Here is a 72089-nt window from a genome sequence, read left to right as displayed (position 1 = left end):
GTATGGAAATGATTGCTCATCGCGTGTGTAGCGATTTTCTAAGCTTTGCATTGCAATTTTCGAGAATTTTCTCTTTGTTGGTAAACATTGCAACCAGTGGCGCGGGAAGTGGGTAGGACAGGTAGGACATGTACTACGCACAAAAACGCCTTGGTAGGACATTCAAAGGATTGTCCTACCCACGATTCTACAAAAAAAAAGAACAAGATCACCAGAAAGCTTTAAAAATAAATTAAACTATTTATCATCTGTTTCATATACTAGATCAAAATAATAAGAAAAATTTTATAGAAGATATAAAACACGATAATGCTGTTCTGACGCCTAGTCATGCGTGACATGGTTTGTGCATCACCCCTAAAAGTTCTGGATCGTGAGAAGAACGATTGAGAATATCTAACTGAAAATTCTTTGATCGTTAGGTAATGGAACAATCCTCTATAGCATTTCTAAATGAATCTAGGGATGGTTTCTGAAAAAATACGACTAACCCTGTCAGTGCCGTAGCGTGCGGTTGGCCAGGTTGGCACCCGCCAAGGGCGCCAGCCTTAAGGGGGCGCCAAAATGCTTAACTGACTTGAAAAAACGGAAGGGACTTTTAAATAAGATTGCATTCTTAAGCTAAAGCACAGACAAACAGACATAACACTCTAATTATTTTCATCGCACAGCAGAATAGCGCCCAATTCTAATATTTGGTAGTTGGCCAACTGGCCACTCGTGGCGCGCGCATCGCTTTTGTTCGAGTTTGACGTTTGCTCACTACCGCCACCTAGTTCACGGTTGGCCAAACAAAGTATTTTTAGCATTGGGCCTAAATGTTCACATGACTATGTTTTAAATTGATAATTGTTCAAGCTGTTACGTCTGTTTGTCTGTGGCTAAAGTATGCTGTTTCGCTCAAGGAAAGTAAATAGATTCCTTGACTGAATGGGTCAAGAAATTTCCTACAGAGAGCTCCATTTGAAATGACATTTCTTCTCATCTGCGTACTGAATAGAAATATGAGTAGAAGAACGCTAGTGGCGCTGTTATCAAAAAATAGAGTTATTTTATTATTACTAACTGTTGAAGTTTTTGATTGATTGTTTAGTGCCATGTTGTAGAGAATGTTTTATTTTGGTCGAAAAAATTGATTTGACACTTATAGACCGGGTACTCAAGCTGTCAGAGCGTGGCAAACTAGATGTTGGTCACACGAACAGTCGCGACATTAGTGTTCTACAGCTAATGGTTCTACTGCGTACTGCGATCGAAGAAACGTGATTTTTTTTTGATCATTTCTGAGAAGAAATTTCCCACGCATCGAGATAGGCGATTACTTTTCTTGTCAGCAGCAAATCGGCCTTTAGTCACAATTTTAACTTTAATAAAATCCTAGAAGAAATTATCAAATAAAATTGATCAAAAATTTTGAACAATTAAGAAAGAATTCTACAGAATACTTAACAAAATTTGAATGGGCAATTGGATTCTCGAAAACTTTAGCCAGATTTTCACATAACTTTGGGAAGGATTCTTGCGAATTTTTTGCCATGGTATTCACATAATCCTCTACAAGATTGTCATAGAATACGAAACATAACTTTTACAGAAAAACCTGAGTAGGCCCATCAAAGGTAATTAGGGGTTCCAAATCCAAATTAGGGGTTTGGGCAGAATATTTTTAAGTTTTTGCTCATAATTTTCATAAGGTATAATTTTCAATCAATCCAATCTAGAGATTGTCTTACAATCCTAAGCAGATTTTTTTAGAGAATTTAGTTGCAATATTGAGAAACGTGAGTAAAGCTGTAAATTTAGGTATTGTTCTTAACATGAGAAATGTGATCAGCATGTTTCGCAATTGTCAGTTTTTGTTTTTACGAAAATGTTAAATAGTTGAGATGATTATACGCTAACAAGTTTTAGGTTACAATATTATTTCTGTGATAACAAGGTTCGAGAATATTTTAAGTGAGTCCTAAACAAGTTTAACAGCCTGTCAACATTCTTTGTCGATAATTTTACACACACTAAAATTGTTTTTGATGGATCTTCTCTCCTATCATGACAATGATCAATTGATTTGAGTCATTCTAGAGAAACATCATATGGAAGTGCAATCGTCCGTAAATTATTCACATTACAAAAACATTTTATACTATTAAGAGTGAAAATTGGTTAAACATCAATGAGGAACTCTGCGTAACATTTTAAGAGATTTCTATTCACTAATGACCATATTATCCATTTACTTTTTTGTAACTCTTTTAAAATAAAGCTTTTAACCAATCTTCCGAAAAAAATTATATTTCCTTAAAAAAAATCTTGATTATATTCCTCTCAATTTTCCAGGAAAACAAGACTTCCTTCTTTCTTTACCCAAAGGCATTTGCCTCAATTCCTGTAAATCAATGGATGAGTCTTGATTAGTTGGAGCACCTTGATATCTTTTGAAGATTTTATTCCTCTAGAATTCAAAAAAGTATCTCTTATGAAATATATCTGGTATACTTCACTAAGACTTATTCCTTCTACAAACTTGTAGGTATTTTGCCAAATAAAACAAAATTAGGCTTAGGGGCGCCCATATAAAGGTTCGCCAAGGGCGCCATGAGGGCACGCTACGGCTCTGAACCCTGTATATGTTCTAACACAAATTGCCAAAACAATTAATTCCTGAAAATTGATTTGATCAAATTGCTACTAATTTTTTGTGGCATCATTTAAAAAAATACTTAGAGTAGGTTATGACGATTTTTTAAAAGATATTTTTTGCAGAATTGTCAAGAAATTCCAAAGAAATACTTGATGGTGTTTCTCCTGAAAATTTTTGCGATTCACTTTGGTGCAAAGAAAAAAAATACACAAATTCACAGATTTCTTGCTGTTCATCCATTTGTTATCTAGAAACAGATGAAGATATTAGAACAAACTTAGTGGTTATAAAGGCAAGCAGTTTGGTCTATGTATTTTTGTCAAAAATTATATTCTTTTGGACAAAACTGTAAAGGATATTCATATTTTTTTAATACGAACGATAACAAAAGTTGATCCAATGAATGATCTTAAAGACTGGACAGGTAGAAGGTTTCTTTTAGAGACTTGCTTTCTATTTGAATGAAAGTCTCTTTTTTCTAATTGAAGCTCTAATCTATTTTATCCAAAATGGTATCTTAAGTCTCTGTTATACTTATTCGGCTTGCTTGGCTTCTAATGCAAAATTGTACAGGCTCCAAAGAAGCCTTCATAGACTGTAACGGGATTCCCCGAGGAAAAGCTTCAGGAATTTTCATAATGATTTTAATTCGAATAATTTCGAGGCCTCCTTCAGAGATCTCTCCAAAAATTCTTCTAGAGATTTCTCTTCTAATTCTTCCAGTGATTTTTCAAAGGATGCTTTAAAAAAAATCTCCAGAAATAGCTCCAGAAAACCCTTAAGAGCTCCAGTAATTTCCTTTCGTATCTATTTGATTTCTTCTGCAAAACTATCCTAAAATTTCCTCCAGATACATTTATACTGATCCTTCAATCGATTTTTTCAGTTATTACTCTAGGAGATATTCAAAAGAATTTCTTCAAAATTTCTTCCGAGGAAATCCACAAAGGTTTGTTTCAGAGTATTTGAAAAAAATATCTAAATACTTTCTTCTCAAAGAGTTTTTGGAGGAATTGAGAGTTTTTTTCAATGATCTTTGGAGAAATTCCATTTCTGTAATTCCCTTGGGAAAATCTAGGTTAAAATCTTGAGGTATCCTAAACTAAATTGTTCGAGAAATTCGCTACGAAAATTCGTGGAGAAATTCCTTGGAAAATAATCACTTAATGAACTCCTTCAGAAACTTCCGGAGTATTATCTGAAGTAATGGCATGAAAATGTGGGGGATAGAAGCAAAGGGGTCAGTGACAAAAACCTAGTTTTAAGGAAATCTACTTTGAAGTTTTTTCAGCATTTTTTTTATTTTATACAAATTGTATTGGAGTCGAAAAAAAAACAACAGTCTTCTAAAAATTATATTATTTTTTTTTCTGTTGAGCGAAAAAATCACCTGAAAATATCGTTAGAACGCTTGGAAACAGTAGAATTATTTCAAATATAGTAACTTTCAATTTACAGTCCAGGATCAAAATTTTTCTTAGCTTCACTGCGCAAAAAAAAAAATTAAAACGTTTGTCCTACCCATGATTTCGAACGTGGACGCGCCTCTGATTGCAACATTATCGAGGGGCCTATTTTGTAAATCGAGCAGATTCATGTGACTCGTCTGTAATCACTGTCGATCAAAGTAAGCATGCATATTTCAGATGTCATCCGTCGACTCCCATAGTAATCCAGTCACATTGAGTGACAACTGTCGAGAAACTCGAGTGACAGAGCCGAGTCGAGCGATTTTTTTGGTCGACAGTGACTCCAGTCGAGTCATTTCGATCGACTCGACTTATAAAATAGACCCCCGAATAACAACCAAATCCATCAATAAATAAAAATATTGCTTAAATAGCAAAACAAAACAAAAAGGGGCCATTTTGGACACTTTTAGAAATTAGTACATTTTGATAATAAAATGATTTGTTGTCATACATTTTAAACGGATTCTATAGATTATCGTCCAATATGATGTTTTTGAACGTTTCTTCATTGACAAACACAATTTAGAAAACAAAATACACATTTACAAAACTTCTCTGCAAACTATGCTTTTCAAAACTTTTAGTTTGTAACTTCAAGTTTACCTTCTAAAGCTAAGTATGCTGTTCAGCTCAAGAAAAGTAAAAATTTCTGCTGAAGAAATGGTCAAGAAATTTTCTACAGTGAGCTCCATTTGAATTGACATTTCTTTTCAACTGCGTACTGCAATCAAAGAAAAATGCTTTTCTTGAGCATTTCTTGCAAGAAATTTTCCACGCATCGAGATAGGCGATTACTTTTCTGTCGAAGTGCATACTTCGCTTAACCCTTTAAAGCCCGAGACGAATCATGATTTTTTAAATGGTCACAATTCAGAGACTAGTAGATCATTGAGATAAATTTTGAAGTAAATGTGGTTAGTTGGTCTTACAATACTCGGGTGAGACATCCCCCTGAACCCTCCACCTTCTTTTGGTAACGGAAAAAGCGTGGACAGGAGGGGTACAAAATTGATTTTAAACGGATACCTCAACATCCAAACGAGCTAGACGGTTGGTGTCTTCGGCAAAGTTATTCATCAGATTGAAAGCTATCTGGTGGTAGAGGGCCTGAATTATTGATTAGGCGCAGCGGTTTGGTTTTATAATACGTGTTTATTTGTTAGTAGTTGGAATGGACCTATGCACGGGTTCACTATTTGACGTTTTAGCGGTGCCGTGTTATTTATGTCACCATGGAAACTAGTGAATTCGGCACCGCTCAAACGTCAAACTAGTGAGCTCGTGCATCGGTTCATAGGAATGAAGAAGAAAAAGAAGACGTCACTTCCTCTATGAACCTATGCACGAGTTCACTAATTTGAAGTTTGAGCGGTGCCAAATTCACTGGTTACCATGGCCACTTAAATAACACGGCACCGCTCAAACGTCAAATAGTGAACTCGTGCATTAATTCATGGGTGCTTTGATCATGAACATGGACTTCTGGTTGCTTAGATCAACACAACCGCTCAACCGAAGAGATTCAGCTTCTCCCAAAGATGTGCAAATGGTCCTGCTGGTAAGCCTTTGGTAAATATATCAACAACTTGTTCTTTTGAAGATACATAAACTGGCCGAATAATCTTGTTCTGGATGCATTCTCGAATGAAGTGGAATCGAATATCCACATGCTTCATTCTTTAATGATCCCGAGGCTCCTCAGCAATTCGTATGCACGATTGATTGTCCTCAAATATTCTCGTCGATTCGGAAATCTCAACGCCAAATTCTTGTAGCACATTTCTTAGCCAAATTGCTTCTTGACTTAATGAAACGTACTCTGCTTCTGTCGATGAGAGAGCTACGGTGTTATGTTTTCTTGTAGTCCACGAAACGGTTGCATCATGGATTTTGAATGTAAAGCCAGAAATAGATCGCCTGTCCTCACCATCGTTTCCCCAATCTGCATCTGCGTATCCTATCAGCGGACTGGAATCCGCTCTGCGGCGATACACTAATCCATAATCTCTGGTCCTTTTTAGGTAGGTGGCTCCTTTTAAATTGTTCGACATTGTGAATGTTGACGTATTTTTTAAAACTTCTACCATATCGAGACAAAATTCACAGTAATATGTAATTTTCAAACAAACTATGTATAGTTCGTCACTACAAGTGTCGGCATTATTCCTGTTTCATATAATTTAAAATATATACATGTAATTTTCAGTTTTCATCAGTAATAAAAACATCTTTTGAATTGTTCGACATTATAGATGTTGACGTATTTTTTAAAGCTTCTACCCAAAACTTCTCGAGACAAAAATACAAAACTAGCTTTAAATATAAGTCGTATATTTCCCCCTTGTCCTTGGATCGCATCATCGACCAGAGGTGACTCCCAGATCTTTTCCTCCCTCACTAATAAACAACCTTCCCGTGGTGATTATGGAGATGCAGAGGTATTCTCGGTCTCTATAAGCAACAATCATTACACCCTAACATTCCTTCCCCATCCCAACTGACTGTAAGGACTTGGCCGGCGCCGTTATTGATCAATAATATTAGATCTGCTAAAATTGCACTTCGAGAGTAAGCTGAAACTCCCAATCCTTATTCATTTGGATCGTAGTGCAATTCTTACCAGTTCCGATCAATCACGGAGTAGCAACCATTGACATGTACAGTCAGTCTATGCTATGCTATGCTTTGATTTGCATCTTGTACTTTGGCATCATTTTGATCATCTATCACGGGTTCATTATCGGTTTGCGGTTCTTCTTCTTCCAGTTCATCATTGAAATCTCTTGAACGTGTCGGAGGTTTCCTGCTATTCTCATCAAACACGACATCTCTGCTAACAAATATTTTCTTCTTCCGGGGATAAAAGATTCTGTAGCCGTTCGTTGCATAGCCAGCCATGTAGTTCCTCTCAGACCTTGGATCAAGCTTTCCTCTGCATTGCTTCGGCACATGGGTGTGTGCAACTGCACCAAACACTCTCAAATTGTCGATATCGGGTTTCTTGTTGTACCAAACTTCGTACACGCTAACATAAAAGTACCCATTAATGGGTAAAATAATACCCATTTCCAAGAAAAGTGGCATAACTCATTAAAAGAGTAAAGTCGATTTACTCATTAAAGAGTATTCGCATCGAACTTCAAATAATGGGTATTTTTCATTCTTGACCTCTTATGTGAACATGGGTAATAAAACCCCATTATTTTAGGAGCGATGCTGCAGATCGAGGTTATGGCAAAGGTATTGAATTGAAAAGTTCTGTATAATGATGAAAAGCAGAAGAGACTTAATAAAACACAACGTACATTTATTCCAAAGTTTAACAAACAAATTCTACATCTTTGTGATCATTTCTGTGAACATCTAGCAGACTACCCAGGCACTACGGGAATTGCTGCAGTCGGCAGTGAAATCAGCTGCAGTCGTCCAAAATTCTGGAATAATAAAAAACGATTAATAATTAATCCACTTACCGGAAAGTATCCACTGATATTACTTACGTGTCGGAAGATTGTACGTGCAATATTTTCTTCTATAATTGATATTGAATAAATAAAAACAACATGAGTTTTTCACAACACCGAGCGGTAAACAAACTAAATTGGAAAATGGCGTTATTGGCTATCATGTGCACTATTTACCCATTTATATTGCCAAGAAGGATACTTCATAATGAGGTTAAAATACTCTTTTTTATGTCACTGAAAAGTACCCTTTTTCTGACATTTCCATAAAAATGGGTACAAGAAACCCATTTAATGGGTACTTTCAAGTTAGCGTGTAGGGGGTCTTCAGAATGTCCAGCGCACTGGTTGGACTACGATTTGACAAATATGCAGCCGTTAGGACAGCTTCTTCCCACAAACTTTTCGGTAATCCAGCATCAAATATCATAGAACGAGCTTTATCCAAGAGGGTCCTATTCATTCGCTCCGCCACTCCATTCTGTTGAGGTGTATACGGAGCTGTATATTCCAACGATATTCCTTCTCTACGGCATAGGGATCGAAACGCTTTGCTAGTATATTCTCCTCCATTGTCGCATCGAATTTTTGCAATCTTCACACCAAAATAAGCTGCTACCTTTGCGTTATATTCTTCAAAGCATTCTAAAACTTCATCTTTTGATTTCAGCAGGTACACAACAGTAAAGTGGCTGAAGTCATCAATGAATGTTACAAAGAATCTCTTGCTATCGTACGTTCCAGGCGTGAACGGTCCACTGACGTCACTATGTACCAGCTCCAGTACCCTAGTCGAACGTTGTCCTTCTGCAACTCCAAACGGTTGTCGGGTTTGTTTTCCGCTCAGACATACTTCGCACGGGTTTTGCTTCACACATTCCAGTAACGTAGCTTTCGTACTCACCATTCCGTTTTTCCACAGCTTTTGCAAATTCGCTTCTCCAAGATGACCATATCGTCGATGCCACAGACCAGCTTCATCATCTTTCGTCAATAACGCCTCAGCTTCCTTCTTCAATGAAACGTCTAATTGGTAGAGCCTTCCACATTTCCGTCCCGTTGCAACAGTTTGACCATCTTTGACTATCTCCACTTTTCCGCCCGCAAAAGTGATTGACATGCCTTTATCTTCAAGACGACTGATGGAGAATAGATTTAGGTGTAACCCAGGGACATACAGCACTTCTTCAACAATGGACGGTATTATTCTTCCTTCCACCTCGCTACAGGTCCGGATAGTTCCAGCATATTGGGCGGTCAGCGATTGGTCACTCTTCGCAACAGCAATGGAAATCTCCCTTGGCAAACGATGTAGGTCCTCGAAATAACTTCTATCTCTCACCATGTGGTCCGATGCTCCTGAATCCAGAAACCACTGGAACGAATTGTCGGTCTTCTGTGTGACCGCTGCGGCCAGCTCCGTTTCACAGGTCGCCACAAACGCAATATCCGTAGCACAGTGCACGTTTGCTTTACCTCTACGTGGTCTGTTGTATTTCGCCAAGTTTCGTGAGTTTCCGCTAGCTTCAGAATACTTTCTACCGTTGTCTTCCGTTATCTTAACTCGACAGTCCGAGCGCTTGTGTCCTAACTTTCCACAGTTGTAGCACTTGAACGAGAACCTTTTTCCAGCTAACGCCGATTCAGTATTTCCGTCTTCATCGAGACAATCATTCTTCACGAAACGCTTAGCTTCTTCTTCTTCCAACAAACGGTTCTTGACAAACTCCATGGACAACTTATCAAATGACATCGTTTCAAGCGCCGTACACAGCCCATCGTATTGTTCTGGCAGGGTAAGAAGAAGTGGGTAATCGCGTCATCTTCTTCAACCTTGGTACCGGTCATCTTCAGTCCTCGCAGTAGCTTGTCCAACTCCAGCAAATGGTTCTGCATACTCGCACCGCTATTCAACTTCAGAAACCAAGTCTACGACGGTAGTACAGCCGGTTGGCAAGACCTCGACCTTGGAAAGTTCCTTGGATGCTATCCCAGCACTCTTTCGCAGTTTTCCTTCCCATAACGTATTCCAAGTGGCTATCGGAGACACGGTGGACTATCAGGCTCTTGCACTTCCGATCGAGCTTCCATTTTTCCTCGAGTTGTTGCTTCTTTCTCCTCCAGCAACACACGCATCCGGTACGCCCACTGGTCATAATTCCTTCCGTCAAAAATCCACTTTTTGCGTCCTCCATTATCTTGGCTTTCAAATCTTTCTCACACTCGAATAACGTATCTGGGCCTGCTATAACCTATTGATTAGGCGCAGTGGTTTGGTTTTATGAACCGATGCACGAGTTCACTAATTTGACGTTTGAGCGGTGCCGAATTCACTCGTTGCCATGGTCACGTAAATAACACGGCACCGCTCAAACGTCAGATAGTGAACTCGTGCATCGGTCCATAATACGTGTTTAGTTGTTAGTAGTTAGAATACGAATGAAGAAGAAAAAGAAGACGTCACTTCCTCTATGGGTGCTTTGATCATGAACATGGATTTCTGGTTGCTTAGATCAACATGAATGAGATTTTATCCACTAGGTGGCGTTAGTAACAAATTTTCTTCTATTGCTTATCAGCTTGAAGGTTGGTGACTTCGGCAAGGCTGTTTGGCATATGAAGGGCTATCTGGTGGTGATTTGCTGAATTCAGCGAAAAAAGGGTTTGTGGAGGAAAAAAATTTAATTGATAATTTATTCACTAGGTGATTATGATGATGATGATGTTGGTCGATATAATGGATAATGGACGATATAACTTGAAGATAATTCATTCTGATCATTTCAACCAGATTTGCAAACAATAAACGGTCTGATTATTTTTACAGATATAAATAGCTTTATAAGTTTCCATCGTACAAGTAGGGCTCGATTATCTGGAGTATCGATTTTTTCCCTCCGGATAATCAAATACTTCTGATAATCGAATCACTGAAAGAAAAATTAAAATCTGCGATGAAAGAACTTAAATATTACAGTTGACTCTCAACATTCCCGGTGTTTTCTCCATGTGTCGATATGTCCATTAACTAAGGATACTAGATTAAATTTTCGTGAATCTCTAGGAAACGGAATGACGTGTGATTGTATATCATTTTTCCTATTTTCCTGACAACAGAGCGGTTTTCAATCTAGTATTCATCAAAAGTGTGTTCTATTTCTCGATCTCTCTCTATCTCGAAGGTCCCTTCGATATCGAGATGTGGAGAGTCGACTTATCTTTTTTCGTTGTGTTATTTATACGATGCAGTGGCGTAGCCAGTAATTATTTCTAGGATCATCATGATTTTTGATCAGCATACACAAAATAGGGGATTTCAAACCCTCCTTCTCTTACCTAAGTCCAAAACAGCTAAACCATTCGTATTGTATAATGCAATACTAAATTATCTCAAATTTATGCATAAAAACAGAAAACCCAAAAAAACAGTAACAGAAAAACATACTCCGGTTAATCGAGTAATAAATTCCGGATAATCGGTCTCCAACTCAAACTCTTCACCAGATAGTCTTTGAACTGCTGAATAACTTTGTCGAAGACACCAACCTTCTAGCTAATAAGGATCTTGAGATATAGATGATTGAAGAAAATTTGTCACTAGTGCCATCTAGCGGATGAATTCTCATTCAGATTTTCCATAGTCAGATAGTCCTTGATCTGATTGAATAATTTTGCCGAACACATCAACGTTTTAGCTCATTTGGATGTTGAGATATCCGTTTGAAACCAATTTTGTACCCCTCCTGTCCACACTTTTTCCGTTACCAAGAGAAGGGGTCAGGGGGGAGACCAACTAGCCGCATTTACTTAAAAAAATATTTCAAATTAATTGATTTACTAGTCTCTGAATTGTGGTGATTTAAAAATTCAAGGTTCGTCTCGGTCTTTAAAGGGTTAAGTGGAACTGTCAGTTACGAATGCTTGACCATTCAAGTTGATACACACGAATAATGAAAATACCAAGTACTGCGAAGATTAATGAGTTTTGTACAAAAACATTCGTTCTGATTCCTTATGTTATATGAATGGTATATAGAAGGATCTCACCAATTCCTGTAACTAAAAGTAATTTTTGTTTAAAGTGCAATCCACAAAGTATAAGAAAAATCTCGATTACTTTTTCAAATCGACGTAAGTAACTTTCATACGGTTTTAAGAAAACTAATTGAGAAGAATCACAACCTGTCTTCTAAAACTGTTTTAAAATGAATCACCTTTTTAACATTTTTTCGCCGTGTACATCGCTCAAATTTGGCATACAATCAGATCGCGTTCAAAAACTAGGTAGTTTCTAATATTTTCAACAAAAATAATTATAACAAAATGATATGCCGTTTTATAAGTTACTTTCGACGTTTTTCTACAAAAAAAATGGCTTGTTTCACAAGATCGTAAACATTTAAAATGTTGCTTATCTTACATGCAGATTATTTATAACAGATAAAGTATGCAATTACTTTGTACAGCAGATTCAAGTAAAATACCACCGATTTTTTTTTCTTATGTTTTGAGTTTACTGTTTATACGTATTGAAATATGTGAAAAATTCTAACAAAGTTACATAGCAAATGTTTTGTACCTTGCGAATATATAATCGGATTTGTTTGATACACTTTATTTTTTATCCTGTTATTGTTGATGTTGTTCCAAAACATGTGCATGTTTGGTTGTAGAGCGTATGTTCGTTAATAAAAGTACTAAAGACACAAAATAGCTCAGATTAATATTTGTAATGCAAATAAATCCAGAACGCGAGTGTCCAAAGTAGCCCCCGGAATCGAAAGTAGTCCCGTCTGACGGTATGAACGAATTTGAATTAATAGTGGAGGAGCACTAATTTTCGACCCACAAGAAATCTGTGCCAATTTTCTGATTTTCATACAAACCGTTTGAAAGGAACGAAAATGAGTAAAACATAAAACGTAAAACGGAGTAACTTTGATAATGCGGGTAGCTTTGATAGTGCGAGACCCACAACATACTAGACGAAATAACAAAGTTTCTGTTAATCAGTTAAGCAAAACGAATGCAAAAGTAAAAAGTATTTGTATGACACTCCGTGTCAAAGCTATGTACGTTGAAATGAAGTAAAATTGACGATTTTTATGCAAATATTAAAAACTTGTAAGATTTTAGCATTTTTGAAACGCTTACAAACAATCTGTTCTACGATCACTATTTGATGAAGTCATAACGAGTTCGTCACTTATTCTTGACAGCCTAGTTTTAGTAGAACATGAATTTGATCTCAAATCTCTTAGCGAAAACCATTTTTACAAACTGAGGCCATTTTTGTAATCTAAGTAAGAAATTTCCATATAGCGTTAAACGCCTACACGCAAAAAAATTGTGTGGTAAAAACTACCATTTTAGGGGGTTAACTTAAGCGCTCGCACCGGCAATTTTCAGCAGACCAGAAATGCGCTTGATTTTACCATGTTTGTAGTCGAAATCAGATTGTTGTAAATTATTTCTGTCAAATGTATCAGTAATGTGGTGGGATGTACCGTAAACATAGTAAATTGGTCTGAAATTGCATGGTAGTTTCAAGAATGGGCGTAGTCAGCTAAAATAGTAATTTTTACTACAGAATTTTTTTCCGTGTAGAGGTATGCAACGCCCTATAAATGTTCCGTAATTGATTCAATTTTGTTCGATTTCTAATCCATTATCAAAGTTACTCCAAAACAGAAAACCGACTTTCGACTATATGAAAAATTATTTTTTCATTCAGAATAAATCTTTTGGCAATCTATCAACTGCAATCGATAGTTAGGATGCCAGTACTTGTTTTGAAAATATAAATAATAATTCTTTGAAACAGCATGCATATAGGGTTTCGTTCTACTTCGTCGTAAGAGCTACTATTCGTCGTATCAAACTTAAAATGTTCCACTACGGCGGGTATTCCAACTTACCTGCAACATAGATTCATTTTCCGAATGTAATTTTGTGAAAACTTTTATGATTCGTCCATCTGTACACCAAAAATGCAATGAAACTACTGTATTTCGGTAAATAACTTCAGTTCAATTATCCACTTTTCACTTTTTCACCGAAATCGCATGGACGAACACGATTTGAGAGAAATGCTTAGCGATCGACATCACTTTCGAACACAAGATTCTTCCCGCCCCCGTGGGTGACTTACTTCGCCGGGCACTTATTTTTACTATGGAAAACCTTCGTACTTCTTCACTGAAGGATTTCATTCCAATCACACGCCGTAAAAGTTCAATAAATTACCTAACTTTACGAAATTTCCTCAACCGCCGCGTATAATTGAGAATGTAAACAAAGTTCAATCCGTCGTACTGAGAAAAAAAAGCTTGTGCGCATCAATGTGTAAGCGACCCTCGACGTAAAAATACGGTTCCTTTGATTGTGTTGTTTTGCTGCACTGTGAGGTAATGCCATAATTGTACGGTCAAAAGGAATTGTGTTCATATGTTTGGGCTGAATTTTGATGACAAACAATTAATTTTAAAGGAAATTAGTATATTCCATCATTCTGAAGGAATGGAGGGAGATGCCCGTAGATCTATATATTCTACTAAAACATTTTATTATAGCGTTGATATATTGTGTTTTAACCGCTCAATACATCACAGTGAGCCGTAAGTTGTGGGACAAATCTGGAAACTGATTGCGACGGAGTTGAAAACGATACGACGGATTGAGAATACGATAAGATGCATTTTCTTTGCATTATTTCCAAAAACAGATCAAGATTTATCAAAATGTGATTGTACAATGCTAAAGCCGTTTTGAGGAAGAATTGTTTGGCATCGGTTTGTATCAGCATCATTCACTGCAATACTGGGAAAATTGCAGTTCTCACTGATCAATGCTTAATACGATGGATACTAGCACATCACCCTATGTATTCGCTGAGCGGTGATAGTTTTAGTACCTTTTCATTCACTCAGGCAGGCTTATACGGGTTAAATATTCTCCTCTAATAACAGCTAAAGATTTTTTCAGGAGATTATTGAAAACGCAATACGATTTATATCGTCATAACTATGTGAGTTCTAATATGTACAATGGTTTTCGCAGCATTTATCGCACACATGATTGATGTACATTTTTAGTAACAAAACTCATTATTTCACACTATGCTGAAAACCGCAATTTTTTAACTTTTGATCCTTGTGGAATGCATCCAAGCCAGCCTAGATGAGAAACCGCCCTCGCCAATTATGCTTGGCTTGCTTTGTTCTAGCTCGAATCCCTCCTCTCATTCATTCACCGCATTAAAAATTGGGATCTGATGTGGTCATTGAGGCAGTGAAGTGACAGTGGCGCCACGAGTGCAGTGTTGTATACCTACCCCGTAATTATTGGGCTATCCTTTCAGCTAATGAAGGGCCAAAGTTGATTCTTTTCGTGGTCGTCATCATCGCCGGTGTAATTTGAACCCAAAACACACGCACCTCGTCATCAGTCAGTGGGCGTATAATTTGCTCTCGATGAGCAAAGTAATTTGTCGGAAGGTGATTACAAATAAAGAAACGCAACGGCAGACATCTTTTTAAATAATTTATATTGCTCTATGTAAAGGTAATAATAGCTTACACAATATAGGTAACAGTAAGGTTTTTTGGTAAAAGTTCCTCAACGTCCAATTACAGAGGGATTGTATTGAGAATGGATGGGGATGTTTTGAGCACATGCGGCAAGATTACTTTGTGGTCCATGTGGGATGTTCTAGGCGAGTGTCGTTTCCGTTTCCGGTGCGAGATCGTAAACCGTGTCGTAATCGTCCTCGCATTTGGTTTTCACAGCCAGATTGGTGGGTCGTGGGACGGCTAGCGGAACTGGAAGCGCCTCCGGCATTACCGAGTGGTGCACGATGAGGGCCTGCAGGGAACTGAACTCCTTGTGGAATCCTTTGATCTGGTAGGCGTCGCTGGCCGTCCGCACGATGAGGTAGTGCGCTATCTTTGGCCCCGGCGGAGGGACCCGCAGCGAAAGGGCGTAACAGTCTTGTTTGGTGGTGCTCCGGCGAACGATGAAGCTGCCGGGCGTCTGGTTGATGAGCAGGTCCAGGGACAGGGCGCGCGGTAGGTTTTCGTGGAACCAGGATTCGGCGCACAGCCGTTGGTATTCGGCTTCCTGGGTGAGATCGCTCTGGATGGATGTGGTCTCCGATGGGCGCTCGGGGGCAATCACCAGGCAACGGTTGTCGTCTTCCGCTGATTTCAGTAAATTCAGGGCGATTTTCTTGATCTGGGGAAAGATGTAAAAGGAGAGATTTTTGTAAGTACTCTGTAATTCAAATCGTCACATCATTTTTGACATGTTATTAAAATAATTGTTACTAATCGATAATCTATTTGTCGAATCTCAGCATGCCAACCAACTCAGTAAAAAATAGTGTTTTAATAGATCATAGTAGCCTTATATTACATTTAGACTAGAGCTTGTATTACGTAATCTAGGCTCTCTTGATATAGGAAATTATACATCTAGTTTTCACTGGAAATAACAAGTATGGCATTTGATATCAAGTTAGCCTGTATTACATAATACAGTACTGACCCGATTTTGTCAGCCCCCGATTTTGTCAGCCCCCGATTTTGTCTACCCCCGATTTTGTCAGCTTTTTGATCCGATTTTGTCAGCCTTATTTAAATTTGCCAAAAAAAAAAATGTTATCGTCATGTTTTACCACGTTTACATTAAAATTGATGATGATGTTTGATGCCATGCACGCAAGGGTGTAGCCATAGGGGGCAATGACAATGCCTTTTATTAAGTGTTAAAAATCGATATTACCAATATAAGGGAGGGGGGAGCCCCTGATAAAAAAGTGGCTACGCCCATGTCCATCGCCCTCTTAAAAGTCCATGTAATCATGTAAAACGTCAAAATTTGAAAAACAGGATTAAAATAAAATGACCCGATTTTGTCAGGTTCTCCATTTTGTCAGCCTAAAATTCATCGAGGGGCTGACAAAATCGGGTCCTTACTGTATCAGCTCCAGTCTGAACGTAGTGTAATGCTACGTTTAGACTAGAGCTGATAATACGTCATACTTCTTATTTCCAATGAAAACTAGATGCATGGTTTCTGATATCAAGAGAGCCTGTTCTTCAAGAAATTTCTTTATCAAAAAGATTCACTTCACCATTATTTGAAATCTGTTCCATTTCACTAGAGATAACACTCACCAGCGCGGGTTTGTCCACACATTTGGCCAGGTTCACATCGTAGTCCAGTGAGGGCTTTTCCTTCTCCAGCAAACTTTTAATCTCCCGATAGTCGACCACTTTTGATTTATCTTGCACCTGCTGAAGCTGATTCTGCTGATTCTGCTGTTGCTGCGGGTGAACTTTGTGTTGCTCTTTGGAAAAGTTGTTCCTCTTGAGGATTCGCTTGATGCACTTGTAGATGCGAGCCTTGCAGTTGAGGGCTGTGGCGGCCGTCGTCGAAGGGCGTTTCTTGCCGGGGGTGGAGACTTTGGTCGGGTTCAGCGGTTTGTAATTATGGCTGGGCGATGAAGTGGCCAGCACCAGAATGGACCGGGGACCGGTGGATTGAGGCTGGTCTTCGGAGGAGGGTGCTTTTTTGGCACTCTTTTTGGCTGGCGAGTCCATGGCGAGGGTGTTGATCTGTAGGAAAAAGGGAGAAGAATGATGTTTGAATTAATCATAGGATTGGTTTGTACAGCAAACTACATTGAAATGGCATGTTTAAGTATGGTTTAAAACCTTAATAAGACCTGCCTGAGTACTACATATTTCTACGGACGATGACTAAAATCGAAAGTTTAACCCTCCAGTGACTACACCTATTTTACGCTTTTAATATTAAGAAATTAAGCTCATCAACTTATAAACTTATAAACTTTTCCAAACAATAAATAGGGTCCTAAATCCCTTTCTAAATTTTTAAAGGAAACGCATGAGCTTAAGTCAGAGATGAACGTTTACTCAGTTTTCTAATGTTTCGTATTAGTTAAAGTCCAAAAACAAACTCTTTTGTTTCATGAGTTTATGCCACACCCCCACATTTCAACTCAGATTTTGGCTGAATTAAGTTTTCGTATGTCTTTCAAAATATCAGATACGATCAACCCCAGTGTTAAAAAGCAACAAGTCAGTGTCAAGTTGGTCAGTGAAGTAAACAATAGTTTCTATAAGAAAAGTTTGAATAATTAAGTATATATTTCTATATATATTTATATTTTTTTTACTTAGTTTTTGTTATGATTCTTCTTCGTCCAAATTGAATTCTAAAACGCATTTACTGTCTCAGTTCTCAGTAACTCGCTTCAATCAAAACACCCCTTTTAATATCGACTTCTGTTTACAAAAAAATCCTGTATTTATTTCTTCAACCGGAATGTGCCTAATTGACTTACGCTTGTTTTCTAACCAAAGAATACGTAATCCCCTCTCACTACCGTAAAACTGTTCCCAACCGAACAATTTGAAAGATGTTTGTTTTCCCTCGACGATGCAACCTTTACCTCATTTTTTTTTCTCGCACATGGAGAAGAAAAATGTCTTGCTTGGTTGCCACCAGTCGAGCATTATCGGAGGCATCTCTAGGGAATCCGAATCTCAACCCGCACTACATCCAAGCAAATCCAGCGACGAGAAGTGCCTGTAATCCGCTCAGCCTTGTTCACAAATCGGTTTGCAAACTGTCAAAAATTGTGTGCCAGCCCTCACGGAGAAAATGAAGTACTCAAAAGTGAGTTCATTCCACTCAATTCCGGGGGTTCGTGCGTTAACCTAATTTTGAGTTGATGGGGTAGAAGTTGTTTTCATTTGCAGCCATGCGAAAAAATACCTACTGGCTAAGTTCTTTCCACTCAACCGGCAGATCAAATAACTCAACTTCCAGTACTATGCCACTTACTCAAATTTGAGGTAACGCACAAAGGTTCGGTTTTTGGGTTGTTTGGCTCTTCGCTCTCTGACAACAATAGAAGGAGCGAATGAAATAGGGAGAGAAAAATAACTCAAAAGTAAGTTAAAAAATACTCAAATATGGGTTTTCCGTTTTCTCCGTGCTGGTTGTCGTCATGGTTGTATAAAGCTTTGTTTACAGTTGAGATTACCCACGTGTGCGGAGGAAGACCGCCTTGCACGGCACACTGTGATTCATACCGGATTGCTTCATACGAGAGAAAAATCGAGCAGCATAGCAACCCGTGAATCACAGGAGGCCCCCGTCAATTAGGAGCGGAGTGCAATTTTACGACTTTTCCCGATTGAAGCGTTATTTACGAGCTAATCTCGTGTTTGTTGTTTTTTTTTTCGAACGAAATGAGAGCGAGAGTGAAAAAAGCTAACGGAAAGGTTAAGTGAAAATCTACAGTTCAAATTTATGCCCCACTTGCTTGCTTGCTTGCTCATTGGAGTCAGTCGACAGAGCTAATTCGAGGAGACGGTTGAGAAAAAAAATAGTTGCCTCTGTTTTGTTCTTTTAACGACTTGCTTCGCATAACCATAAATTTCTATTTTCCAAAGTGCATCTCGCGCTGGAAGAACACCTTGATGTTGGAAAATGGAACACATGAGTGTCAGGGTAAACACTGAAGAGGGCTCTTAGGCCAATTTAAAGCGAAAACCGATTCAGAATCAATCTTCAATTTAAATTTAATCCAAAACCAGTGGAAAATTGTTGCCAAATCCAATTACAAGCATATTTGAAATAGATTTTAGGCCAGTTCAAAGCCAATCCAAAGCCAATTTAAAGCCAATCCAAACCGATCGAAGTCCTATCCAAATACAGAGCTAATCAAAATCAATCCGAGAGCTTATCAATAGCATCTGACTTCAAAATCAATCCAAGGTCTAATCAAACCAAATCAAGGCTATTGAAAGCTAGATCCAATGCCAATCTAGAGGCAATTTAAAGCCTATCAAAATCAATAGGTAATCCAAAGCCAATCCAAAAACTTTTAAAAACTTATTGAAAGTCAGTTCAAATCTAATCAAAAACCAATCTCAATGCAGTTTAAAGCTAATCCAAAGTATATTTGGAGTTAATTCAAAGCAAAACTAAAGCCAATACAAAACCAATCAAGTTTCGATTGAAAACCAAAGACATTCAAGAGCCAAATCAAAGCTAATCCAAAGGCAATACAAAGTCAATTCAAAGCTAATCCAAAACTATTCCAAAACTATTCCAAAAATTCCATTCCAAAAGCAATTCAAAGCCAATCTAAAGTAGATTTTAAGCTCATTTGAAGCCAATACGAATACAATCCAACACCAATATAAAGTTGAAATCAATCCGATGCAAAGCCTATCTAAAGCTAATTCATCAAGTACCAATCGAAAATAAAAATTAAACACAACTGAAAGCCAATTCAAAACCAATTTGAAGCAAATTCAAAACTAATTCAAATTCAACTCAAAGCAAATCTAAAGTAAAAGCCAACCCAAATCAAATCCAAAGCCAATCAGAAGCACTCAGCCAAAGTATATCGAAATTGAATTCAAAATCAATTCAAATCCAATTAAAAGTCAATTGGAAATCAAAGCCAGATCAAAAACGTAAAGAAATCGAAATCTAATTAAATCTAAGTCAATCCAAAGCTAGTCTCCAAAACTGTCTCAGATGAAAAACAATCCCAAAGTCCAAGCCAAAGCCAAATCCAAAGCCAAAGCGATAGAGCAAAAGTCAAAGCTAAAGCAAAAGCCAAAGATATAGCCAAAATACCAAAGTCAAAGAGTCAAAGCTAAAGAGCCAAAGCCAATGAGCCACAGCCAATGAACCAAAGCCAAAGAGCCAAAGCTGAAGAGCCAAAGAGCCAAAGCTGAAGAGCCAAAGAGCCAAAGCCAAAGAGCCTAATCCAAAGATCAATCCAATCTAAAGAGCTAAAGCTGAAGAGCCAAAGCCAAAGATCCAAAGGCAAAGATTCAAAGGCAAAGAGCCAAAGCCAAAGCCAAATCCAAAGCCATAGAGCAAAAGTCAAAGCTAAAGCAAAAGCTAAAGAAAATTCCAAAGATAAAGCCAAAATACCAAAGTCAAAAAGCCAAAGCTAAAGAGCCAAAGCTAAAGAGCCAAATTTAAAGAGCCAAAGCCAATGAGCCAAAGCCAAAGAGCCAAAGCTGAAGAGCCAAAGCCAAAGAGCCTAATCCAAAGATTAAAAGCCAAAAATCCAAAGTCAAAGAGCCAAAGCCAAAGAGCCAAAGCCAAAGAGCCAAAGCCAAAGAGCCAAAGCCAAAGAGCCGAAGCCAAAGTCAAAGAGTCAAATCCAAAGATCCAAAGGCAAAGAGGCAAAGCCAAAGAGCCACAGCCAAAACCAAAGCCAATGAGCCAAAGGCAAAGAAAAAGCCAAAGCCAAAACTAAAGCCAAAGAGCCAAGGCCAAAGCCAAAGCCAAAGACAAAGCCAAAACCAAAGCCAAAGCCAAAGCCAAAGCCAAAACCAAAACCAATGCCAAAAAAACCTAAGCCAAAGAGCCAAAGAGCCAAAGCTAAAGAGCCAGCCAAAGAGTCAACGCCAAAGAACCAAAGCCAAAAAGTCAAAACCAAAGCCAAAGAGCCAAAACCAAAGGGCCAAAGGATAAAACCAAAGCCAAAGAGCCAAAGCCAAAGAGCCAAAGCCAAAGAGCCAAAGAACCAAAGCTAAAGAGCCAAAGCCAAAGAGTCAAAGCCAAAGAGCCAAAGCTAAATCCGAAATATGTTATTTGCTTCTAAACTAGTCTCAAACAGTTGATCCGGGTTCTAATTTCATCACAGAGCCTAAGCCAAAGCTAAAGTCATAGAGCAAAAGTCAAAGCTAAACTAAAGTTAATGCAAAAGCAATAGCAAAAGCAAAAGCAAAAGTTAAAGCAAAAGCTAAAGAGCCAAAGCCAAAAAAACAAAGAGCCAAAGAGCCTAATCCAAAGATCAAAAGTCAAAAATCCAAAGTCAAAGAGCCAAAGCTAAAGAGCCAAAGCCAAAGAACCGAAAAGCCAAAGATCCAAAGAAAAAAACCAAAGCCAAAAAGCAACAGCCAAAACCAAAGCCAATGAGCCAAAGCCGAAGAAAAAGCCAATGAGCCAAAGCCAAAGAAAAAGCCAAAACCAAAGCCAAAGAGTCAAAGCCAAAGCCAAAGGGCCAAAGCCAAGGATAAATCCAAAGCCAAAGAGCCATAGCCAAAGAGCCAAAGCCTAAGAGCCAAAGCTGAAGAGCCAAAGCCAACGAGTAAAAGCCAAAGCCAAAGGGCAAAAGAACCAAAGCCAAAGGGCCAAAACCAAGGATAAAGCCAAAGCCAAAGAGCCAAAGCCTAAAAGCCAAAGCTAAAGAGCCAAAGCCAAAGAGTAAAAGCCAAAACCAAAGGGCAAAAGAACCAAAGCCAAAGCCAAAGGGCCAAAGCCAAGGATAAAGCCAAAGCCAAAGAGCCAAAGCTAAAGAGCCAAAGCCAAAGAGCCAAAGCCTAAGAGCCAAAGCCAAAGAGTAAAAGCCAAAGAGCCAAAACCAAAGAGCCAAAGCTAAATCCGAAATAGGTTCTTTGCTTCTAAACTAGTCTCAAACTGTTGATCCGTGTTCTGATTGCATCACAGAGCCTAAGCCAAAGCCATAGTTAAATCCAAAGCCAAAGCTAAGGCCATAGAGCAAAAGTCAAAGCTGAAGGAAAGGCTAAGGCAAAATCCAAAGCTAAAGCCAACAGACCAAAGTAAAACAGCCAAAGCCAAAAAACCAAAGAGCCAAAGTCAAAGCTGAAGAGTCAAAGAGCCAAAGCAAATAAGCCTAAGTAAAAGAGCCAAAGAGCCTAATCCAAAGATCAAAAGCCAAAAATCCAAAGACAAAGAGCGAAAGCCAAAGGGCCAAAGCTGAAGAACCAAAGCCAAAAAGCCAAAGTCAAAGAGCCAAAGACAAAGATCCAAAGGCAGAGAATCAAAGCCAAAGAGCCAAGGCCAAAGAGCCAAAGCCAAAGAGCCAAAGCCAAAGAGCCAAAGCCAAAGAGCCAAAGCCAAAGAGCCAAAACCAAAGAGCCAAAACCAAAAAGCCAAAGAGCCAAAGCCAAAGAGCCAAAGCCAAAGAGTCAAATCCAAAAAGCCAAAGAGACAAAGCCATAGAGCCAAAGCCAATCGCCTGAGCCAAAGAAAACTGCCAATGCCAAATTCAAACCCAAAATAGGTTCTTTGTTTCTAGGCTAGTCTCAAACTGTTGATCCGGGTTCTGGTTGCACCACAGGCTTCCACCCTGTGAGAAACCCCCAAACCAACTTATGGCTGCTAATGGAATTTCTTCACGCCAAGGGAGATGAAACGTGCGCTCTTGAAAGCATCAACTCTGAAACAAAACCAAAAAAAAAAAATCAAACGACCAGACCGGATTGAAATTTATAATATTTACTTTTCCAGCTGGTCTGATGGCGCTGCAGCATTCTGAACACAGATGAAAGGGGGATTCCGAAACGGGCCGTAACGGGGGAAATCGTCTATATGAGTCGGTTCCATTTCATTTCTAATCGAACGGAAACCCACTTGTGGGGTGTTAAAACATCGTTCGCCACAACGTGATTGCCTTGGCGTTCCACCAATTAGGGCCAATCCGCCGAAGCACATGGGTCAGCGCGCCATTAAGGTGAAACATCTCTGAATCCAAAGATGGCCATCAAAAAGGCCGATTTGTGCTAAAGTAAAGTTCCTGATCTTATAATTTTCAGCTATCTGTTAGCCAAAAGTGCCTATAAAGTTTTGGAGCAATATTGTAGTTCGGATTCTAAGCTGTTCCACCTTAAGCAGCGTCTGGGGATCATAGAGTTCTTTTGGAGATGGACTCCTTCGAATCGAAACGATACGCGCCGCTTGCTCCGACTGACGTTCGAATGGGATTGGAGAATTTATGACTGAATTTGTTGAGATAAAATGCACTCTTTCGAAGAATAGGAAACTAAAATTCCTGACTAATTTAACCACCATCCCTAACGCAACGGATGGGCCTATAAATTAATTGCTGCGCGTGGAAGAATATATCTGCCATATCCACATATTATCACCTCGTAAACAAAACAAAAGACAAAGAACTGGTCGCTATAGGTGACCAACTGCAGTGTGCCATGACATTGTTCGAGGTAAAGTGTCAAAAGCCATAAAAATCAAAGATACCGGGGAATTTCGTTATCTGGCATCTCGCGTCCCAAGGCCGACGTAACGCCCACTAGACCGAGACGCGTCTTTATTACCGAATGCTACGGACTTAGACTTAGGTACATTTTTCTTTCGTATGATTCATCCGAACGCATCCTCTGTGGGGAACGTTCCTCAAACTTGACTCGAACAATAAATTTCAAGATTGAGTTTGGTGATAACAAAGGTTGGCTTGAGGTTTTCGAAACATGCATTGTTGCTGGAGGTAAGGGACCTATGTGCTCCCAACAGAGTGCGTGATAAAAACCGATTGGAATCTCCTCACACACTTTTTTTTTCGGGCTGTTGGGATGCAAGCCGGTCCGAAAATAAAGAAGGATAACCCAACGGACGAAGGATGATCGTTATTTTTTATGGTCGCTCTATGTGTAGGTACGTCCTTTTTGGCTATCTTTAAGTGGCTTGTTCGAAGGGACTGTACTCACTACACTAGTAGCACAGACAAATATACATAGCATTTAGAAGAAATTTCTTTAAAATCCATTGCCTAGATCACAGCATCAAATATCGCCAGTGGTACATCTGTTTGTCTGTGCTAGTGGTTTGGTACCCATCCTTGTCCCTGGCGATCCCTTCGCTTTATCATAAGGAAATATATTCACAAGATTATGGGTTAGGTGCCTACACTAATGGTGTCCAATAAATTATGCTTCAATTCGTTACGCTAATCGTCATTCGATGCTTGCTGCGTGTTGCCAGGGTTATGATGTTGTGCTCCACTCCACGAATGGCTTGGCAAGTGCTTCTCGGTCGGAAATTGAAATCGAGTAGGCCTGGATATTTCGTTTCATTTGCTTGGAAGAGAGATTGATTGGTTGCTTAGGTTGTAAATCGAGTTGCTTTTATTGCCAGGACTTCCACTTTATCGAGAGAAATCTCGAAAACTTATTCATACAGACTCAAGTCAAAAAAGTATACAAACTTACTTTATCGATCCTACGTGTTAAGCAGGCGGAATTCTACACGTACCGCTCTGTACCAACTCAACTTTTCACTTTTAGAACGTTTAATTTCCGGATTTACAAAACGACGAAAGTAACATTTTCAACTTTCACAACCTAACCACTACTTTCGTCGCCCCGCTGTATGGAGAGACAAAGTGACTTAACCACGAATCAAAACAAAACACTACTTGAGCCGATTTTACACTGGTAGAAAAACGTCGAAAGTAACTGAATGAAACGGCTTATCATTTTTTTATAATTATTTTTTTGGGAAATAATAGAAACTACCTAGTTTTTGAACGTGAGCTGAGTGTATGCAAAATTTGAGCGAAGTACACGGCAAAAAATGTTAAAAAGATGATTAATTTTAAAACAGTTTTAGAAGATAGACTGTGATTTTTCCTAATAAATTTTCTCAAAACCGTATAAAAGTTACTTACGTCGATTTGAAAAAGTAATCGAGAAATAATTCGCATTTTCAACAAATATGCGTTTCGATAAAAAAAAAACGATCGATTTCAAATTGCTGATGCTGTTAAATGTTTACCAGTTTTGCACGTCAATGAAGCGTAAGATTGTCTCCGATAACGTAAGATTATTAAGCTTTTTGGAAATCATCCGCAACTGCGTTGATTCGGTTTTTTGCAAACATCGTTCTCCTGTAATGCTTTCAAGTTGTCCCCTCTTCAAATGTGTAAGATCCAGCACATCGAATGTGTATTATTCCACCCCATTTCCGTTTCTAAAATTCGTTCATCGAATTGGGATTTTATCTAAATTTAATTTACACGCTCATTCCCGAGATACACGTGGTGTGGGAACCGCAGCTTCAGAAGGTGAAATAATTTCTAAATTCTACTCAAATGGGGGTTGAATCCCCCTCAAGAAAATGCGGATGCTTTCGGGTTGCTTCGAATGGATGGGGTTCACTCCTAAGCTGTTTTTCAGAGTGGATTAAAGCTTTTTTGATGACTTGAAATAAAACTTTCTCTAATAAATTAAATTTTCTTCACATTCCTGAAAGATTTATTTTTGCGTTATTGACTCTATATAAGAGATTCAAGTCTTTTGACCATTTATTTGTCTAATTCATGTTAATTTATTTTTCTTCATCTTATAGAGTGAAACTTCCATGAGTCAATGTTCCTTGACTCGATATCGACTCATGGAACCATACTAAAAACAAAATTCCTTGGTCACTTTGATGATCCGCCCAATCAGCTTTTCAAATCATTCCTGTTCCATTACTCAATGGACCGATGCACGAATTCACGAATTTGACGTTTGAGCGGTGCCGAATTCATTCGTTTCCATGGTTACGTAAATAACACGGCACCGCTCAAACGTCAGATAGTGAACTCGTGCATCGGTCCATGGACCAGTGCACGAGTTCACCCGTTGACGTTTGAGCGGTGCCGTGTTATATACGTGACCATGGCAACAAGTGAATTCGGCACCGCTCAAACGTTAAATTAGGGGCCGTCCATAAATGACGTAGCATTTTTTCGCTAAATATTTACACCCCCCTCCCCCCTCGTAGCATTTTGTCACAAATACTGATACCCCCCTTGGAAAATACGTAGCATATCAAGCACCCCCCCCCCCCCCTTTTCAATTTTTATATTTGTTTTCCTCAGCGATTGGGCTGAACCGAAAATTAGATCCAGAAATTCAAAAGTTTGATATCAATTGATGTTAAGTACTGACTGAAAATCTGACAAATGATAGTTTAATATACTGTAGCGCTCAAAAATCACTTGGAAAACAGTTTAAACCAACTTATTTTCTGTTTAAGTTACATAATTATGGTTCCCAGTTTAAATTTAATTTGATTAAATTTGGGTTACATTTAATATGTAGTACTTTTGCTGTTGTTATAACCTAGAACAAGTATACAGCCGAAAATGTAGACAAAAAAGATAAAAAAAATTGTGCAGATTAATAAAACTAACAGCAAGGAGTGAGTGTTCAAAATAAGAGGAGTTTTGATTGATTATTCGTGGTTAAGAAGCAGGTTTAAATGAACATGATCAACAAAATTCCTTAATTTGGAATGGATCTCCGTCATTATTCTCTAAATTCTAATCCATTCAGCAAATAGTTACCAGATAGAAAAAAAAAACAATTGCAATATTTAGAATGTTTCAAAAATCAGCTATTTTTAAACAATCATCTTTATTTATATTTCAACTAAACTTAATCATCGTCACCCATACTGAAATATTCTTACACAACTCATAATGACAAAATGAAATAATAAAAATGCTCGTTTGCTGAATTATCGAGTGATTTAGAAAACTTAATGATAGAAAAATTAACATCCCCGAGATAGTCACTAAAAAATTTTCAGTGACGACTTCCTTCGGAAGGAAAGTAAAGCCGTTGGTTCCGAGATGAACTAGCCCAGGGCTAAAAATCTCGTTAATAAAGATAGAAAAAAAAACACATTGAAAATAACACTCGAATTTGATGTCCTCATTATCATCTAGGCTTTCCATCGAGAGCAATGATATATCGAAACAAATCGTTGAGTTGACTGAGTGGAAATCTCCTGCAACATTGAACGCACTGAATAAATATCTTTTTTTACTATAACAACGTTAATATTTGCCTTAATGAGCATATAATATTCTTTTGAGGAAATAGGAATTGAACTTCAACAGTTGATGCTTTAACAAATGGAAGAACAATCCAAGTCGATAAAGCATTGATTTTTTCTTAGCTTATTGAACTTTAAATTTGTTTATTTATAAATAAAATAGTTTGGACTCGAATACAATATAATGTTTACATAAATATTTAAAGAGTCACAAAATCTGTTTGATTTCAGGAAAATTAAAAATGTCTTAGTTAATTTAATAATTCGATAAGAATGTTTTAATCTTATTATATTAATGTTTTGAAGCTGAATCATAATTTTACAACTTAAGTTAAATAATTCAGACAAAGAAGTTTGATAAAAAAAACCGTTTGTCTTTTTTTAGCGTTACTCTTTTCACCGAAATTATTCAAAATGCTACGTCCGTAAGCTGGGACCCCTCCCTCCCCCTCGTCACACATCGTCACAAAATCGTAAAGACCCCCCTCCCCCCTAAAATGCTACGTCATTTATGGACGACCCCTTAGTGAACGTTTTAGCGGTGCCGCGTTATTTATGTGACCATGGAAACTAGTGAATACGGCACCGCTCAAACGTCAAATTAGTGAACTCGTACATCGGTCCATATTTCCAAGAGCCAATGGTTCATTCATATATCGACTCCTCAGAGGTTTGACTGTACTTGAAACGGATGTCTGGAATAGATTTACGTGATTCATTTACTTCTTTGAACCACTCACTGGAGGACAAATATCTTGAAGATGGCATCAAAGACGTTAATAATACAGTCAACTATCCATAACTCGATTTTCTTTTTTTAGGAACGTCGAGAGAAATTAGATAAGATATTAAAGAGCGCATGAAACAGTATTACACCCGATTCTGTTTTTTGCACGGATTTTTTTTACACGGCCGTGCAAAAAAAGTTTCCATACATTTTTTTCGCCAAAACCTTATTTTTGCATGAAACGTCGAGAAATGGTGTTACTTTTTTTGCACGGTTTTTAAAAATTTTGAACCGAAAACTTTTTTGCACGGTACGCATCCCCCGTGCAAAAACAGAATCGGGTGTACTTGAAACGTTCTTCTTTCTGGCTAACGTCCCATATGGGAACGCCTTGGCGTGTTGTTCGAATAACACTACCAAGACACTCAAGTTTGCAAAGTTTCAGACAATTCGATAGACAAAAATACCATGGATCTTCGGGTGGAATTTTTTTTTTCGGGTTGGAAATTTTCTCGACTTCCCAGGGCATAGAGTATCTTCGTATCTGCCACACGATATACGCATGCAAAAATGGTCATTGGTATAGTAAGCTCTCAGGTAATAACTGTGGAAGTGCTCATAAGAAAAAGTCGTTAATCCTATAAAACTAATACTTATTGTTGAAGGTACTTCAAACATTTAAAGAAGAGCTTCTTTATACCGTACAAATCGCTCCCCGCTACTCCCCGCGGAGATATCATGCTCAAACGTGTGCTTGAGACTAAGGAATCGAATGAAGAAGATTTTTCTTGCCTAAGTTTGCCTAAACGATAATTGTTTGAAAAAGTTAAGAGTCAAAAAACGTATGAAAAACAGCATTAGAATTTTGCTCTATGACAACCAAAAAATTGTGAATATGCCCAAAAAAGAGTCTTCAACCCTAAATCATGTTCCAAAACACTTGTAATGGCTAAACATAGTGAAATATTGAGAATGCGTATTTTCTGCCATGATTTTTCTAAACTAGACCACTGCACATTGGTCCCAAAGCCATATCTAGGAAGACAAAAATGATTGCGCCTAAACCGTCAATTTTAGATGTATGGTGTCTTCGGCAAAGTTTCTCCATATTTTTCAGACATTTTTTTCAGAGATGTGAAATTAGGGTGGCCCACATGGTTTACGAGATCAGCACATAAACTTTTTTGCTGACGCATTTAGGACTACACAATGTTCTACAATGTTTTAGAACAACCAATTTGGCGCAACTTTGCCGAAGAACCCAAATTTCTATCTCCTATGGTTCGCGAGTTATGATTTTTTTAAACAAAAAAGTTAGGGTGGTACTGAAAAATCAGTTTTTTTCTTGATAACTTTTTATACGATAATTTCTCGCAAAAACTTTGTTCCGAGCACTTTTAGAACTTTTGATTGCGCAACTTTTTGCCGAAGAAACTACTGTTCTATCTCTTATGGTTACAGAGTTATCAGAAATTTTCTTCGCCAAAATGGTTGTTTTCAAATGCCGATATCTCCAAAAGGCGCAAACGGATTTTCAATCTTTTGCCAGCATTAGAAAGATTATCTTTTGCTCTGTTTATGGTGAAAAAACTGTGAGGACGTTTTTTGTTTGAAACGATTGACAAAATTTTGAAAATAATATGTTTTTTAACCGAAAATTGTCCATAACTTGTAAAATATTCGAGATAGCTCTTTGGTGCCTTCAGCAAAAATGTGCAAAATTGAAAGTTCTGAAAGTGCTTCATACAAACTATTCATAAAAAATCAACGCTTCAAGATATATTCACCATAAACCGAATTTTATATGATAAAGAAAGCGAAAAAAGAGATATTTGCTGGAACAACCGGAATAACTGTATGTAAAGTCATTTAAAATTGAAAATATATGTAATGAAATAAGATCGATCACAGTAAGCGAAATCTTAGGAGTTAGGGAAAGTTAGTTGCTGAAGCAGTTTTAAGGGGGCAGGATCCAGAATTTTCAAAAGCAGTTTTTTCGTTCAAAATCAAGAAAATTTATAGGAAAATGTGTTCACTGTATTCTATTCTCCAATCGAAACACAGTGAACACATTTTTATCGAATAATTTTTGTTTTCAAACAGAAAAACTGCTTTTGAAGTTTCAATGATGACGATGATTACGATGACGGCGCGTTGAACGTTAACAGTGATCCAAGGAACATTAATCCATAAACGAAGTCTTGTTATTTCTCGCGACATAATGTTTGTCCCGCTAACCTATGCCGTGGTTGGTTATAAATTGCTACCGCTTCAGCTTACTAAGCAGAAGGTCATGCGTTCAATACAGGTCCCGTTTATTATATTATCAACCCTAAACGATAACAAAACGTATACTTTGAAGAATTCCTTCAAATTACCAAAACCTTACTTCCCGTGATATCCTCCCATAGAAATATAGAAGTATCTGCAATTGTTCTATCTGGGCATCCAACTTATCCCATTCAATTCAATCAAATCCAATAAATCTGCCACAACGAATTAGTCAGGGCAGCATTCGCTTGTTGAAGAATGCATGAAGCTTGAATTTGAACCAGATATAAATCCCAAATACTTGTCTAAGGTAACGAACCAGAAGGTGGGTCTTGATCACTCGAAAACTGTTTCAGCAAATAATTTTTCTTTTTCAACTTCTTAGATTCCGCTTACTATGATCGATATCAATACATGATAATTCAATTTTAAATGACTTTACATACAGTTATTTCAATTGTTCTAGCAAATATCTCTTTTTTCGCTTTCTTCACCATATAAAATTAGGTTTATGGTGAATATATGTTAGAGCGTTGATATTTTATGAATATTTTGTATGAAGCACTTTCAGAACTTTTAATTTTGCACATTTTTGCTGAAGGCACCAAAGAGCTATCTCGAATATTTTACAAGTTATGGACAATTTTCGGTTAAAAAAAATATTATTTTCAAAATTTTGTCAATCTTTTCAAACAAAAAACGTCCTCACAGTTTTTTCACCATAAACAGAGCAAAAGATAATCTTTCTAATGCTGACAAAAGATTAAAAATCCGTTAGCGCCTTTCGGAGATATCGGCATTTGAAAACAACCATTTTGTCGAAGAAAATTTCTGATAACTCTGTAACCATAAGAGATAGAACAGTAGTTTCTTCGGCAAAAAGTTGCGCAATCAAAAGTTCTAAAAAAGCTCGGAACAAAGTTTTTGCGAGAAATTATCGTAAAAAAAGTTATTAAGAAAAAACTGATTTTTCAGTACCACCCTAACTTTTTCGATAAAAAAAATCATAACTCACGAACCATAAGAGATAGAAATTTGGGTTCTTCGGCAAAGTTGCTCCAAATCGATTGTTCTAAAACATTGTAGAACATTGTGTAGTCATAAATGCGTCAGCAAAAAAGTTTATGTGCTGATCTCGTAAACCATGTGGGCCACCCTAATTTCACATCTCTGAAAAAAATGTTTGAAAAATATGGAGAAACTTTGTCGAAGACACCATATATCTAAAATTGACGGTTTAGGCACAATCATTTTTGTCTTCCTAGATATGGCTTTGGGACCAATGTGCACTGTGCACCTAAAACATGAATCTAAATCCGTCCACTCCATACAAAACGCCTAATATGTGTATGAAGTGTACGGATTGCGGTTCCCCACTGTATTTTCTTCTCATCAGTTTGCCTTATACTGTATTGGACAAAACATTTGCAACTTTTTCGGTTTTTCATAGAAAATGACCAACTTTGGTAAGCTAGATCTCAGTTATTTGTGAACCGATTTGAATGAAATTTCTACAGAACATCAGTCATAACTTGAAATTTAACATATATTTTTGAGTGATTTTTTCAATCACGAGTTTAAAAGCAGTAACGGTTTGACTAAAGTGAATTTTTTGACGTTTTTTTTATAATTAAAATAAATTAACACATTAAAGGAATAGCTTGATGATATCTTCAGCTGTTTGCTATCTGCTGCGCTATCAGATTGTAAGACATATAGTTTTAAAGTTTTCGTCGAAAATTTCACTTTAGTGTTATTATCATTACATTCAAATTGGTGATTAGAAAAATTATTCGAAAATATAAGTAAAAATTCAAGTTATTTCTGATGTTCTGTGAAAATTTAATTAAAATTGGCTCATAAATAACCGAGATCTAGCTTACCAAAGTTGGTATTTTTTTATGGAAATTCGAAAAAGTTGCAAATGTTTTATCCAATATTGTATACCGTGTTAATGGATCATTAAAGTAACTGAAACGGTCGCTATGGAAAGCAAAGAGAGCGCCACCGTAGCCTTGTGTGTTTGACAGAACAGCAATGCTATCACAATGTTAAATCCCATATACAGTGGCGCCTTTGTTTTGATGCGGTGAGCACTGACAAAAACTACATTCAATGATCCATTCAAATTGCTCGGACGTTTAGACTTTCGGACCAGGGTTGTTTAGTATTCTGAGCGACTTGTGATACTGATGAAACGAGTCTCTTCCTTGTCACTAGATGAAGCTATATTTCATGTGCCTACTTCGTCAAGTCGGAAAGAGGGAGCTCTCACGAGAGCAATTTATTAATGTTTAATGTTCAATGTTTAAACGATTCTGTCACAAGCCGTAGTGACGGAAAAATAAAAGAGAATGTGGAGAATATCTCTGTCATTGTCTCGCCGTCCGATGACAGTGAGAGAAGCATCTATGCAAAAGTCACACGAAATCAGGAGGATACATGGGAAAATTCTTGCGTATTATCAACTTAATCAAAGTAGTTTCACCAACTTCTTGGCGAGATCCTCGAGAAAGTCGTCGGCGATTGAAGCAAATTGAAATTGTTCATTGTTTGCACTAAAACCATTCGTGGAATCCTCACGAATTAAACAGTAGGATCAATGGTTTTCGACTGATATCTAAGTATAGTAGTGATCCTTGGTAGATGTCTATAAAAAAAAGACAGACACGGTTTATGAATAGTTTTTGGCGAAATTTTCATAGATTTTTTCCCTGGTTAACTCCTATGAATCTCCGCTGGAAAGTTTCGTAAAATACTCAGGTATGCAGTTACCAGCGGTAAATACCTAACATCTTTTCGGATTGATACTGGAGGTTTTGGAAGTTCCAATAGAAATCTTCCAAATCTTTCGAGGTGCTTGCTAATATTCTATAAACTGATAGAAATATTTTTGACAGCTTGTCTAATTTTTTGAATTTGGTTGAAATCTTCCAAAGTGCTTGGTCTGTACGTTTCTGTAATACTTTGGCAAGACCCCTCAGGAAGGTTCCTTCTTCGAGAAACACTTGGTTTGCATCTCGACTGTGGGTATGACGGAAAGGAGAAAGGGTGTTTCCGAGCTTAGCAGTTTACGATAGCAGTCATAATGGGTTTGTCCTTCTGATCCGGCTGAATTATTACATCATTTGCGGTGCATAACCTACGGCCTACGCGACTTTTTAATGTGCCTTCCAAGTATAAAGTAAAGCGAAGTATGCACTTCAACAGCAAAGTAATCGCCTAATCCGATGCGTGGCAAATTTCTTGCAAGAAATGCTCAAGAAAAGCATTTTTCTTTGATCGCAGTACGCAGTTGAAAAGAAATGTCAATTCAAATGGAGCTCACTGTACGAAATTGCTTGACTATTTCTTGGGCAGAAATTTTTACTTGAGCGGAACAGCATACTTAGCTTAAGCAAAGACACATTAAAGACCTCCATGTCCCTTGCCTTTGCCCAAAGTTGCATGGCTCATAAGGTAATCTAGAATGCCGTGAAAAGTGTACTGCGATCTGTCAAACTTGGGTACCCTTTGCACTACCGAGGGTTCAAATGCAGTACTAGAAGTGGTACCCAATCTGAGTCCGAGTGTGACGGACCTGGCTTAAGTCTACAAGTTTTGGTCTGTCATATTTCATCGTACGTCAAATACTTTTCAAATTTTCAATAGAACATCTCCTTATTTTAACATTAGAAATTATTCAAAACTTGAAAATATTCGAAATTGTACGTTTGTACAAATAGTGAACTACTCACAACCTGGGAGGGAGGCACAGATACTACACACGAAATATGACACAACACTTTTCCAAATTGCAAGATAATTTCCGCTCACCAAAGATAATCAAGGCAGGCTTGCGAAGAATCACTAGTTTTCTTTTGTTGTGTACCTTCGATCTCTCTGGACAAACTTGGGAAAAGGGCCATTGTTTTATGTGCATCCAATTTTAATTTTGATTGGAAAAGTGTAAAAAGTTGCGTGATTCAATACTTTATATTCGATCAAATTAAAAGGTGCTATCGTGGCATTGCTTTTGAGTGTGCAGGAATTGATTTTCAACCGATTGTTGTCAACTTTGTTGAAATGCAAAAATATGTTATGATCAATTACGCGCTTTTTCCATGTTTGTCCATTCTTTAAGATCTGGGCTCACAGTGACAGTTCGTGACAGCAGAATCTCGGCTCACTATGACGTACATAAATTTTGTATCGGTTTCTCCCTCCCAGCTCACCACCATAACTGGTATAATTTGCTTATCTGTTGAAGCATTCTGAGATCTAATGCAGGTTTCTAAACATATGATTTCATGCACATCCGTTTTCAGTGGTCCGCGGGTTGATATCCTCCTTATCTCGATATCTCCATATCTCGATGTTCTTCTTATTTCTGGCGTTACGTCCCAAATGGGTCAAAGCCTGCTTCTCAGATTAGTGTTCTTATGAGCACTTTCTTTGCCTATTGGCAGGTACGAAGATACTCTATGCCCTGAGAATCGAGAAAATTTCCTTTACGAAAAGATCCTCGACCAGTGGGATTCGAACCCACGACCCTCAGCATGGTCATGCTGAATAGCTGCGCGTTTACCGTTACGGCTATCTAGGCCCCCTTGATCTCGTTGTATTCCTGTTGATTTTTTGTTCCCAATTTTCTCTCTATATGTCAAAGGTTACTAGACCGGATTTAAGCGATTCAGAACAATTTGGAAACTCGAAATGATGTTTGTTTGTTTATTGTTTTCTAGTAACGGAGTGATTTTCAATCTAGTGTTCATTAAATTAATGTTTTTTGTCTCGATCTCTCCCTATCTCGATGGTCCCTTCGATATTGAGATGTGGAGATGGGACTGTGAAGGACGAGTGAAGTACTAGAAATTCTGAGCCCGACTATTGTGTCTTTAGTTCATCTTTGCGAACACTGAACCAACGACTTCAACCTTGTTGAATATTTCTCATAGTTACCTTGAAATTTGACTGATAAACCCCTTGTATAATAAGCTTTTTTGATGTCAATCGAGCCTTTCTAGTAAGCATTACAAATCCTAACACCAAATTTTCAACTAATAATTTCAAACTTGATTGCCTTCATGGCTTGTGCAAACAGCAACTCCCAAACAAGGCATCGAACTGTAAAGCAGAAGTGCAAACATGATTATCATCAACCGAAGCTACGCACATAAGAATCCTCCTGAGCTGTCCTCGCGTTCTCTCCAATCATCATCCCAACGTAACAAGAAAACAAGACGATTCATCTTCACTACTACATGGGTTGCTTCGGTACAAACTGTCAAAATAAACTCAACCAAATCAAATCATGTTGAAAACTTTTTTCCCCCTTTTTCCCTGATTGAACTTTTCACGGACGCCTCAGTCGTCCCCTTTGCGGAGTTGTTCTTTTCTCCTCTGTTGGGAAAAATATCGGCCGCCTCACGGTGTTGCGGTAAACGAATTTGCCCCTAGTCTTAACTGACACACTACCTACCAACTGGTAGCATATTAGACCAATAACGAAAAGAAAAAGACGTGCAGCGTCTTATTTTTTTCGCTGAGCTCAACGTCTGGGTTCGAATGAAATTTTAGCAGCGATAGAGCGAGTTACTGGGTATGATACGGCAAAGTTGATTGACTTTCCCAGAACAATACCAACGACGAAGGAGGACAGAATAGGAGAAGCAGGGCGAAGGAATTTCCTTCGAAGGGAATCAACTTCGACACACCACGTGCATTCTGTTTTGGGATCTTTTTCAGTTCTACGAAGACGCAAAAAAAATACTTTCTCATTTGAACATTGGAAGTGCACACTATCGCTCCCTGTCGGGTTGCTTGATTGTAACGGAAGGTAGGAAGATTACGGCGACGATGTAGAATTCAAATGAATGCTTTGTACATAGTCGCAGGAAGAGAGTAGGCTATGCCGCGTGGTGTGTAAACTTCGTAGCTACGTAAGGGACCATATTTACATCGCCTACTAGACCAATAAAGGAGACGCCGGCCGCCGTGTACACATTCGGAGTGCGGTGAGTTCAATTCCCCAAATGTTTTCGGAACTCGGAGGAAACGCAGAATCGACGGTGGCAACAGCTACAGTCCGCTCTCTGTAACTCGAACTGAAGGGGTCATCGAGTTAGGAAGGTATCGAGTTGTAGAACACAAATTCAGCGGTTGAATCCAAATAAATCTTAAAATATTTTTAATTGGAATGCTTGTTCTTTGCAGGGTTAAGAAGACGGCCTGTATAATTTTCTAACAGCTAACAACATACAGTTATTACTGAAACATATTTGAAACCTGGATCTTAACTCAAAGATCCAAACTGTTTTGTTTATCGTAATAATCGACTGGATTGAGCATATGGCTGAGTTGCTGTCATCATTCATAGCAGTATAAAACATCAAATGTTTTCGTCATTTGAAACCAAAGTTTCTGAAAGTTTGGGTGTTTCTGTTAGGACACAGCTTGGTAAATATACTTTCATAGCAGCCTATTTGCCTTTTCAATGCACTGGGCAGCAAGTTAATTTGCTTCAAATTGACTCGCAATAAGTCAAAAAAAAATTGTCACAGGTGACTTCAATGTCAAACATCGCTCATGGAATAATTCGCAAATCAATTCCAACGGCAGAATTTTATTTGATGAGTGCTCTTCAGGATATTTCTCAATTCAATAATCTGATAGCCCTATTTGTTATTCCACTTCTAGAGACCTTTCTACAATTGATTTGAACGCGTTGCAACGGGTTACTTACGCTGACTTTGATTCTGATCATGTCCCTGTTACATTTCAAATATCCCATGATTCTCAATCTTATCAGCTCAACATTCAATTACATACACCGATAGTAACCTTGATGTTAACATTTCTTTGCAAACAAAACTTGATATTGACAATGCTCTTGAAACTTTAACTCCATTGTTGAAGCAAGAGGCATAAGAATACAAAAATGTGAAGTAAAATTCGAATCTGTAATTATAAACGATAATCTTAAACTCTTGATTCGTCTTAAAAACGTGAGGAGAAGGGAATTTCAACGCACTCACGATCCTGCTTTGAAAATTATAAGGCAGGATCTACAAAAAAAAGGTTTTCTTAATTAGAAAATAAAATATCTCAATTGAACTCTGGCTCAAAGCTCTTCCGGAACTTATCAAAACTTTTGAAAAAAAAACCTCAGAAGTCGATTCCGAAAACATGATATGACTAACTAATTTCGAGAAAGTCTAAAACCTGACATGTTATTAACTTAATTCACCTACAGAAATTCGGAACAGCTATGACGAATGAAATGTAATATGCTGCTAATCTTAAACCATAGCTCCATTTTCTTTCACCAAATTAGGATGGTAGTGTTACCTAATGCATATGTAATCCATATGTAATAAACAGGTCCAATGTTTGAAATTATACTAAATAATGAAGTAATTAAAAATAATTAAAAAAGTGTAAGTGCGATTCAACGGACCATCGAGCTAGCCATGATTCTCTAACTGGAAAATTGGGGAGGTACACCAAATTTCGAAGATGCTGGCCTACTTTGGTTCGAAAATTGGCACATAATTCGTGTAGGTATAAAACATAGTGCTTTTTCCCTATCGAGATTCATAATATCGAGTTATGGAAAGTTTACTGTATTAGCAGAGTAGGCAACCTGCCTACCGAACAGAAAGACAGACACATCTCAGAAGGGAATTGATGGAATCGAACTTCATTCAGCGCACGGAAAACGTGCGCTGCATTCATTGCGGGCGGCGCTTCCTTGGAAATGGTTATGAACACAACAAAATCGTTCTACGAGGGGACTACCCATACGTCGTCGACAGCTATAGCTAGTTTCTCGTCAAACTGTTTGCGACGAGCAAACAGAAACGTCCCAAATCGGCCTACCATCGCAGGTTAATATTTGGCCGTGTCAGCGCTAGTGTTGTTGTGACACGATCGGTGGCTTTTGCGGCTCTGCTGTTCGGATCTCCTCGCTTCGAGTTTCGGAGGGAAGTGCAGCAGCTGAATTTGTTCCCGTTTCCCATTCCATCCCATCCCGTGCAAGTGTTTCAAGGAGACGACTGAGGCGATCGGAATAAATGGTTGAAATTTGAATCGAATCGAATCGAATCTATTTATCTACAACAATTGACGACACAATAGGGCACCGAAAGCATCTCGCAGCAACAGCAGCAGCTGTGGTGGTCCTAGGGGACGATGGTTCAAAATGGTTCTAACTTATCCTGTATAGGCCTGAAACCCTCACCGCTCAGCGAATTCTCAACGGATTCAAATGATTTTTTGTCAGTTCAATGGCCCATATATCTAGTTTCTAGAAGTGGCCAAAGGAACTCGGAAATATTCCTGTGGCTGGAGTTATTCCGGTGGGTCACTGGGTCAAGTCGGGTAAAAAAGGGGTTATTTTTTGGGACATGCCAAGTTACCTCTATTTATTTGCAATGACAATCATTTTAATTTGCATAAATCATTAGGATCTGATATTCAACATTATAAATGAAGAGTTTGGCACCGTTTAAAATATACCGGATGTGGCCATTTGGACGTAATTCTCGGAAGAACCGGCTATAGATTTGTTGGATACTATACCGTTTCAATTCTCGAAAAGTAGAAATCAAACATAATTGTGCACTGAAATGCGTTCCCATAAGCTTGACACAGACAAGTCAGATACAAATTGGCCACTTTATCGTAAGTTTGAGGCGTCCCAGGACCCGAAAATGGTCATTTGTAGGATTAATCAAATGCAAAACTCATAGGTATCCAATTCAATCGTTTCTCAAAAGGTTTACACTGATGCAATTTTCTTAAAATTCCGCCATGTAGTGGCTACATTATAGCTGATTCCGGAAATTATCTGTGACTTGAAATTTGCCTACATCCAGGGGCACAAACGCACAGTACCCTTCTCACCCGACCTGATCCCGTGATCCACCGGAATAACTCCAGCCACATGAATATTTCCGCGTTCCTCTGTCCACTTCTAGAAACTAGATATGTGGGCCAGTATACTGACAAAAAATCATTTGAATCCATGAAAAATTCGCTGAGCGCATTTTTGCGAGCATTTTTGCTTTCACTCAGGCCTATACTGCCCATTACTGCATATTTGTAACATTCGACAAAAGTAGGCATTGAGTAAATGGGATACCAAGTTTGCATTTTACTGCAGTATGGGAGGAAATTAAAATTTCAAAATATCATTAAAAATTCAAAAGAGCTTATTTGAGGCTGAAATTTTGTACAACTCATATCGCATATTGGGTGAATAGTCAGAAAATAATTCTGATAGAAATTTCGTTGCTACTACATTATGAGGCTCATGTATAATCTCAATGTGACTGTTATGCGGTTCCAATTGCCAATGTGACAAAACAACTTGGTATTTTTTTTGAATTTTCTAGAACAAACTAACAGATTTCAGGAAGTTGATCGAAAGTATTTATCATTTGATGACTCTTTATGGTATTAACTCCAATTTGTCAAAAATGTCGAATGTGACTTTTGTGCAGTTATGGGCAGTATACGGGTTAAGCTCAATCAGTTTTACATATTCAGAGATATAAACAAGTTTTACAATCCGCCGAATTCACTATTTTCCCAGAAAAAAAAAAACAGTTTATTATAAGAATTATGCTACTGAAACATAAGTGATGCGTGGGACATTTGCTTACAGAATTGATCAAGAAACAGTTATTTATGAAACAACAATTGAATTTCGCAAAGAGTTGCATACAACAATTTTTGCTGTTACTAAAATTGTCGTTATGTGTAGTGGGAATATTATAAACCTTGATCTGAGTCGATCGTCCCACAGATGTGGAAGCTAGTAGACTAAGTCTTTGAGAAATCCAGAGCAATCAGATATTGATTTGACAACATTCAAAACAGGATTTAGTTTTACACACCTCAAGAATTTTACCTGGATTTTTCCTAAGATACTTACTTACTTATTTGGCTTTACATCAATTATCTTGATAAAGCCTCGCCAACAATATTTCGCCAATTCTCTCGGTTCATGGCCGCTTCTCTCCATCCTCGCCTGTGACCCACGCTCTCCAGATCCTGGTGTACCTGATCAATCCACCTAGCTCGCTGCGCCCCACGCCTTCTTGTTCCGACCGGATTCGTGGCGAACACCATCTTTACAGGGTTGTTGTCCGGCATTCTTGCAACATGCCCTGCCCAGCGTATCCTTCCAGCTTTAGCTACCTTCACGATACTGGGTTCGCCGTAGAGTTGAGCGAGCTCGTGGTTCATCCTTCGCCGCCACACGCCGTTCTCCTGCACGCCGCCGAAGATCGTCCTTAGCACTCGGCGTTCGAAAACCCCAAGAGCTTGCAAGTCCTCCTCGAGCATAGTCCACGCCTCATGCCCATAGAGGACTACCGGTCTTATGAGCGTTTTGTACATCGTGCATTTGGTGCGGGGGTGAATCTTTCTTGACCGCAGTTTCTTCTGGAGCCCATAGTAGGCACGACTTCCGCTGATGATGCGCCTTCGTATTTCCCGACTAACATTGTTGTCAGCCGTCAACAAGGATCCGAGGTATACGAACTCGTCCACCACCTCGAAGGTATCCCCGTCTATCGTAACACTGCTTCCTAGGCGGGTCCTGTCGCGCTCAGTTCCGCCAACCAGCATGTACTTTGTTTTCGACGCATTCACCATTAGCCCGACTCTTGTTGATTCGCGTTTCAGGCGGGTGAACAAATCTGCCACCGTTTCAAATTTTCTCCCAATAATATCCATGTCGTCCGCGAAGCAAACAAATTGTCCGGATCTCGTGAAAATCGTACCTCGACTGTTAAGTCCGGCTCTCCGCATGACACCTTCAAGTATCCTAAGATACCACCAAGAAATATCTCAGACATTTCATAAAAAAATCCTCATAATTCAGATTCTATCAGAAGTTTTTGCAGAAATTCCTAAGTCTGTCATGATTTTATCGATTGATTCTTCCATCGATTTCCCTAGGACATCCTCCCAGACATCATCGAGAATTCTGCCAGTAACTTTTCCAGAAATGCTTTTAGAGATTTCTTACAAATTGGTCTTCCACAATTTCATTAATATTCCATTTTGCTAAAAATACCTTCACGGTAATTCGATTACTTCCAAAGTTTCCTCCGTAGTTTGTTTCAGGAATTCCTCCAGTAATTCTTAAAGATGATTCCATTGAAAAAAAAAAACGAGGCATTCTTTCAGGAGTTCTACAGGGAAATGTTACGGAAATTTTTGAAACACATGCGATGGAAATTTCGAAAGTTTCAGCGTAACCCTTATTGAACAAGTATCTTCGAAAGAATTACTGAACTCTTGAGGAAGTTTTAGAAGACAACATATGAAAAATACTAAGATAATTGAAAGCAGCAATGAATTTTCCAGTTAGTATCCCATAGGATTGTCATTGTAGGATTTGATCCGCGGAATTATCGGTAAAATTACCGTAGTGTTGAATGGTGTGGAAGAACTTCTTCGGGACGGACGATTATTAACATTTATGATCACATTTATCTTGCTATGTGGTAATGAAAGAGAAAGAATTGCACTTTTCAAGTTGCTGTTGTAACTGGTCTCGAAAGGGTTAAATTAACTTTTGAAGACTTCATAGAGATTTTTGGAAATATTCCTTTTTTTTCTTTGCTGTCTTTAGAGCTCGGACCTAGTTGATCCATCTCGCTAGGGGAAATATTCCTTAAGTAATGTTTGGAAGAGCTGCATGAATAATCTTTGAATGAGATTCTGGAGAAATTTCTAGAAACAAATCTAGAGGACCTTTATGATGATTTCCAGGTAGAAATTCCCGGAAAATTTCTAGAAAGATTTTTTCGAATAATTTCTTGAGCAATTTCTGGGAGTAACCGTTGATAAATTCTTTAAGTAATTAACATGAAAAAGCATAAATATTACTTGGGAAAATCTCTAAACGAATCTCTACATAAGCATAAGCACTGATGACCATACAATTCGTGGTTTCTACTCCGTGATTGACTGGGATAATCAAAATTGTACAGGGAACCAACAGAAATAGCTTGGAAGTTGCATGCCATCTTAAATGTACAATACTTCAACTGGCACAAAATCACCAACTTCAGCATTCTACATTGGAATTCATAATCTCTAATCGAACCTCTATATGTGGATTTTATAGGAAAGACTTCTGTAGTAATCTTTGAAAGATCTCCTAGATAAACAACTGGAGAAATCGTTAGGAGGATTAGTTTAAAAATATCATGAGGAAATCGTAGATTAATCTCTGGAAAAAGGTATTACCTGAGATAATCACTGGTGACAGTAAGGCCCGATTCAAAGTAAATTTGGACGCATTCAAATGATCATAACTCAAGAATGAAACAACATACAGGGTTGGTCAAAACGTCAAACAAAAGGGTATTCAGCTTTCAAACAATATAAAACAAGTTATTACATTTCACCACTTCGAACGAACTGTCGCACTTTACTTGTGATCGATGCCATCATGGTCTGCACAGTAGCTGGCGACACTGTATCGGCGAACTTATTCCACTTTAAACGCATTTGTTGTGCATTTGTCACTTCTTTACCGCATCCTCGAAGTTTTCGCTTGACAATTGCCCAATATTGTTTGATCGGTCTGAACTCAGGGCAATTCGGAGGATTAATCTCTTTGGCGACAAAATTGACAATGTTTGCAGCATACCATTCTAGTACCTCCTTAGAGTAGTGGCAGCTGGCTAGATCCGGCCAAAACATAACGTTGGTCTTGTGTTGCCGAATGAAGGGTAAAATCCGCTTTTTCAGACACTCTCCAATGTAAACTTTCGAATTCATTGTGGTAGATGTGATGAAAACCTTGGTTTTAAGGCCACAACTGCAGATTCCTTGCCAAATCATAAGTTTCCGAGCAAACTTGTCAGCAAAAACAAATTTGTACCTGGAAGGGACATCCCCACGACCAGTTGCCAGGTAAAATTTTCGTCCGGGGATTTGTTTATAATCCATTTTGACGTATGTCTCGTCATCCATTAAAATGCAGCCATCAAATTTCGTCAAAACTCGTTCGTAAAGTAATCGTGCTATCCTACCGATTTTATAGCAGTATCTTAGTAGGCAGTTATCTAGGATTGTTGATTCAAACGTCAAATTTTTTCACCAATCGGTTTAAAATGTTTGCATTATTTTCGTCTTATCTGTTTCATTAATAATTCTTTATTTCTAGGTACCTTCAAAAATGTATGTCTCTTCTTCAATCTCAGTGTTTAAATTCGAAGTCATTCTATAGTTTGATGTGTTCAAGGTACAATGAGAATAACGAGCGGCGTTAGTAGTTTGTACCAAGCCCATCCAGCGGAAGAAAATCTAGTCCAGCACGTCAACTGTAGTCCAGCTTTCATATGGAAACCACGTACATTTTGTAAAGTAAAAGGTTACGAATTGTCAAGAAGGATTTGTTTTACTTCTCAGGGTCGGTAAAGGGTCTGTTGAAACTCTGAATATCATATAGCGCAATCCATTCACATTTATATTGGAATATGCATGTAAATTAAATAAAACAAAAAAAAAACTCCCATGAAGCGCTACAAGGACAAAGTCATTTGTCGAAGTGGAACCTTAATTTTATAAAATTTGTACAATACTTGTTTGTTTAGTAACAAATCTAGAGTTTGTCTTACAACTTACGTAGAAATACTCTCCGATTACGCCAAACGTATCAGAGACCCAACAAATGCCAATATACACTACATGACACTTCTATTTTATCGAGCACCACACAAATTTATAATTTCCACTTTAATTATTTTTCGTGTGCCGTAATCCTCCTTGCCAAAGGTCGCGGTTCAGCTCTCCAGTAGGGCTATCATATACCCATTCCAACAGACGGTCGAGGCTTCGAACATCCACATGACACTAATGTGTTTCCCTTAAATAAAACAGAGTTGTTCCGAACCTTGATTCTGCTGAAAGAGATTATTGTGTTAAAAATCATTCGTTAAATTAAATAATGAACATACAATCGAACGCTGAAAAATGTTGACGTTTTCCATGTTTTCATTAATTTCCCATTCAGGCACAGCTTGCTGTGATGCTGCTATAATAAATTATGGTGTATTCAACATACATCAAATGGGGGTGATTCAAAATTTTATGGCATCCAGGCGTAAAAAGCTGGATATCCTTCTCTTGAAAGGATGTTACGCACGGTGGAAAAGTTAGAATCGCATTTCTTTGCCAAATCACGTATGGAGATACCGTGAGGGCCCCTAACTCTGCGCAGCTCCTAACTCTGCGCACTTTTACCAAAATCCACCAAAATCTGGTAAATCATTTAAATTTTTGTTTTAAATTTGTTATCCATATATTGATACAATAGTAATAAAAAAGTACGTGAAGAATTTTCTTGACAAATTTTCGTTTATTACTTTAATAAAAAATAAAATAGCTTTAAAAATATTGAAAAACGTTCAAATTGACTGCCCGTTAGCAAAAATGCTAAGGGAGTACCTCATCACTTAAGTCATTTGAATCAAGTTAAAGAGAATATATTTCAGATTTTTAGTATGTAGGCACTAGTTTATTTATCGAGCAATCATCACTGGTAAAGTGCACCTTATTTTCTCTTCATTTTCTTATTCTTCTTAAGTGCGCATAGTAAGGAACCATTTTTCAACTATGTCCCTTACTATGCGCAGCAGTTATAAAACGTTATTTTCAACATACAATCAACCCTCCAGAGGTCGATATTGAAGGGAACCATCGACTTGTCGACACCATCGAGATATGGAATGGAAATGTTTTGGTAAATTGTTTAAGGGGATCATCATAGTAAGGGAAGATTAAAAAATGACGTCCAACATATTTTAAGGATTTCTACACTCCGTCCCCTCAATCCCCTGTCGCGATTTTAACAGTACCTAATGGATGCATTGTCACATTTTCGTAGACTCCTCCTTCCCTGAACGATGGACGTAATTTTTTAATGCTCCCTAACCATGCAATAGAATAATTTTGATTTTTTGTATAGTTTCATGAGTCAATATCGAGTAATGGAACATCGAGGTTTAATCGTATTTGCTATATAGAAACGCCAATAAAGTACTGTTATTGATCTGAAATATGAATCGTTCATTAATAACGTCATGCTTATACAGGGCGGCGATACTTGTCGATTGAGTGATGAACAATACATTAAGCATGGATATACCCTTTCGCTTAAACTATTCTTCGTATTTAGTAGGAAAGTTCGGGTTTCACATATAACAAATCAGAACCAGGTTCTTATTAATTTTATTCAAACTCGGACCCGAACCGAATAAAAGAAAATTTGGTTTTTATATTTTCTAGTGAAAATTCATAAACAGTCAAAGCTAATTTTCCTTTACACGCCAAGAAAGAATGCAAAAAAGATGTAGTTTGTACCCTTTTTGTATGTTGCTTTGGATTTTAGAAAACTAAGTTAATTACATGTTTTGGAAATCATATGATGATTTCGATTATTTTGAGAGTTCCACTTAATGGCATTCAGTAACAGTAATTATCATGGATTGAATTAAAGATAAAATTCACTTCACTTAATAAACTTCTATGTTAGAGACATTCCACGCTCCACTGGGGACGTAAAGCCGTATAAAGCAAGAAAATTAAGATTAATTCAGAGTTTGAATGCTAGTAATGCTTTTAGCAAAATACTTCAACTGTTATAAATAATGTATCGAGTGCGCAGAGTTAGGAACCTGAATGCGCAGAATAAGGAGCATTGCAAAAATGAGTGCGCAGAGTTAGGAACACGGACACCCTTGAGAAAAATTAAAAATTTGCAATAAAAATCATTACTTAGTGAAGCTTTTATATTTTTTCCTTATACATGAAATCAATAAGTATTTGCTCCCAAAATTTCAGAGGATTGTGTTTTGTTTTCAATTAATTACAGCTGTTTGAAATTTAAAAATCCTTAAGTGCGCAGAGTATGGGGCCTTCACGGTACCTGGGTTATCTTTCACGCACCTCAACACCTTCCTCCTCAGCTCTTTGTCCCTAGTGCCACTTTTATGATAGATGCGCTGTGCTCTATCCACACTCAGATTATCCTTGTAACGTTTGATTACAAGACACACTGTTGACTTTGGAAATTTCAACACTTTTGCTATTTTTGAGGCGGGCCGCGAAGGTTTCTCTAGATGTTTGTGCACAATCAATTTTCTTTTCTCGAGTTCCATGATCCGTAATTTCGAGATGCGTCGATCAATCGAGGAAAACTTTTCACCAATTTCTTCGTCAATGAAACGTAAACATGTGCTGTCAAAAGTTTTTGTTCCAACCACCAGGGGCGCGGTGGTGTATTGAACCGTGCGTCCAGATTTACTTTGAATCGAGCTTTAGTGTTGGAGTGCTCAAGGATTTCTTGGAGCAAATCACTCTAATTATCATATGAAAAATCACTAAAAGAAAAAAATCTCTTGAAGAATTTCTGGAGCAGAGTTGAGAAAGTTTCCGAGATTCAAACAACAGTATCTAAGCAAAGCCAATCAAGCTGCTGTAGGCAAACTGCCTTGAACTTAGCAAAACACCTGTTGCTAAGGGCAACCCGAAATTGCTGTAGAAAAATGTTTCATTTTCCGCATTTACAGCCTTCAATGACACTTTAGATTTAGAAAATACATGTACCCAAAACAGGCTACTTGATGAGATTCGCGTTATTAAACTACTGTAGTTATGAAGGCTACGTTAGTTTTGCAAAATTCAAGCCTACTAGTATTACCATTCCCAGCCTGAGCAAATTCCTCTAAGTATCATATCGCTTCGTTAGGGTTTCAAAACTATTTTTGAAGATTCTCTTTAATGTTGATGTCTTTGTCATCGGAGACTGATCATCGTTTATGGGAGAATCATAGAACTGTGATAAGAATATCTCTAAGCGTATCGGTCTTATAATAATCTGTTTTTAAAAACATTTAGATTACAATAAACCAAAATCGTCACTTAATTTACTTTACTTTTGCTGGCTCTACGTCCTTCAAGATATGACCTGCGTCACAATGTTACGCCAACTAACTCGGTCCATGGCTGCTAACCTCCAATTCCTCGATCGCCCCACACTTCCAAGATCCTGCTCCACGTGGTCAAACCACCTAGCTCGTTGCGCTCCCCTTCGTCTTGTACCGGCCGGATTTGAGTTGAACACCATTTTAGCGGGATTGTTGTCCGGCATTCTCACAACGTGTCCCGCCCATCGTACCCTTCCAGCTTTGGCGACAGTACGTGATACTGGGTTCGCCGTAGAGTTGCGCAAGCTCGTGGTTCATTCTTCTCCTCCATATGCCATTCTCACATACTCCGCCGAAGATCGTCCGAAGCACACGTCGTTCAAAAACTCCTAGCGCTTGCAGGTCCTCTTCGAGCATTGTCCACGTCTCATGCCCGTAGAGGACTACCGGTCTTATTAGCGTCTTGTACATGGTACACTTAGTACGGAAGTGAAGTTTACCAGACCGCAGGGTCTTGTGGAGTCCATAGTAAGCACGACTTCAGGCGATGATACGTCTTCGAATTTCTCTGCTGCAGTTGTTATCCGACGTTATCAATGATCCGAGGTAGACGAATTCGTCCACCACCTCGAACTCATCCCCGTCGATCGTCACGCGTCTGCCTATGCGAGCTCTATCGCGCTCGGTTCCTCCAGCCAGCAGATATTTCGTCTTCGACGTATTTACCTTCAATCCAACCCGATCTGCTTCACGTTTCAGCCTGGTATACTGTTCAGCAACCACCTGGAACGTTCTTCCGACAATGTCCACGTCGTCAGCGAAACAAATGAACTGGCTGGATTTATTGAAGATCGTGCCCCGCATGTTGAAGCCCGCCCGTTTCATAACACCTTCTAGCGCAATATTGAACAGGAGGCAGGAAAGATCATCGCCTTGTCGAAGTCTTTTGCGTGTTTCAAACGGGTCCGATAAAGCACCCGATATCTTCACACAGCACTGTACACTATCCATCGTTGCTTTGATCAGTCTAGTCAGTTTCCCGGGAAAACCGTTCTCGTCCATAATCTTCCATAGCTCTTCGCGGTCGATGGTATCATAGGCCACTTATAGGTGGTGCGTAGGGACTTGATATTCGCGACACTTTTGGAGGATCTGCCGCAACATAAAGATTTGGTCTGTCGTCGATCGCCCGTCCACAAATCGTCACAATGCCTTTTATATCGATTTGTTCAAGATGGGTGATAAATATGACTACAACAAAAATGAATAAATCAATTCAAACGTAAGTGATATCTTCTCGCAAATTACATTCATCAATCAAATACCATACACAAATTAAAGCTGCCATGCTCAGTATATCGTTATTATTCTACATGATACTTTCGAAACATAAAATGCGCCACATTGTATTTATTGTAAAACATCTTCTTGATTTAAAGAAATTAACACAGAATATTTCATTTCAAAGCATCTAAAGCATGGCCTCTAATTCAATGATATAAATATCACATACACGCCATTTTTCACTGATGTTTTCGATTAAGTGCAGCATAAATCAACTCCATCACAAATCTAATGCAGTTGGAAGAAGACTACTTAGATTCATGAACACCTCGGTGAAGAATGGTTGATCTTGATTCAATCTCATATAAAACTCAGAGGATTCATAAAGGTGCAATAGTTTGACATTTGTTTATTTACATCATTAATCGTTTGGAAAGTGTTATTTTTTACAACCAGACATCGTTTAGTATATGGTTTGAAATCACTACTGAACTTTAACAATATAGAATGTAATAAAGTGATAAAAAGTTTCAGTGAGTAATTCTAATTAATGAACACGATGGTGCTGTTTTGTGTTTCAAGGTGAAACATCTCGGAATACAAAGATGGCCGTCACAATGGCCGACTTGTGCCCCTATTCACGTTTTCAAAGGCACTAAACTGGAGAAATAGTTGGTAAACGTTTCTGATCTTCTTATTTTAAGCTTTGTGCTAATAAAAAGTTCGCTGTTGTTCGATGCTTTCTTCGCAAGATTTGTGCCTTTGCAGTTCCAGTGCAATCTTAGAAGTTGATTCCAAACTGTGTCACCTTAAGTGGGAGATGCACTACATTGGAAATAAGTACATTTTTTCAATTTTCTTTAACATTGTCTATGGTTTGGCCGATTATATTACTTTGAACTGTTAAGATTTCATATGATTTCAATAAAAAAAATGTTGTAATATGGAAATATTGTCAAGAGCATGATTATATATTAGTGTTAGAACTTGTTGTTCAGGATGTTTCGTATCAGTTTTTAAAAACGAGTTCTGATTTTTATTCTTTTTATTCGAGATCAAGAAGTTGGAAGCATGATTCAAGAATGGTTTTAGTAAATATATTGGGTTTTATTGTTAACATCATAAATCATCCACAATACAATTAAATGTACTGTCTTGAATAATTTATGGAGAGCCTCATAAACCTGCTTCTAGATCAAATATTCCTATATAACCAATGGTGTATAGAACACTCTTCAAGTATTTGTAAAGCTGGTTTGAAAATAATGAACTGAAGGAGATTACATCAACTTGTGAAAAAATACCATGAAAGGCCAAAAATTGAGCTGCTATTATAAAACAACGATAAAAATTCAACAAATCCAAATAGAATTGGAATTGTCAATTGGGGGCTATGTAGGGTGCAGAGCTACTTGAGCACTTCCATGATTTACTTTGGCATGGGGGGTTTTTGTCGGCCGAATTGTCTGAAACTTTGCAATAAGAAACACATCAATGCAACGCATATTGTGGTCAAATGTGAGCTTAGTAGCTTAACAAACCATTGCCGAAGTGAATCAAAAATGCCAAGAATAGGACCCGGCTCCTTACTTGAAAAGAAAAGTAATCGCCTATCTAGACACGTGGAAATTTCTTGTAAGAAAATCAGTTTTTTTTTATCGAAGTACGCAGTTGAACAGAAAAATAATTTAAAATGGAGCTCACTGTAGAAAATTTCTTGACATTTCTGCCAAGGATTTTTTTTTTACTTTTAGCGAAACAGCATTCTTAGTTTATGTATTGTAAACATTATTAATTTCATTGAAATGTGAACTAGGCCATTTTACCCCATCAATGCATATTGAATCACAATACCCTATAACCATATATCCCACATCGAATCGAGCGGAAAGGCAATGCTCAAAATTGCAGCAAAAGAAAACAAAGCAAGCCAGGCTAAAATCGTTTCAAGTGGGTCAGGGCACTGCAAACGGGACGAAGGTTCTTGAGAGAGAGTGAAGAGGGTTCACCCGCCGATGCGATGGAACGAAAGCGAATCGATTGTTATTGGAACAATTTTTCTGCACTAAAAATTCTGCTTATAGTAAATGAATGCTCAGCTCCAGTACCGACCTAAGGGACGCTGAGAAAAGGGTCCTTGCGAGCGCAAAAAAAAAATCGGTCCATTAGGTTCAAGTGGCTGTCGGAGTGAGCGACGAGAAGCAAATAAATAAATAATGATAGGATCAGATGTTATTTTTAAATTAAATGGTTTTTACGTCTCGGCATACGGGTCGACGGACGGCTCAGCAAGCGTGTTGAATGGAAAGCACACAAAATTGCGAACCCCGACACTCCGATGGTTGCGGTTGCCGCCAAACGTACTGTAAAGGGTCCCTTTGTAAGTGGAAGAAAATATTTGCATTCAACAGGCCAACATGGCGTACATATAGAAACTTGATGAAATGTGATTAATTAATTGATAACTTGATTATGCTGGAGCACAGCAAATGTTTGTAATGAACGGTCGGTTCCGTCCGTTGAGAGGCGTATTTTTGGCACGTGTGCACTGTTGGCGCAATAGGCCGTTGTTGGTAGCGTTGTGTTTGACAGTGACATGGTGAACGTCAGTCGGCCTACTGTGCGATGCCAGTACGAACGATAGGGCAGTCACGCCCAGGAAGCTGGCTTGAATGTATCTCCAAATTGCTTCGTCTCTCCAGTCAACTACAGCGACGGGCGGAGAAGTTACAGCTCAGCGAACTTTGCACGATTAATGAAACTCGATGACTTTGCTGATGTTCTACCAGCGAACTTGTTTTGTCAATCTGTCGGCAAGTCTGTGGGAGCCAAAAAAGCCATATCCGCTGAAATTTACCATTTATTCCCCCTAGAGAGGCGTTTCCAAAAGGAAATATGATGTAAATCACTTTTCGTTGAAAATGTAAAACAAGCTTTGCGAATTTTTAATAACAGACTTGAATAACAATAATGAAGACCGTCGTCACAAAATTAGAAGAATTAGGCCATTGATCAAGCAGAACCATAATGCAATTAGCGATAAGAAACCTTATATCAAGATTGTAACTTTTTGAACGATTTTTGAGCTGTCTTTAGCACATGAGAGTTTTGCGTAATTGTCATTTCCATATAGAACTGTCAAACAGCTTCCGAATCAGTTGATTTGAAACGTTTTGTGAATAGGCCACGAATTCGTTCATCCATTTAGGTCCTTCTTGCAGAAATCCTGTCTAGAATACGTTATCTCATCCGAAACAAACAGTCATCAACAATGTGCAGTACCGACGGCTGCACGTTTGATAAGCGTGACTTGGAGTGTGACGTAATTTGTACATGACCTCTAACTAAATAGATTTTCAATGCTTGCAATAAACGCTATTCGCTCTGACTACAAACTTTAGGTTTTTCAAAACAATATCGGCTGATTTAAGCCATATAAGGCAATACAACCTTAGTTGTGTACATTCATAAATGTTTGTTCGTTCCTACTTACTATACCAGACTCACGCTCTTACAGGGTTTTGATTATCCGCAATTTGTGAAACATAGCAAGCTGGTTTACCACAAAAACCTTTTCAAAAATCATTATGCTGTTTGTGGTGAGACCTATTTATGTTTACACATTTACAGTATATCTAATTATGGACCTTGTCATGGCCCTTAAATTATGTAAACCAATTTTGAAAGCTCTATTCCGCTGTCGCATCGTTGTGACAGGTAATTCTCGGAAGTAAACCATTTCTCATGGTACTTTATAGTGACAGTTTTGCATTTACCACAAATGACTCGTTCGACTCGAGCGAGGATTATCCACAATTCAAGTTTTTAATTATGAATGTGACCGCTTTGCAGCTGTCTGTCACACCTCACAGACGATGTCATTCATTTAGCACGTGGTTACCGTCAACCACAGCCAATCTGTGTGACACTGCTCATTAAATTCCACTTAACAACCCCGGTCCGAAATATCATACCGTCACGAAATGGAACCTCGTGAATTAATTCTGCCTCATTTAGTCGATTGCAATTTCCAGTTCATTGACCACCACAAGCCGGACCAACTTCCATCAAAACACACATTTCACTCGACCTGAGCAGTAGATCACAAAAGCATCAATCATTATCGACAGCCGTTTTGTTTGGGGAACTTTGCCAACAAACCATCGAGTTTAATTACACCTTGTTTCCGGGCTGCTCGGGCGACCCCAAAATGGGTGACGGCGGCATGTTTTATGTGTCCCATCAGCGTGTAATTAGTGGTGGTGGCCCGTCGTGAAACCTGTGTTTTAAGGTGGCCCATTTTTGTATTGGACAAATCAAAATGGAAAAATGTTAGGTTACACTCCCAAAATTACTCATGAGGAGCCCCAGAAGCTCCTTTCAAACACGAGTGGAAACATTTTTTAGTATCCCTAGCTTTTGTTACCTAACAATCCTTCCTTTTGACTTCCGGTTTGTTGAAGTCTCTTTAGTTTATTGAGAATCTTCAAATCAAAATAAAAGAAATTCGTTGACTACCATCCATGGTCGAAAATGTAATTGGGACCGTTTTCCCATATAGCTGGCCAATTTTCTCCATACAAACTTCAAGCTCGTTTCAAGCCCTCCCTTAGAGTTGACGAATTCCGCTCAAATTTTCACAGTAGTTCCAGGAGGTTCAAGTGAACAAATTTTGGTGTAAAACTTAAGATTTTTGAAGTTTGAGCATTCTGGGCCACCCTCCTATGTGTACTTAGTTGATGGTTGTTGTCACTCGGTTCAATTACGGAACGATACGTCTCCACTCCACGGCACGTGGGCCATGCGGCGAACGGTCGATTGGTCGGTCGGTAATGCGCGGAAATGAGTGACAAAAGCCGCTTGGCGGTGTCGTCATGGCATACTTACACGGTCGCCCCTACATACTTCCGTACAGGTATCCCATTACTCAACCATCAAGTAGGCCCTGACGACGACGACGACAACATGTTCGCGCTGTCTCATGGGATCACGTTTCAATTTGCTTTCGCTTCTGGGCCGCGCCAACTTTGATGCGTTGCTACATGTTTGTTTTAGGTGCCTTCACTTCAAACGGTTTCGAATTATTCTTCTAGGATTGCTGATGCCTTTCGGTATGAGTTACCCTGCCGTCTTCACGCTCTCATAGCATCGAAGATTACGATTTCTATTACGACGGCGTACCTTGTTTGTTTTCCTATATGCAAATTGCGTCAACGATAGCAATCGTATAATTTATGAGATTTATATGCAACAATAAACTCCGCTATCATTGGCGGGTTCTACACAATGTTAAATCGTAAATCATATTTTTCAGAACAGAACCTCCCATCGACCGTCGTTCCCCCATTCCACTCGAGCCTGGCGGGGCCGACGTCGCACTAAGGGATCCACTAGCTGGCCAAAAGTATTTCGATTAGTGCTAGTAAGGGGATTACGGGCATAATGAACACATGGGGCGAAATGGACAGGACACCCCCTTATGCTCTGAGAATATTCATATTTAATTAAAATGTAAACTGTATGGAATCTGTATTGTATATGAACTGCTTGACGGTATGGAAGTTTATGGTTTGCTTCAATTATCCTCAGAAATTGTACTTCAAGTGTCGAGATGGTTTAGAAAAATCGGTGAAAGAATCTAATATTCGAGCAAAGAAACTAACCTAGAGAAGTTCTTTCTTGCTGATGTGATTGAGGGAGATCCCTTTTTAGAACGTTTGACTTGCATGAAAACTAAAGTTTGCACTAAATTCCACGAAATTATTCATTTTGCCCCGATACCTTATTGCCAGCTTTGCTTCCGATCCAATTTTCTATCTCGGTTCTGACATTTGATTTGATTTTTTAATCGTTAATGTATGCAGCACGTCGTGCTAACAACGAACTTGGAAACCGGCCGAGAGTTACTGAAAAATATTGCCATTTTATGGTCCTTAAAAAGCATTTGCTTAAAGTGTCCATTATGCCCCGAATCCCCCTAGGTTTTTTTGGTGACTGGGTCACTATTCTAATGCAAGTTCTCTGTATTCTATCTCCTTAAAGAAAAACAAGTCCTGACATTTTTTTTTAATATTTTGAAGTTGTTTTCTGACATTTGGTAAACAAAATAATAATAAATCTTCGAGCTGTTTAGTAGAATACCTACCTGAAAGATGAAAGATGACTTTCAGCATTTAAAGTTTCAAAAAAAAGGGATGTAATGTACCTAAAAGCTTATAAATTTTAAGTAAAAAAATAAAAATAATAATGGGTAAGGAATTACGTTTATACCTAGTGTTAATATATAATGTGTGCATACGATGGTTTTCTTCAAGTCGAGTCTAGTACACGACACTGAAGACGGCCTTACAGTTGAGGTCGAAATACGCGTATCTGTCAAAGGATACAAACTCTAGTGGAATTAAATGGTATAGTACTAAATTCGTTTTTTTTTTCATCTACTTAAACAAAATAACATTTTTTAAAACCGAACATGACTCGTAGTCCGAACATTGTCAATTTCAGATCAAGAAACATTATTCTCATTTTTTAAAAGTGAAATACTTGAAAAAGTTATACGATTGATCATCCTATAAAGAAATTTGAGTAATTTACTTGGAAAATCATTATTTGAAGTCGAGTAAAGATTTTCCAAAATTTACTTTAGCTTGAAGAAGAGGAACTGGAAAGAACACTGCTTTTGCTTGAATTTCTCAAATAATCACAATAGAAATTGTCATGTGAGATCTAGTAAAAGATTCTTTTGAAACCGTATTGCATATTCCACTAGTATCTGCCTCAGGTATTGTTCCGGAGATTCCTTAAAAGATTAAAAAAAAAATCAGAAACTCTTAAAAAAAAACCTCTAGATACTCATGAGGATTTTCTAACAGTATTGTTTCAAAAACTCGTTCAGAATTTTCTTAAAGGACATCCTTTAGCAGTCTAGCTTTGATCGCTCAACATATTTTAACATGGACAAAAATTCAATCACAGCCCAAGTAACCAAATAGCACTTTATTTCACCCTCCGTGCTAATATAGGGCTATTATAAAGCTGATAACCTCTATATTAGCCGTATAACAGCTCTATAAGCCCACAAAAGCGAATTAGCGGGCTAGTGGTTACTTGGGAGAGTCTCCCAAGAATCGCTTCAACAATTTCTTTAGGGAAAATCAGGAAATCCTACAGAAGTTTTTTCTACCGATTTGTTTCTCTAAGAGACAATTCCCCTGCGTACTTCCTTGGAATTTCTGAAGGGAGACTTGAAGGTATCTTTTCTTAGAGAACTTCCTGATTGAAATATTGAAAAAATCCTGAACAAAAACTTTGGAGTAGACCCTGATGTAAACATATATAGAACTCTTGAAAAAATGACGCAAAGTTTACACATTTAGCAATGTTTTGCTGAATATTGCCGTGCTGAAGTCGTCAGCTAACCGAATTTCTGGAGTTTTAGCACAATTTGATGAATTTCAGCAAAACGTTCCTGGTCGTCAGTTAAATTTGCCAAAAAATCAGCTGAATTGAACTAAGATTTCAGCAAAACATTTCTACCAAAACTCAGCATAAAATTGCGGATTTCAGCAACAAAAATATTGGTGTGTAAGATTGCTTTGAAAAAAAAAATCGGAGAGATATTCGGAATAAATTCTTAAAGATATCTCTGAAGTAATTTCTGGAGATATCCTTTGAAAAATTACAGGTTCTTGTAATCTTGGATGAAATCCTAAAAACATACAATGACAGAATCACTGTATGATTCCATAAAGAAAGTTATTGACGACTTTCCCGAAAAAATTCTGGAAGAATCCTGAAAGATATCTGTAGTTTGGATGATTTAATACACAGACTAACATCTGGTGTAATATCGCAAAGAATACCCAAAGAAAATATTAGAAGTAATCTGCAATCTGCAATTGGCAAATAAAAAGAGCAACCTTCATTATCATCAGAGGCGCGTCCATGTTTGAAACCATGGGTAGGACAAGCTTCAGCAAACATTTTGTGTACAGTGAAAAAGAAAAAAAAACTGTAAACTGGAAACGGGGTGTAAGTGACATTTTGGTCGGTTTTGAGTTGAGTAAATTCTACTTTTTCCAAGTGATCCAACGATATTTTCAGATTATTTTTTCCGCTCAACAGAAAAAAATAACATAGGAATTTTATCAGAAATTTTTCAAGTATTTGTCCAAATGTTCAGATGATTACTCCGAAAATTTCCAAAGGAGTTCATTTTGTGATTATTTTCCAGTGAATTTCTCCACGAATTTTCTTAGAGAACTTCTCCAAGAATTTGATTTTCCCAAAGAAAACCACAGAATTCCTCAAAAAATCTTTGAGACATTTTTTTTAAGAAATTCCTACAAGATTTTATACATCCATCGATTTACCTGGGACATCATCCAAGATTCCGGGTTAACATGTCCTCGAAAATCCAATCAATAACTTCAAATTTCTGAGGTTTTTCTTTAAAATTGTATTTCAGGATTTATATAAGATTTCAACTAGGGATTTCCTCAAAGATACCTTCAGCAAATGCTCTAAAGACTGATTCTAAGATGTCTACAGTAATTCTCCCAGTTTTTATTTGAGATTTTCTCAAGTAAGTCTGATTTTTTTGAGGGGATGTTTTTGTGGAAATGCAATTGTTTTTCTGAAACCCATGAGGTATTTCTAAAGAAAATCCTAGAGTAAACTCCGATAAAACTTGGGTAAGTTTAAGTTACTTTCAATGTACAAGGATCTCTGAAATAACTCCTGGCCTCTTAAGATACTTTTAGATTTCCTAGATAGTTTGTTGAGATAATTGAAAAAATAATCAAACGAATATCAGGATAAAATTTCGCAGAATTATCCAAAGAGATTTCTCTAAAAACGTTGCTGTAGCATAAACTGCTGTGAAAATTCAAATAAACTTTTGAAGATTTCCTGGTATTTTTCTTAGAAATATTCGATTAAATTGCAGTAGTAATATTTGGATGAAATGCTGAAAAAAAGTATCTAAAAAATAGATTTGCTTTTTTGTGAGGAAACGTGGATGAATTCTTAAAGGAATCTACATGAACAGGCGGAGGAATTCTAGAAGAGTTTCTCGAAGAAAAGCTTTTTGAAAAATGTTTCATCGCGCAGATACTTCTAATATTCTGCTGGAATTTCTTCAACAATTACAATCATAATCTGCTCTTATATAAAATATTTATGAATGATGCCACAAAATACCGTTTTGATTCGAACCCCGGACAGCTTCAAATTCCGGACACTCTACTTTGTATGGGAAAGATTTCACTCGAAATGTTTCAAAATGTGCCATCAAAAAGTTCCCAATTTGAAAGATGATTTTTATAAACATTTTACATAGCAATCCATGAAATTTTACAATGTTCAACTAGTTTTGACGTCTTTCTAACGACTAAGTGCGTTTAATTATTGATTCGACTATTCTAATTGTGTTTTTAAGAGCTGTCCGGAATTCGAATCAAAGTGTCCGGAATATGAAGTAAAAGTGTGGTTGTGTCCGGAATAAAAATCATGAAGAGGCCGATCATTTTCAATGATTAAAGTGAATTAAAGATGTGGAATCTGAATCCCCACCATTTGAAATTTAAGTGTTTGCAAGGCCCGATTACGATAAAGTTTTGTACAGAACTATTCAATTTATATGTGTTTCGATTAGTTGTACTTCACTGAAGCTTTAAGTGTCCGTAATATGAATCAAAACGGTAACAGTAGGAATTTGATTGAATCATAATGATGATAAAAAGTTAAATTTATTTTTCAAGCTTCCTGCTGATTTTATATTTTGTTTTTTGTTGAATCGTGGGTAGGACAATCCTTTGACTGTCCTACCCAGGTATTTTTGTGCGTAGTACAAGTCCTACCTGTCCTACCCACTTCCCGCGCCACTGATTATCATACACACTTAAATTATTTTACGGATTTCTGTGAAATCTCAACAGCTGAACAGTTCGGTGAAATAAATTGACGGAGTAGGGCAAACTTTTACTGTTACAGCTCTGATTTTTTTTGGGGAATAACAGTTATGATAAAACCCATCTAAATAAGCTCTAATATTGGAGGACACTATTGCAATTAGATCCAGGACACATTAATGACCTCTATGTCCCTTGCAGTTGCCCAAAATTTTATATCTCATAAGGTAATCTAGAATGCCGTGAAAAGTGTACTCCGATCTGTCAAACTTGGGTACCTTTTGCACTACCGAGGGACCAAATGCAGTACTAGAAGTGGTACCCAATCGGAGCCCAAGTGGAACGGACCTGATTAGATGTTTGGGGATTGTTTATCACGGCAGTAGAGTAAACCCAAAGACGAAATAAAGACCTCAATGTTCCTTACAGTTGTCCAAAATTTTATGGCACAAAAAGTATTGGAGCAAAATCTAGAATGCTGTGAAAAGTGTACTGCGATCTCTCCTTCGCCGCTGCTATTCAACAAGCTTGTTACAACATTGTCATACCGATACAGATGCGTTTTTTTTTTCTTCGTTTGCTTTGATAGTGCTTCGAAACCAATTGAGAACAAATTCTGCAATGCCTAGTGGAATGATTTCAGAGTGAAACACTTTTTAGTCTCAAGCATCATTATAGAACGTCTTGTTTTTGAGATATTGGCTGTTGAAAACGCACAATTTGGCTATTTATTCCAACTTGTATGCAAGTTCACCAGCTTGTATGGCAATTTATTTGATTTATTTGCCACAGAATTCGAACTTCATGTTATAAATAATACTAAGCAACACAATTTATTATAATTTTGATGTGAAAAAGTTATTTTAGATGGTTTGTAAAATTATTGTATTTTTCCATATAAGAGAAACGAAAAATTATGTATGGAGACCGCAAACATGTTGAAAAATTCAATTTCATGTAAATTTAAACATGCAATTTGAATCAAAATATATCTTAAATGTTTCAATGTCATTTGCTTGGTGAATTAGATTTAAATGTTTGATGAATCATGCTATAACTTCATAGAAACCTCAATTAAATCAGTGTTTTAAACAAGTTTGGTGACCTGTAGCTAAGAATTGTGACGTGATAGAAAATTTCTGAGAACGGCACTAGGTTTAGCAACCCCAAATCTACTTGAGACACATATATGTTTAACTAATCAATTTGGTTTTTTACCAATAGTTTCATCATCTTACTGTATATTCTGCATAATGTTTTGTCATTTGAAGCAGACATTATAGTTAAACAACTGAAAAAAAATGTACGATATGATAAAAAGAAACTTGAATTCGCAAATTTCAAACCCTGATTTTGAGGTTATACAGCGCTATCCACTTCATTAAGAGTAAACTTAGTATGAGGCATTAATTTACAATACGCTTGTTGTCATGAAATATGCATGTTCTAAAAATACGACCAAATGTGCAAAATGACTTTTGGCCAGCTAGATCCACCCAACATCCCTTCGTGCGTCGTTACGGTTCATTTGAAGATTCAGTTCAGTTTCCATTCCGAGACCGATCTATACTGTGCTCTTCGAGTGCCTCGTCACGCTATCCTCCAATCGGGAAAAAAAGATCCTATCTCTCTCAAGGCATCTCCACTCGGAAACGATTGTGTATGTCCTAGTAAGCTACATATAGCATGATTTTCAATGATGCTGGTTGGAGGTTGTTAGTTACCGCGCGCAATTCCGCCGTTGGAAAAGTGTAAACTCATCGCGGAGAACTCGGGAAGAGTCCTACGGAGCCACGGTCACGGCTCCGATGGTGGTTAATTTGAAAATCATTATTGTACAACGGAGAGGAGTATGCAATACGATTCCGTGTGGGCATACGGATGAGGACCTCCTCCGGAGTGCTTGTACGCCGAACAGCTGCACTCGGGAATGAGAAAGGACAAAGGGGTGGAGGCATTAGAAATCTATATTCCGTTGATTCTAACCGCATTTGGTCATGGGTATCGGTGGTGTAGGTCCGACTCATCGCGATGTGGTATGCCGGTTGTTCCTACCTAGTATTGAACATACCGAACAAGGAAACGATAAGAGTTGTTAGGATATTCATCGTTGTAGAATGGATTTATGTTGAAGATTAATGAATAAAGTAGTTTGATGAAAGCAGTCCGTGCATACGATAATGAAAAGGATCCTGTTGTGTATTTCCAGTATTTTTTTCTAGAAAACATGAGAGCCCTGAAGTGAATCATTGAGCTGGTATGTTGATGTATTAAAGATAAATACAACGAGATCAATATATTCTCATCAGTGGAGGAAAAATTCGCATCACGAAGCAGCTCACGAGTGTATACCAACGCATAACAAACATCACAGACTCGCGAACTGGCTAGGTGTGAGTAAGTCCGTACCCGTCTGCTCGGGAGAACTTGTCAAAAGAAAAAGCAACAAGCTCGGGAACGTTTACTCGCGAGTAACCGAGCAAAGTGTGATTTATTATGGTTTTGACAGACAAATTAATTGTATAACCATCAAATCGACAGTAAACTACTAGTTTTTAGTCAAAAACCCTTGGAAACCATAAATCTCGGTGTAATGCAGCTTTTTACCCAAAAGCGCAATATGACTCTGAGCAGCTACGAACACGTTCACGAATCACTTCTGCTTCGGTTACTCGGGAGCACGACATATGCGAGTGAACCAGCGCTCTGACGCTCGGGAGCGCTTGGTTTTGTTTTTGTTCCAGTTCAGCAGAACTGTTCGCCACTTTCCATCACTGATTCTCATACACTAATGATGTGTAGTGAAATGTCTATTGATATCATATTTTGCGCCTAAAATGGTTTTTTGAACTCAGGGGTTTGGGTTATTATGTAAAAATCAAGGCATTCACACAATATTTTCAAAAACTTTCATTAAATCATAGAGTTCGAATATTTCTAAGACATATGATGCGCATAATTGGAGCGTGAAATATCATGGATATTTACAATGATATGTAAAAGCCAATCATGTATGTAGCTTTAAAAAAAAACGAATGATAATATCTGAAACACAGATGTGCAATTACTGTCGATGAAATTTTTCCTATGAGCGTTCTGCTTGTAAAAACATTCGGAAAGCCTTGATTAATAAAACAGGTTCATATTTTAAATTATTTCAAAATATATTCAGTAGTGAATTAGTATTATAACGCCTTTCAATACATGTATTCACCAATGAGCTCAGAGAGACAAGTGTGAAATAAAATAACCTCGAATTTGTATAAGAATATACTAGACGTACATCGTCGTCGCTAATGAAGTTTTTGGAAGTTCGGCGTTGAAAAACGTTTAATGTAATTAGCCATAATGATCGTTTAATAAAACTAAAACAGTAAAAACGCAGTAAGCCGCGCCGCAATCACGTTCTGCGTGATGGGTTTTACGCAATTCCGCTGGTGGTTCAACCGGTGCTTCGTGATATAGTTGTAACATTTGATAGTGATATTTAGTGATTTTACTGATGATAAGAAGATATCTTGAATTGTGGAAAACGCTTCATTTATGGTCGTTTTGCTAGGTGTAGGAGTGATTATTTTAATCAAGAATCAACTGTCCAGTTTTACTATTTCCGTCCATATTGATTGAAAATCATTGTGGAAACCGTACCTTTTTTCGACGGATTCAATCGTCGCACATGTGGGGAAACATCCTTTTTCATACACAGCATAAGCGCGCTGCTTTTGGCGATGACCAATTGCGGGACAAACGGAGTCATTTGCTTAGATCGGATTTGGTGAGTTTGTTCCAATTAATGTACTTATTTTCAATGAAATTAGGGCTATTTCTGAGGGCAGGGTGAACTTGTTTTCTCGTTTCCGAGAACGAGCAATGGCGCTTAAACCAAAGCTTTTAAGCTTGGACACAAGGTGGAAATACCTGTGCCCCATCCCTGGAAAACACGCGCATGGAGTGATATTATTATTTTTTTTTCTTTGTTAGTATCATTCCAAACATTACATTCATTATTTCTTATATCTAGGTGTTCTGTGTTATTAGACAACACTATCATCGTAATCTGGTAACACAAATTTAAAATTTTATTAACATTTTGTTAACAACATATTTCATTTCATTTGACGTAGCAGTTCAGATTTTTTACAGGTGAGTTGATTTCACATGCATATAAGAGAAAAAAACACGTTTGAAATTGACTTAACCTAACTTAACCTAAACATATAACGCATTAATCGTGGCAATAGAAGATTGCAACGATTTTTGCCTGAAATTATTAACTATTTTATTTGACATTTGTTTCAATGTTTCAACATTGGATATTCTATGTAACTCATTGATACTATACCAGGGAGAAAGCTTCAGAATCATTTTCAAAATTTTATTTTGAATTCTCTGCAGAGCTTTTTTCCTGGTATTACAACAGCTGGTCCATATTGGTACAGCATACAACATGACTGGCCTGAAAAGCTTGTTCTTAAGACAAAGTTTTGATTTTCTATCAATAAGAGGATAGAGACATTTTACATATTTATTGCATTTGGCTTGAATGCCCTCAATGTGATTTTTGAAAGTTAAATTCTTATCTAGCATGAGCCCTAGATACTTAACTTCAACTGACCAATTTATTGGAACCCCTCTCATAGTGACAATACGTCTACTTGAAGGTTTCAAATAAAGCATTAGGAGAAATCTTCCATTTTTGCAAGTATGAAGAAGAAATATCCAAACTTTTTTTCAATCGACTACAGATGACACGCAGGCTTCGTCTTTTGGCGGAGAGGCCTGTGTCATCCAAAAAACAAAGATTTTTGACATCCCTGAGGTAACTCAGGTAAGTCAGATGTGAAAATATTGTATAATATTGGTCCCAAAATGCTGCCTTGAGGAACACCAGCTCTTACAGGAAGTCTTTCAGATCTGGAGTTCTGATAATTAACCTGAAGTGTACAATTTGACAGATAAATTTGAATTATTCTAACAATGTATGTTGGAAAATTAAAGTTTTATAATTTTACGATCAAACCTTCATGCCAAACACTGTCGAATGCTTTTTATATGTCTAGAAGAGCAAGACCAGTAGAGTAGCCTTCAGAATTGTTTGAACGGATCAAATTTGTGACACGTTAAAGTTGATGAGTGGTCGAATGTCCATGGCGGAATCCGAACTGTTCATTGGCAAAAATTGAATTTTCGTTGATGTGGACCATCATTCTGTTCAAAATGACCTTTTCAAAAAGTTTACTGATGGAGGAAAGCAAACTGATTGGACGATATCTAGAAGGTTCTGCAGGATTTTTGTCTGGTTTTAAAATTGGAACAACCTTAGCATTTTTCCATTTGTAAGGAAATTGAATTGAAAACACTTGTTAAATATATCAAGATTCTTGATGAGGATGTAGAAAATTCCACCATCGCCAGGAGCTTGAGAATATTTTCGAAGTCCTGAGTAACTTGATCTTCAATTGGACTAGTAAGCCCAAAATTAAAATTGTGCGCGCTTTCAAACTGCATAGCAAGTTTTTGAGCTTTTTCGCAATTAGTTAGTAATAATTTGTTTTCCTCTTTCAATGCCGGTATTGGCTTCTGAGGTTTTTCTCAAAATTTTAGATAATTTCCAAAAGGGCTTAGAGCCAGGGTCCAATTGAGAAAATTGATTTTCAAAATTTTTGTTTCTTAATTGTGCAAAACGTTTCTTGATTTATTTCTGCAAATCCTGCCATATAATTTTCATAGCAGGATCGCGAGTGCGTTGAAATTGCCTTCTCCTCACGTTTTTAAGGCGTTTAATCAAGCGTTTTTTCAAGAGTTTAAGAGTTTAATTTTACTTCACATTTTGGAATTGCAGTGCTCCTGGCGTCAACAATGGAATTTGTTAAAGTTTCAAGAGCATTGTCAATATCAAATTTTGTTTGTAAAGAAATGTTAACATCAAGATTAGAGTCAATATATGTTTCATATATATTCCAGACGGCTCGAAAATAATTGAAAGCGGAGCTGATAGGATTGAGAATCGCTTCATGGGATATTTGAATTGTAACAGGGACAAGATCAGAATCAAAATCAGCATGAGTAACTAATTGGCTACAAAGATGACTAGAGTCGGTTAAGACCAAGTCAATCGTAGATAGATTTCTAGAAGATGAAAAACATGTAGGACCCTGATAGAATCAGGGTATTGAATTGAGAAATATCCTGAAGAGCACTCATCAAATAAAATTCTGCCGTTGGAATTACTTTGAGAATTATGCCTTGACCGATGTTTGGCATTAAATTCACCAATGCCAAAAAAGGTTGGCTTATTGCGAGTCAATTTCCGCAAGACAGTTTGGAGCAAATTAACTTGCTGTCCAGAGCATTGGAAAGGCAAATAGGCAGCTATGCAAGTATATTTACCAAGCTGTGTTTCAACAGAAACACCTAAAGTTTCAAAAACTTTAGTTTCAAATGACAAAAACAGTCGATTTTTATACGCCTATGAATGCTGATTGAAACTCCCCCACATGCCCCATCAAGTCGATCATTACGATAAACAAAAAAGTTAGGATCTTATTGTAGGACGTCTCTACACTTATGACGGTGGAAAGTTCGGCTGCATATGACGGTGATATTTTTCCTCTTCGCGAGTCTCTCTCAGGTATACAATACATAAGTCTGATCTGCCCGGTTCTAACAAACCGTGTAAACTTCTGTGCTTTATAATATCATATAATCCAGAAAGGAGTATGTGGGGTTACATGACATACACATAATACAAATTTATATGCTTTCAAATTTACATTTGCATTACTTCTTGTTTACATAGTACAGTCATCTCTCCCTAACTCGATATTGAAGGGACCATCGAGTTAGGGAGGTATCGAGATACAGAACACAAATTTTGCAATTTTTGAAATTTTGATTATTTCGACAAAGTACATTCAAAATAGTAATTTAAATGTGTATAAAAGTAAATTTTTGGAACATTTAGCAACGTGACACTTTTTGCATAGTCTTCAAAAATTCAATTTTTCTTCACCCTGAAACAGAGGCGCGTCCACGTTTGGAACCATGGGTAGGACAAACATTGTCAAATCTCACGATGAACGATGAAGCTAAGAAAAGTTTTAACCCTATGGAATCTTTGGTTGGAAATAGAAAGTCACTATATTTCAGGGGCCCAAACGCAAAGAAGTGTAAGTGACATTTTGGTTAGTTTTTTGTTGAGAATACTAACAAAAATCTACTGTTTCCTAGCTTTTCAACAATATCTTCAGATGATTTTTCCGAGCAACAGGAAAAAAACATAATTGTTAGAATAAGAAAATTGCTGAAAACGCTCAAAGTAAATTTTCTCGAAATTAGGTTTTTGTCCCTGACGCCCCTTTGCTTCTAACCCCCTCATTATCATGCCAGTCATTATCACAAGATAAAGAAAGCTTTTTCAGGGTGTCTTCTCATGAACAGAATTGAAATTCTCGATAATTTCAGGTTCTTCCAGGTTGAATAAAATATAAACCTAACAGGAACCACGACATATTGTTTTTGAATTCCTTGTAACATTACGACATTTTTTAAAATTCTTATTGACATTACGACAAGTATTACTACTCGTTTTACTGTAGTTTCCTTTCACATATTACTCCGAATATGTGTTTAGGGGCTCGAGCGATTTTTCACAAACTTTCTACAATTTCGTTTTTCATACCTTTGAGAATTAAACTTGGAATTTTTCCATAACTAGCCACAGAAATTACTACTGACTTTCCTATGTTTTCCTCTAACATTCCCGTACATCAAGAATAAAAAAAATCATTCAATAATTCTTCCAAATTTTTTGATACATTTTTCAAGGCGTCTTCAAAAAATTGTTATCCAGGGAAATTTTTCAGAGTTTTTTGGAGAAATTTTTTTAAAAATCCTGAGATCTTTTGATAAAATTTTAAGAGATTTACTCCTGGATTATAGTTGTAATTCTTCCTAATAATAATGTTAATGTTATAAACTCTCTTAATTAAATCTAATAATCTTCTTAATAAATTGCTAAAATTAGATAGATAAAAGTGAGGCCCAGATAGCCGTAGCGGTAAACGCGCAGCTATTCAGCAAGACCAAGCTGAGGGTCGTGGGTTCGAATCCCACTGGTCGAGGATTTTTTCGGGTTGGAAATTTTCTCGACTTCCCAGAGCATAGAGTATAATCGTATCTGCCACACGATATACACATGCAAAAATGGTCATTGGCATCGTAAGCTCTCAGTTAATAACTGTGGAAGTGCTCATAAGAACACTAAGCTGAGAAGCAGGCTCTGTCCCAGTGTGGACGTAACGCCAGAAAAAAGAAGATAAATTTGACTTTGACTTTTTGTCTCAACCTTTTAAAATTTTTGGGCCCAATTTGGTATTTTGGGAGGGCAGTTGAAAAAATATTTATCAAAATCTGTAGGTTTCCACAAAATTTCTTAACAAATCCGATGAGATTCGATATTTTATATATTTTACTGTTATTTTTACATTATCCCTCCCTCTTAATAAAATATGTGTGTCGGCCTTACTAAAAAAACGACATTCAAATTTCGATATTGGAGGAACTTCTGGAAGAAAATCGAAAAGATTTTTTTTAGAAATTTATCCAATGAAAATTTGAAAAATCCAATGGGTTTGGAAATTTTATTTATTTTTATTTTCAAAGGAAATATTGCTGTGGTAATAATATTTTGAATAAAATGCTGGAGAAAAGCCGAGAGAAATTCCTGAAGGAACTAAATATCGAATCCCAGAGAAATTCTTGTAAAATTTCATCGAATAATGTGGGGAACTTTCGAGCAATTTCTAAGAGTAATCGTGGATAAATATCTGAAATAATCCTTATAAAAATGCTTGGAATAATTGACAAAATCGGTGCAAGAATCATTGTAGGGTTTATTTAAAAACTGTCGAAACATTTTTTTTTTATTTTCAAGGAGAAAACGGTGGAAAAATTAGTGAAAAAAAAATGTGTTTTATAAGAAAATTACTGGAGGTAATAGCGTTGGAATGCTCTGGTGTGCCTATAAATACGTTAAGAGAAATTGGTTCCGAATAGTTATAAACCAACGAAATTTCAAACATATGACAGTTAAAGTTAGACCAAACACTAGACAAAAACGATAAATAAATTTCCCCTGAAGAAGACACAATCCCCGTGTCGAAACGTTAGGTTAAAATAGTGATAGTTCTCTATGGGTGTTCCAGAAGCTTCTCAAGAATTACTTCCAGAAATGTTCACGGCAATTTGTCCCAGAACATACAAAGGGTTAGTCGTAGATTTTTTTCATAAACCATAGCATTCAGAAATGCCCTAGAAGATTATTCCATTTGTTTTCCTAACCGTTAAAAAAGTTCCTTGTAACGATTCTTACAGTTAACTTACCAGGATTTTCACTATTGATATTCTCAATCGATCTTGAAAAAAAAACAGAACTTTTGGGGGTCATGCACAAATCATGTCACTAGGCATTAGAATACAACGAATAACTTTATTGTGTCATCCATACTCCATAAGAACAAGTTTTGAGTTTGAATGTATATTGAAAAGGTGCTAAATAGTTTCTTCTGAACATTATTTTTTGTAGAATCATGGGTAGGATAATCCTTCGTCTGTCCTACCCAGCTGTTTTTGTGCGTAGTACATGTCCTACCTGTCCTACCCACTTCCCGCGCCACTGCCCTGAAATGACTTGTCAACCTTCATTTTACTATCACTATAATCATAATTATCAAATTTAAGAAATTTCATCGAGTAAGGGGAAATATCGAGATACAGAACATCGAGTAAGGGAGAGTTAACTGTATATATGAAGATTATATGTCGTGTGATCTTCATTATTTCTAACAGTGTGCATAATCGAATGATTGGATCACCTCTAGTTCTACCAATTATCAAATTTCTAGTTCTAGTTCGCTCAAAATGCTATGACTTTGCTTTAAAACTAATTATGAGTTATTACAGTTTCGAATACAGATCTAAATTTACTTGAAGCACAATGTTTTGTGGGTTAAAATAGTCCTGTAAAACATAAAAAATATCTTAGCTATATGTATGTACTGAGATCTTACAATTTCAAAACTACTTGAAAAAGAGCATCCATCCCAAAGCGAAATTAAAGTGCAATAAACAATCCCTAAGCATAGAAACAACTCAATACTTTTTTTCTAATTATCTCAGTAGGCCCATTTCAAACATCATTTCGCATACATTTTTCCAATGCTCGCGAACGGCATTGGCCTACTCTTCTTATGGGACGTTTCCCCCCGATCGTTCCTTGCTACTTAGATATCATCCCCCATCGCCTACTAACATCATCGCGTCGCAACAGTTTATTATGCAAAGTCAAGAAAAACCCCACGAATTTCCCTCGCGAACAACAACCTTCACCAAAATACATCGTCCACCCACCCCACTCAATGCATAGAATAAGAAAAGAAAAAGATCTTACATTTTTCATCGTGCTCCCATTCAGCTGATTGTGAATCTGGTGGTGGTGGTGCCGGTGCACAGGTGTCAACGTCTGTGGTTGCTGCTGATTGCCATTATCGTCCCAAGGACTCAAAGTGGCCCCCTCGCCGCAGCGCATGACCTCACCATCTCCTACACTACTGCTGCTGCTGCTGCTACTGTTCAGCTTCTTGTACTTCAATAATCCAAAGCGAAGCATTCTGACGCGGAGGTGTGGAAAACACGACACGTGCCTTCGTCAGCCTTTAACCGGATGGATGAGGGTTAATAATTGATGGTTTTCTTGTTGCTCCACGGTTTGGATAAATTTTCGCGCCAACTTTCCCGGACTACACAAAACACGTTTGGGGGCCGCACCGAACGATAAAATCTCAGTTTGATACCCGGGTACCCTGGGTGATTTTTTTTCTTCTCTCTACTGACAGGTCGATTTTCCACGCACTTTATGTTCGTTTTGGGATAATTTTAACGAGCTTTTCCTCTTAGTTGAGTTTTCCTTTTTCCGCACACTTGACTTTTTTTTTTCTTCCCTCGACAAAGGACAACGACTATGCCGTTATCATCAACTTTTCCCACTCTGCCAAACGGGCACGATCTTAATTAACATCATAAATTCGCACTAAATTACACGCACACAACGTGGCGGAAGCGGAATAAGTTTCGCAATTATAATTTCCCTCGGCTTTACTTTCACTTGTTTTCCGGCGCGCGCGTTTTCGTTCTTCTTCCACAACAGCGAATTCGCGCACGTGACTAACCAAGTAGGCTTGTGGGGTGATACAGGCGCTTTCCCGCCTGCTGCGACCGTTCTCGACGAAGGACTGTAGAAGACTGATTTTCACGTTCCGCACGCTGTTGAGCCTGGATCGAAGCACTCTGCTGATGCTTGTGTTTTGTCGCTGGGAAAACTGTAGAGCATAAATAACTGAAGAAGGTCGATGCAACAGGATGATGCGAACCGGGTGCAATGGGAAGGAAAATAATGCTACTTATGCTCCGGGGTTCTCTCTCTCTCTCTCTCTTTTCAGATGTATTCTCTCGTAGCATTGAAAGAGCTATTGGTACATGTTTATGTTGAGCTGTGGACGTCAGGGTTGAAGCTGTAGACGTTGTTTCACTGTGCTGCACATGTATAATTTATCTTGATTTTATTATGGACCTCTTTTAATGTTTCATAATCACACTGACTTTTTTTTGCATAGTCTGAAATCTCCACACTTACTTGCCATTAGTTGTTAACTTTTCCTTTCTCTCATTTCTGGCGTTACGTCTCTTTTTTCAGCTGCTCAACTAAGTGTCCTGAGCAACCTTTCAACAGTTGCTAACTAAGAGTTTTTCTTAACCAATTTACCGTTTAAAGCTAAGTATGCTGTTCCGCTCAAGAAAAGTAAAAATTTCTGCTTAAGCATTTATAAAAAGTATGACGAGACTTTATGGGGCCCAGATAGCCGTAGCGGTAAACGCGTAGCTATTCAGCATGACCATGCTGAGGGTCGTGGGTTCGAATCCCGCTGGTCGAGGATCTTTTCCGTAAAGAAAAATTTCTCGATTCCCTGGGCATAGAGTATCATCGTACCTACCACACGATATACACATGCAAAAATGGTCAATCGGCAAAGAAAGCTCTAAGTTAATAACTGTGGAAATAAACAGGGACGTAACGCCACAAAAAATAAGAAGAAGAAGACGAAACTTTATAAACTAGACAGCCAAGAAAGTTTCCCACACTAAAAGATTATCGATCAACGTAACTCTAAGGCACAACTCTTAGCATGGTATCACTAAATAGCTATGCATCTACCGTTAAACGTTCCATACAGTTTTTCGGATAAACATAGTGTTTTTTTTTGCAATTTCCCATCGTAATAGGCTGTTTTTCATTACGCCAACCCGTCATGGAATGGCCTACTTTCCCGCATTGTCGTATGTGTCTATTACCTAATTGAAAAGCGTTTGGTAATGACTCATTACGCACCGTATTTAAGTTACGGAATGGTTCATTACGCAACGCTTCTCAGTTACGTAATGAAGCACATGTGTTTTATATAAATATCATTCTTATGCAGAAAAACGGAGAAGTCTATCAATGTTTATTCATAGGATTTGTGTAATTGTCTTCATTAGTGCTGTGGAGCTGTTGAATATTTTTTGCTCCTACTGTGGTTCTGGAATCATTAGGTGGAAATTCCATGAATTCTCCCGTCTTTATTTGCATTGGACTCGGAACAGACGATCTTGCAGCCGAGAAACTGTCGATGTTGATGGAAAAACGTTTTCTATTGCGTTATTTTTATCTGGGATTCCCATATTTTTTCAGCTATCATCCTTTTTTGTTGCAACAGTTGATATATTTCATCTTCTATGCCGCTTCAGAACAGAAATATCTACTCCAGAATCTGGCAGTAGAGACGTGGACGATCGAGTGCAGTGTCTTGTGTAATTTGCTGGTGACGGTAGCTTCAGAAACTCGAGATTAGAGTTCTCCAGTAGGAGACCCGTCAGGGCAGTAGACTCAATACCATTCGGAACATAATAATAGGAATAGCTCATTGTTTTGAATAATGATGCTATCCGAACGATGGTTTGATAAATTGTGACAATTGCCAATAGGGTCCTAAAACCCTGTCCCAAGTTTAATGTCAAACGCTTAAGTTTAGGTATAAGCATAAGCATAGATGACCGTACAATTCGTAGTTGCTACTCCGTGATTGACCAGACCAATCGAAATTGCACAGAGAACCAATGAATGGGGCTTGGGACTAGCGAACCATTCTCAATGTGCACAATTCGAGAGTTTAATTTTCAAAAAGTCAATAACTGCGCTGGCCACGTCCTTACGGTCATCGGGGAAGGGAAGGAATGTTGGTGTGACAACCATTGTTACTAGAGACCGAGATCACCTCTGCATCTCCATGATTGTCACTGGAGGGGGATTTAGTGGGAAGGGATAAAAAGTTACGTGTTCAGGATTTACCTTGGTAAGTATTTTGATCCATGCAACCTGTACCTGTACTGTGTTATAAAATTACTCGAATGAAAAACGTGCCGTCATCTTTGATAACGAACTATACAATAGTTTATGTAAGTAAGAAAATATAAAAAGAAGCAATAGTGCAACGCCATTATTTATAATGACGAACTGTTCATAGCTTTTGGTTAAATTCAAGATGGTTCATGGTTCATGCTCATCCTATGCAAAAATGTGCTAAACGTTCCACTATATTTTCCCAATTAATTCATTACAATCTTCAGAAGCTCCTCT

General features: G+C 37.8%; 1 protein-coding gene across 1 annotated transcript; it reads right to left on the bottom strand.

Moving 5' to 3' along the window:
• Positions 1-15106: 15106 nt before the first annotated feature.
• On the bottom strand, positions 15107-69685 carry LOC5564551. The gene is made up of 3 exons (XM_021851976.1): positions 68808-69685; positions 16754-17194; positions 15107-15809 (listed from the first exon to the last, which is right to left on the bottom strand). Exons 1-3 carry the CDS (start codon positions 69024-69026, stop codon positions 15288-15290), a joined length of 1182 nt encoding a protein of 393 aa, XP_021707668.1. The 5' UTR covers positions 69027-69685; the 3' UTR covers positions 15107-15287.
• Between the last annotated feature and the right edge of the window lie 2404 nt (positions 69686-72089).

This window comes from Aedes aegypti, chromosome 3, assembly GCF_002204515.2.
Source record: "Aedes aegypti strain LVP_AGWG chromosome 3, AaegL5.0 Primary Assembly, whole genome shotgun sequence".
In the NCBI taxonomy this organism is placed as follows: domain Eukaryota; kingdom Metazoa; phylum Arthropoda; class Insecta; order Diptera; family Culicidae; genus Aedes; species Aedes aegypti.
The sequence above is the reverse complement of the archived record's forward strand: the minus strand, read 5'-3'. Positions and strand labels throughout refer to the sequence as shown.

What these genes read in the sequence shown, in the direction of transcription:
- LOC5564551 (XM_021851976.1), bottom strand. Translation starts at nt 69,026, where the DNA reads ATGCTTCGCTTTGGATTATTGAAGTACAAGAAGCTGAACAGTAGCAGC. An exon ending in ATGGGAGCACGATGAAAAAT is followed by an intron (nt 17,195 to 68,807) that starts GTAAGATCTTTT and finishes TTTTTCCTACAG; the next exon opens with ATCAACACCCTCGCCATGGA. An exon ending in GTGTGGACAAACCCGCGCTG is followed by an intron (nt 15,810 to 16,753) that starts GTGAGTGTTATC and finishes ATCTTTCCCCAG; the next exon opens with ATCAAGAAAATCGCCCTGAA.